Source organism: Notechis scutatus, chromosome Z (assembly GCF_049901735.1).
Source record: "Notechis scutatus isolate UNSWTSFEM ecotype Mainland chromosome Z, rNotScu1.2, whole genome shotgun sequence".
NCBI lineage: Eukaryota > Metazoa > Chordata > Lepidosauria > Squamata > Elapidae > Notechis > Notechis scutatus.
Window position 1 is genome coordinate 112,474,381 of NC_142025.1, and position 72,089 is coordinate 112,546,469.

Below are 72,089 nucleotides of genomic sequence, written 5' to 3' on the forward strand. Positions count from 1 at the left end.
GTGACAAGGAAGTGGGCCCGCCTACCCACCCCTGCTCTTTCCTATGCTTTATGCCTTTGTTTAGAGCACGGCTGATTCATGTGGCAGAGCGGTTTTCCACCCCTCAGCTGTTTTCTTCACAGAGGCTGCAATTGAAGGTAAAGTTGGGGCTTGCCTTTTTAAATGTGGAGAGCATGCACAAAGCACGCAATCATCGAACTGATTTTTTTAATTAAAATGTTTGGTTTTTTTTATTTTAAAAAGAAATCCATCTTTCACTTATACAGTATGTCAATTGGGTTCCTATATCTTGTGCAAATATTTATATTTTGTATACATTTCTTACTAAGATTATATTCATATTACAACCTATTCAACATGATATATCTTATCACTATAACCATATCATTTAACATCTTACTTTATTTTCCAACCATTTATAAAATAAGTCCCATATCCTATAATATTCAATTTCTTCTTGTTCTCTAATTGCCAATGTTAATCTACTCATTTCTGCACATTCCAATATTTTCTTAATCACCTCCTTCTCTATTGGAACCTTTTTATTTTTCCAATTTTGAGCAAATACAACTCTAGCTGCAGTTAATATATGTATAATTAAATATGTTTTTTCTTTATTATAATTTTCCATAGTAGGATTTAGCAAAACAATGCAATGTCCCCTTTAAAAAATCTCTCTCAGTTCTACACCTGAAATCCCAAGCGATTTCAATGTTGCATCTACTAAATAGATTCTCCTTCATCTAGAAGATCTCTAAAGCCCCTTCCAGCTCTATTCTGACCTGTCTTGAACCTGGGATTTTAAATTTGGTACAGCCTTGCCAATTTCCATACAGCAAAGTTGTATGTGTTCAGGTGATATACTTAATCTCAGTAAAAAGAACCTGCACTCATGACGCATAAACTTGCTTAGATTGACATTTCAAAAGAGTGCATACAAAATTGTCAACAACAACATATAAGAAAAAATATAGAATCTCTTTTCTTACCTTTCTGGCCATCATCAAACATGTTGTGAAGATAATTTTAACACAGGAACATACTACATATAACTCTCTTCCCTAAGAAAAGAATAGTCAGAAAATTTGTATTTTCTTAATAGCTCCTCAGGGATATTGTAACTGATGTAATAGTTTCCCTTAGGCCAATTAGTAGTTTATGTATGGATGTCTTCGAAGAACAACTTTGAAATAATGAAAATGGATCATGTGAAATTATCCAGGTCAAGCTGAGAAAAAAATAATTGATCATTAGGAGGGCAGATTAATTTGGTGAAACTGTTCCTATATGCAGCAGTGGGATTCAAAAATCCCGGTTCTCTGCCTGTTTGCTGGGTAGGCGTGACCATGGTGGGCATGGTTTACCGAAACTTCTGGGAGGGCCGTTTTTCATCTTCCCCAGAGTACCGAGGCTTCCCATGAGCTCTGGAAGCCAGAAACAGGACCATTTCTGGACTTCTGGAATTTCCAGGAGGGCTGTTGTTCGCCCTCCCACAGCCTCCACACAGAACCTGCAGTTACCTGTACCCAAAGCAGGCTGCATGGAGACTCTTTGGAGGGCTGGGGCAGGGTGAGAGGGGCCAGCCAGTCAGTTCAACTATCAGTTTGGCAAACCAGATGTAATTTTAACATCCGGTTTGCTCAAATCATCCTGAACCAGCTGAATCCCACCCCTCCTATATAGTTTTTTTTTCTTTTTTTTTCTTTTAAATCCTTACAGGTAGCTCTCAACTTACAATATTACATCTAGTGATGTTCATTCTGGATTTTTAAAATTATTACTTAAAAAACTAAGAAAATAATCAATTAAGTCCAAAATTACATGTCAGTTACAACTGACATGGGAACTTTGGTTATAGTGTAACCCTTTTATTCTTCAAAGTAGTGCATGGAAAGAACTGTTCATTGTTTCCATTTTTCACTTTGAGATCTCTTCCCTTTATATTTTTTTTAGTACTCAGTATTTATTTGATTTGTCAATCGCTTACAAGATACAGGTATAAGAATAAATATAGTTTTGAATACATGAGATAGATACTTATAAGAAAAATAAAAAACAATAGGACAGGGATGGTAGGCACAATTGGTGCGCTTATGCACACTCCCTACAGGCCTCTTAGGAAGGGGCTGAGGTCAATAGTAGACAGTCTAAGGTTAAAGTTTTTGGGGTTTGGGGAAGAAACCACAGAGTCAGGTGGAGTATTCCAGACATTGGAATACTCTGTTGCTGAAGTCATATTTCCTGCAATCAAGTTTGGTGCGATTAACCTTAAGTTTGTATCTATTGTTTGCTGAAGTATTCATTGACAGGTAGGGCATTGCAATGTATGATTTTATATACTATACTTAGATCGAACTGAAGGCAGCATAGTTCTAGGTTGTCTAGGTCTAAAATTTCAAGTCTGGTGGCATAAGGTATTTTACAATGAGTAGAATAGCGGAGAACTCTTCTTGTGAAATATTTCTGGACTTTTTCAATTGTGTTAATATCAGATACATGATATGGGTTTCAGACTGATAAGCTGTATTCAAGTATAGGTCTAGCAAATGTTTTGTATGTTCTAGTTAGTAGTGTGATATTACCAGAGAAGAAGCTATGCAGGATTAGATTAACAACTCTTAATGCCTTTTTGGCTATGTAGTTACAGTGGACTCTTGCACTTAGATCATTTGAGAGGAGTACTCCAAGGTCCTTGACAAAGTTTGGATCCTCAACAAGGTCTTGACTATTTAGCTTGTATTTTATTTTCTGATTTTTTCAGCCAATATGTAAGACAGAGCATTTATTTGTTGAGATTTGAAGTTGCCATATGATTGACCGTTCTGATACATAGTCCAGGTCTTTTTGGAGGGTAGTAGTATTGTCTGTGGTGTTTAATAACTTTACATCATCAGTGAAGAGAACACAGTTGCTCTTGATATGATCACAGAGATCATTTATGTAGAGTATGAAGAGAGTTGGTCCTAGAACACTGCCTTGGGGGACACCTTTGTTGACAGGTACAGAATTTGATAGGACGCTCCCGATTTTGACCATTTGTTGTCTGATTGACAGGAATGCTTCTATCCAGTTATGTAGGTGTCCAGAGATACCATAAGATTTTAGTTTTAGTAGCAGTTTGTCGTGTACCACTGAATCAAAAGCTTTACAGAGGTCTATGTAGATGGCATCCATTGTTTTGCCCTGATCGAGTTGTGTAGTCCATATGTTTTTGCAGTTTATGTAAATGTAGGTTTATGTAGGGCATAATTATGTAGTATATGTTTACATAGGGCAGGACAGTTGTTCCATAGGTCTGTTCATCCTCTAGGTCTCCATTATGTCTCAGTGTGTTTTTGTGGATCAGGCCTGTGATTTTGCTTTTGTGGAAGCAGTTGTCTGTCAGTACTTTAGTCAGGGTACATAGTTCAGTCTTTATGTGTGTCTTGTCTGCCAGGTGTTTGGTTCTGGCAAATAGTGTTTTGGCCACAGAGTTTATCTGTGCTGGGTGGTGATGGGTTTGGGCGTTGAGGTAGTGGTTGGTGTGTGTTTTCTTCTGGTATATGGTGTGTCCTAGTGTGCCATCTGTTTTTATGTAGATTAGTACATCTAGGAATGGTAGTTGTTTATTTGTTTCTGTTGCCATAGTGAATTTGATTTTGGAGTGTGTGCTGTTTAGGTGTGTTAGGAAATTGTTTAGGTTTTCTTTTCCATGGGGCCAAATCACAAATGTATCATCGATGTATCTTAACCATAGTTTGGGTTTGTGGGTGGCATTGGCTAGGGCTCTGGATTCGAATTCTTCCATGAACAGGTTTGCAATAATGGGTAACAGTGGTGATCCCATAGGGGCTCCTTCAATTTGTTTGTATCTTTGTCCTTTGTACATGAAATATGTGTTGGTTAAGCAGTGTTCTGCTAGTTCCACAAAGTGTTTGGGTGGTTGGTATTTATTTTTGATGATTTCTAGGGTTTCTTTTATCAGGACTTGAGTGAATAGTGAAACCACGTTGAAACTTACAAGCAGATCTTTTTGTTCCACATGTAGATCTTTGATCATTTCCAAGAGGTGGTATGAGTTATGACATCTGTTTCTGTTTTGGTGAGTTCTCTATTGGAATATTATGCTATTGGAGAGCTGAAACTGAAATCACTTACAAAAGTGACAAACTCCTGAAGAAACTAAAGAAATTAGAACATGACAAGAAAGCCCCCAACAACTCACAAAAACACATGAAACAATTAGTATACAATGTTTCCAATAGTGAACTCACCAAAACAGAAACAGACGCTGAAAGCACCAGCCTGAAGATAGTGAGTGGGACCTCATTGAAACGTTGCCAAGATACTCTCAATCTTACACGGGAAAAGACCCGAACATGCCAAGACCTGCATACCTGTACCTGTGAAAATTTACAAAAACAAATATCGTACCTCTATGGGGAGGAAACCTTCCAGCTGACCAGGACCTACGATAAACTCGAAGTCCGAAAAGCCACCATCTTATATGACATCACATTCTTATGCAATTGCCAAGACAAAAAAGTGATCCCCACATGCTTCCAACTCAAATTCCATTCCAAAACCTCAGGCACTGAAAGGATCCTGAAAAGAATGGAATTAGCCCTAATCAGAAATGAACTCCACAGGAAAATATTCCTACTAGACCAAACCAACAGGGACCTACTTACTCTCCACCTCAAATTCAGCAACAAAATGCACCCAGCACTCTGGGACAAATCCAAACAACTAGCACTACAGACAAAATCAGCAAGATCCTCCAAAAACACAACATTAAAACAGCATTTTGCACAAACAGAAAAATATCCACCATCCTAAGAAACCCTAAAGACAAAATCGAGTTAGAAAACCAAGGAGTATACAAAATCCCTTGCACCGCCTGCCCCACCACATACATTGGACAAACTAACAGAAGAATAAGTGCACGTGTTGAAGAACATAAGAACTCAATCAAAAAAGAAGAACCGACCTCTTCCCTGGTCCAACACCTCAAAGCCACAGGACATGAGATTGACTTTAAAAATACTAGAACTATCGCCAAAACCGAACACTTCAACAACAGAATAATCAGAGAAGCCATAGAGATAGAAAAACGCCCACACAGCATGAATAAAAGAGATGACACCTCCTGCTTACCAGCCATTTGGAAACCCACCCTCATGAACAGACGAGTACCTAACATAATTATTTTTCCAATTTTGAGCAAATACAATTCTAGCTGCTGTTAATATATGTATGATTAAATACATTTTTTCTTTACTATAATTTTCCATAGTAGGATTTAGCAAAACAATGCAATGTCCCTTTTAAAAAATCTCTCTCAGTTCTACATCTGAAATCCCAAGCAATTTCAACATTGCATCTACTAAGTAGATTCTCCTTCATCTAGAAGACCTCTAAAGCCTCTTCCAGCTCTATTCTGATTATGATCCACCTGTCTTGAACCTGGGATTTTAAATTTGGTACAGCCTTGCCAATTTCCATACAGCAATGTGGTATGTGTTCGGCTGATATACTTAATCTCAGTAAGAAGAACCTGCACCCGTGATGCATAAACTTGCTTAGATTGACATTTCAACAGGATATATACAAAATTGTCAACAACAACATGTTCAATAAGAAAAATACAGAATCTCATTTCTGACCTTTCTGGCCATCATCAAACATGTGAAGACAATTTTAACACAGGAAGATTCTACATATAACTCTCTTCCCTAAGAAAAGAATAGTCAGAAAATTTGTATTTCCTTAATAGCTCCTCAGGAATATTGTAACTGAAGTAATCCCTTAGGCCAATTAGTAGTTTATGTATGGATGTCTTCAAAGAAAAACTTTGAAATTATGGAAATTGATCATTTGAAATTATCTAGGTCAAGCTGAGAAAAAAAGAATTGTTCATTAGTATTGTGTCCTAACAGACTGATCTGAAGTTCTCATTCCGGTCCGCACATCCAGTGGGAACGCGTACCATTACTATTGGCTGACACTGTTTGACAGCTGACTATAAAAGGGAGCTGTCAAAGGGCATCAGCTGTTGCCCATCAGCTGGCTGCCCTGTTACCTTGTAGTAGCCGTGGCAACCCTTTATTGTTAAATAAAGTTACAGCTTAATGTTGCTCCGTGTTGCCTCCATTATTCCGCCTGCCTTTATTACACTGGTGACGAGGGTGGGATTTGCTAAAGAGGCAACCGAGCACGATTACTGAGCTGAAAGTCACTATAAGAGCTGAAGCCACTACCTGAGCTGAAAGTCACTATAAGAGCTGATTCTCGCTATTCGCAAGTGCAAATTTTAATTCCTCTCAAGAGAACTCAGCGCTGAGATGACTTCCCCCAGCATTCCCACCCTTCAGACTGACAGCAGAGACATGGGAGTCTTACATAAATCACTTTGATTGTTTTCTAGACACCAACAACCTTGCTGAAATTTCCACCCACAGGAAAAAATATACTTTTTAAGTTTTTTACAGAGCCACACTGCTACTGCATTGCTGGCACTGTGATCAGTAAAAACTGAACCCTGGGAGGAATTGATGGAAATCCTATGTAACCATTATTCCCCTAAACCCTCTCGCATTGCCAGGTATCACACTTTTAGAAGATGAACCCTGGCTGAAGGAGAGACTATTAGTGGGTATATGGCAGCCTTATGGACAGCTGCCTTACACTGCGGGTTTAGGGACTACCTTGAGGGCATGCTATTGGACCAATTAGTCTGTGGGGTTAGGGACCTAAGGTTACAGAGATGCCTTCTTGCTAAAGGTGACTTGACCCTTAAGATAGCTATAGAGGAATCTCAAGCTGCTGAACTGTCAGCGCTCTCAGCAGCAAAGATACAAGGAAACACTGTCAGCCAGAATAGCTCAGCCGTTCATTACGATGAAGCTTCTCTGGAGGAAAGCTCTTTTTTTTTTTAAAGCAAATTTTATTAATTTTAAAGACAAACAAACCATCATTAACCATTAAATACATAAACCTCTTTCCATTATAAATTTTACAAGTCAAATAAAACATTATTTTATACAACATAATTCTATTTTAGACCATTTCCATATGAACATACAAATATCTCTTATCAAATTTCTCCTTATTTCTCTTTACTCTTATTCAATTTCATTATTATTATTATTTTTCTCTATATTTATCCAATTTATAATTATCATCTATTTCTCTCTGACTTGATTACCATTATTCTCATTATTCCTGCAAGGTTTTATTAATTCTCCAACATACATAAACACACAAAACACAAAAATATAAGACATCTTTTAGGAAAGTAACTTGGCCCCAGATACCTCTCTCTATATGGACTTCAATTAAGTTCATGCTCATCTTACATGCCATTACCTATTTTATTTACCATTCTATATCTTCTATATTAGCTTCTCCACACATTTCACTCTTCTTAATTCTATCTTATTTAATTCATTTTAATTTAAGTCATTATATTTGTATCTTTTGTCCATTCTTTATTATCCATTTGTCTCATTCCCTATAGTAAAAAAAAAAAAGAATTTCTCCTGAAATCACTAATCAGAGTATGATGCCTTTCTATCATCCCCCTAAATTAACATTTAAAATAACACCTAATACCCAATCTGATTCTGCTTGGTACATTCTATCTACTAACTTTTAAAAAGAAAATAATAAATCCAAAATGATTAAATACATAGTTAAATAATAAATCTAAATATTGAATCTTATAATATTCCAATTATCTTTTCCAAAAACAAATGCTACAATAATAAGTTTATAATAGCATCAACACCATAGTCAATTAGACTCTTTAATTAAACTCAATATTCTAAACATTCCCTTTAATATTTTATTAGGTTTTAAAATCAATCATTACTAAACATTTCAATATTTTAATCTCTTATTAATTCTTATAACATTCTAATTTTCTATTTCTAATACAAATGCTACAGTGCCATCTTATGTACCTTGCAGAATCTTTTAAAGAAATTATACATTACCCTTTGTCCCTAAAAAAAATTCCTCTTTTCCCATCTTGCTTCAAAGCTTTGTGGCTTTTTTCCGCCTTTTCCCTTCCTTTCTTCTCCCACCAGGCCATCTTACCCCCCCCTCTCCTAGCCTCTGCCTTCTTAGCTTCCCTTCTCTGTTGTATTCCTTTTTCTTTTGTTTTCTAATATTATATTGATTTTGCATCTTATTTTCTCTTTCTTGGGTGTTTTTTTAAGTCTTAAGTCCTTCATTTTCCTTCCTCTCTTTCTCCTTTCTTTCTTAATTAAATTTTGAGATTCATTAAAGATGGTATCTTCTTCTTCTTCTTCTTCTTCTTCTTCTTCTTCTTCTTCTTCTTCTTCTTCTTCTTCTTCTTCTTCTTCTTCTTCTTCTTCTTCTTCTTCTTCTTCTTCTTCTTCTTCTTCTTCTTCTTCCTCCATCTGTTGTTGTGTTTGTTGATAGATAGCAAGCGCCATTTCTAAAAAGAGAAAAGCTTCTTTCACAGCGTCCTTGCCTTCTTTTTTATTTTTCCATATTCTTTTCTCAGTTCATCAACAGATAAAGCCATTATAAATCTTTTCTTTTCTTTTTTTCCTCTTTCTTCTTAAAACAACCAAGACGTTTCAAGAGTTAGAACAGTCCCAAAGTCCCAAAGTCATCAATCAGTCCAAGCCAAAACAAAGTTCTCACTTTCTCTTCCTGGGGTAATATCAATTAAAAAAAAAGAAAAACCCAATCTGTATTTTAAAGCCTTATTGCAATAAATTTCAGTCTTCAAATCCTTAAGGCATCTTGGAGGAAAGCTCTGATGAAACCAGTGATGTAAATTGCCTCAGACAGCCCAAAGCCACTCAGAGGGGAAACAGGTCTGCTCCCAATTAGGCCCCACAGTCTCAGCCCATCTGCTTGAGCTGTGGGGGGAATCACCTCGGGGCATTCTGCAAGTTCAGGAATGCCATTTGTCTACAATGCCAAAGGAAAGGTCATTTAGCCAGGATCTGTCAGGCAGGAAAGACTTTTACCCAGCCACAGCAACCAATTCCTCAGACAACACAGCATTTTCAGAAACAAGTTGAAGATTGCTTCACCTGCTACCAAGTTAAATCACTAAACAATGGTTCTAACAAAATAAGTGTCATTTTTTCTTTAGAAGGAAAACCTTGTAAGATGGAGGTAGATACTGGCTCAGAGCTCTCCATCATCTCATGGAGCCCCTTGAAGCGAATCCTCCCTTGTATGGCAAAGAAGAGGCTTCAAGACTGCAATCTAACTCTACGTGATTACCAGGGCAGAACCATTCCAGTCATTGGGAAAGGCAAGTTTTTCATTCATTTTCAAAATTTTAAGGGTCACTTGCCTTTAGTTGTGGATGGTGCCTTCCCAAGTTTGCTAGGGTTAGACTGGTTCCCTGCCCTTAGCCTTCATATAGGAGGGATTCACTCTATTGCCAATCTGGAGGTGGATGCCTTATTTAATGACTATGCTGATGTATTCAACGAGGGCCTTGCGTGTTATGTGGGAACCCCAATATCATTCAATTTGGACCCCCTAGCAGTTCCAATCCATCTGAAGCCTCACAGAGTGCCCTTTGCAATGTGCCCTAAGCTGGACAGGGAACTGGATAAGCTAATTAACTAGGGAATCTTAGAACCTGTGGACTTTGCAAAATGGGAAACACCTATAGTCACGTCCCTCAAGAAAGATGACAGCTTAAGGATTTGTGCAGACTATAAATGTTTGATAAACAAATATTTGCATATCAGCGCATATCCAGTCCCAGACATCCAGCACCTTCTGCATTCTTTCGAACCAGGGACCGTTTTTGCAAAATTAGATATGTCTCAACCATATCAACAGCTCCCTGTTGACAACACATCTGCTGAACTACAGATTATTGTAACTCACAGAAGCACTTTCAGATGCAAGCGCATCCAGTTTGGGGTCAGTGTGGCCCCAGGAATTTTTCAGTCATTAATGGAGAGGTTACTACAAGGGTTACCTGGTGTAATACCTTATTTTGATAACATATTAATTTCTGCCTCTGACAAATCTCAACTAATACAAAGATTTTGAGGGGTTCTCGATTGTTTCAGAAAAGCAGGCCTCAAATTGAAGAAGGAAAAGTGCACTATTGCCACACCACAAGTAGAATTTCTGGGCTACAAAGTTGATACCTCTGGCATTCACCCAATATAATCCAAGGTACACCCAATCCACGATGCACCCACACCATTAAACAAGACTGAACTTTAGTCTTTCCTGGGACTACTTAATTTTTACGCCTCCTTTTTGCCCCATAAGGCTTCCATAGCAGAGCCACTTCATAGACTCTTAGACAAATACACCTCTTGGCACTGGGGCCCTAAGGAAGCCTACGCTTTCAAGGCAGTCAAATCATTGCTTACATCTGATGCTGTTCTAATTCAGTTCAACAAAAATTTGCCTTTAATCTTGGTTTCACATGCTTCACCTTTTGGCATAGGAGCCGTATTAAGTCACAGACTGCCCAGTGGGTCTGAGGCACCAATTGCCTTTTTCTCCAGAACGCAACAATAGTCAAATTGACAAGGAGGCTTTAGCTGCAGTAACATCAGTAAAAAAAGTTTCTTGAGTTTCTCTATGGTCACCATTTCAAACTAATCACAGACCATAAGCCCCTCTTGGGACTTTTATCTGGCAACAGACAAACACCTCAGATTTTGTCTCCAAGAATGATCAGGTGGACATTATTTCTGGCTGCATATTCTTATATGCTGACACATCAAGTAGGCAAACACCTCAGCCATGCAGATGCACTCAGTCATTGCCCCCTGCCTACTCTGGTGGAGGATCCTGCACCAACCAATGCTGTGGTTTCTGATCGAAGACCTCAAACTATCCATCACTACTTCTGACATCGCTGCCCACTTTGCCAAGGGCAAGATAATATTCCAAGTCCTTGATTGGGTGGGAAGGGGGTGATCTAAAGGCCCCTTTTCACCTGAATTCTTGCCTTTTAAAATCTGTCAGCAAGAATTGTCTTCCTTACAAGGCTGCCTGCTGTGGGGAATCAGGGTGGTTATTCCTTCCCAGTTACAGATCCCAGTCCTAAAGGACTACACATGCTCTGTTTGGGAAAGAAGGAGTATTGCGTCCTAACAGACTGAGCTGGAGTTCTCACTCCGGTCTGTGCATCCAGCGAGAATGTGGGCCGCTCCTATTGGCTGAGGCCATTTGACAACTGACTATAAAAGGGCATCAGCTGTTGCCCGTCAGCTGGCTGCCCCATTAGCTTGCGGCAGCTGCGGCAACCCTTTATTGTTAAATAAAGTTACAGCTGAATGTTGCTCCAAGTTGCCTGCATTATTCTGCCCACCTATATTACAATTAGGAGGCCAGATTAATTTGGTGAAACTGTTCCTATACACAGGGGTGGGATTCAAAAATCCCAGCAACCAGTTCTCTGCCTGGTTGCTGGGTAGGCATGGCCATGGTGGGCATGGCCTACTGGAATTTCTGGGAGGGCTGTCTTTCACCTTCCCCAGAGTCCAGCAGTCCTCTGGGAGAGCAAAAATGGCCTCCCATGGACTCCAGAAGCTCTCCGAAAGCCAGAAACAGGCCCGTTTCTGGACTTCTGGAATTTTCAGGAGGTTCATTTTTCACCCTCCAACAGCCTCCTCATAGACCGTGCAGTTACCTGCATCCAAAGTGGGCTGCATGGAGACTCTTTGGAGGGGTGGGGCAGGATGGGAGGGGCCAGCTATTCAGTTCAACTATTGGTTCGGCAAACCAGATGTAATTTTAACATCTGGTTTGCTTGAACTGTCCTGAACCAGCTGAATCCCACCCCTCCTATATAGATTTTTTCTTTTTTCTTTTTAAAAAAAATCCTTACAGGTAGCTCTCAACTTATAATCATTCATCTAGTGATGTTCATTCTGGGTTTTTTAAATTATTATTTAAAAAACTAAGAAAAGAATCAATTAAATCCAAAATTACATGTCAGTTACAACTTTTGGGAACTTTGGTTATAGTGTAACCCCTTTATTCTTCAAAGCAGTGCATGGAAAGAACTGTTCATTGTTTCCATTTTTCACTTTGAGATCTCTTCCCTTTATAAACTACTGGGTTGTTTTTTTTGGCACCAGCCAATAAAACCAACACAATCCTAAATTGTATTAAAAGAGAGATATAATCAAGGTCAAATGATGTACCAATACCACTCTATAAAGACTTAGTAAGACTAAACCTAGAATACTGAATCCAGTTTTGGTCACGACACTATAAAAAATGTTGAGACTCTAGAAAAAGTGCAAAGAAGAGAAACCAGGATGATGAGGGACTTGAGACTAAAACTTATGAAGAACGGTTACAAGAACTGGGCATGTTTAGTCTAGTGAAGAAAGAAAGGACCAAGGGAGACATGATAGCAGTGTTCCAATATTTGAGGGGCTGCCCCAGAGAGGAGGGGATCAAGCTATTTTCCAAAGTACCTGAAGGCCAGATAAGGAATAATGGAGGGAAACTGATCAAGGAGAGCTTCAACCTAGAACTAAAGATATATTTTTTTTGACGGTGAGAACAATCAATCAATGGAACTGTAGTTGCCTTTGGATGTTGTGGGAGCTTCATCACTGGAGGCTTTTAAGAAGAGACTGATCTGCCATTTGTCAGAAATGATGTAGGGTCTCCTGGTTGAGTGGAGGGGTTGGACTAGCTGACTTTTACAAGGTCCCTTACAACTCTGTCAATCTAATCTAATCAACAGATAAAAGACAAGCATGTCAAAATCATAATACAGTTTGATTTGAGTTTTGCTAATTCTCTGGATATTTTTGTTGTCATATATATGTATATGTGTATGTGTGTGTGTGTGTGTGTGTGTGTGTGTGTGTGTGTATTGTGTGTGTGTGCATGTTTGGAATAAACAATTCCCCTTCCCCTATAATTTATTTAGTTTTTGAGTGCCACTAAGGAAGACATAAATTCTAATGAATGCACAACAAAATCCATTTTCCTTCACATTGAAAAGTTTATTTCTTATGAAGGATTATGATTGTACACAACAGAATAATAACCAATCCTGTTGACATGTTCAGGATTTAAAAACCTTGAGCATCTATACAGGTAATCCTCAAATTACAACCAACTGTTTAGTGACCATTTGAAGTGATAATGGCACTGAAACAGAGACTTATGATCCTTTTTCAGACTTAGGACCATTGCAGCATCCCTATGGTCATGTGCTCAAAATCCAGATGCTTAACAACTGACTCATATTTATGACGGTTGCTGTCAGATGGTGCTCCATTCAAAATCCAAGAAAGACAGTCTTAGACTCCATTGTTATGGAGAAAAGAAACATTTACTGGAAATCAAGTGGTAGCATCAAAGGGATTCTAGATCTGAGGATTTACATGGAAAAAACACATATACAAAGTTATGGCAATGTTCCCACCAACAACGCTTCAGGTGGTCCATTTAATCGAAGATGTGTATAATGTCATGAGGGGCATCTTCAGGTGGTGATGCAGACATCTGACCCTTGACCTTGGCCTAGTTGGATAAAGAGCTGCAGTTGCACAGTAAGCAAGTGAATAAGCATAAACAACAAAGTTTTCCGCAAGTTATACAGTTCATTCTCTAAAACCTCCAGCACATTTCCCACCCCTCAAAGCCCAATTGATTCACCCTCCCCACATTACTATGGCAGCCATAAAGATAGTGAGAAAAAGGAAAGGAGTCTTGAAGGCTGACAGCTGTGGTGTCCCAGGGTCACTTGATCCCCCTTGGTGACCTTCTCATAAGCAAAGTCAATGGGAAAGCCAGATTCAAAAACAAAGATATTTATTTAATATATGTCTTTATTTCTTTATTGAATTTATATTGAGGCTTATTTGCCCATATTGACTCAAGGTGGCTTACAGAAAATAAAACCTCATTTAAAATAATAAAACTAATAAAAAGAATCAAATAAATTAATATAGCATAATATAATGAAATCACCCCCTACCTCTTGCCCCGGTGACAGAAGATCACACAAGTCATTTAATGTTCTGGTTTCCCCAGGAGCACTGGCAGAACCAGGTCTTCAGCACCTTTAAGAAGACTGTTAAAATGGGGGCCATTCTAATCTCTGGGGGGATGATGTTCCAGAGAGAGGGATCCACCACAGAGAAGGCCCTTCTTCTTGGTCCCACCAGGTGTACTTCCCTGGTGGATGGGACCTGCAACCTTTCTCCCCCCCCCCGGTGGGTTGGATAGATGTGACCAGCAGGAGACCGTCCCTCAGATAACCCGGTCATGAAGGATTTTAAAGGTAACAACAAGCACCTTGAATTGAACCCAGAAGCAAATCGGCGATCAATGCAGCTCCTGAAGCAGAGGTAATATATACACACACTGAGGTCTGCACAAAGTCAGGCGGGCTGCTGCATTACTAGCTTAACTCCAGTGATTCATTTAACAACCATGGCAAGAAAGATAGTAAAGTGGGGTAAAACTCACTTAACAATTGTCTCAACAACCAAATTGTTGGACTCACATTGTAGTCATAAGTCAAGGACTACCTGTATTGTAAACTATAAAGTCAAATGGTGTTTTTAAGTCTGAAATTATTGCCAGTTGAATTCTGGTTGCATTGCTCAAAATGTCACCAGTGCCACAATCCTCTAAATTTCATCTCATTTCTAGTACATATGAGAGTTCTGGAACTATTCTGCTCATTGTCTCAATTTAAGGTGCCTTTCCTTTTATGGATTGCATTCTGGATGGCTTTTTTGACTTCGGCATTCCGAATTGTGTATATGAAAGGATTCAGCATTGGGGTAAGCATGGTGTTAAAGACTGCCACAGTCTTTGACAAGCGAAATGAGAACTGGATGTTGGGTCTCACGTACATAAAGACAAGAGCTCCATACAATATGGACACCACCAAAAGGTGTGATGTGCAGGTGGAGAAGGCCTTCTTCTGCCCCACCGTGGAGGGGATGCATAGGATGGTGGCAATAATGAAAATGTAGGACAGAATCATGAGAAGCAAGGTCATAATCACGCTTACAAAGGCGGCTAACAGTCTGAGAAACTCAATGAGATGCGTATCCGCACAGACAAGCCTCAACACAGGACCAAAATCACAGTAGAAATGTTCAATGACATTGGACCTGCAGAACGGCAATCTCCAAACCATAAAAGAATTAGGAAAGATAACTATAAGGGCAGCATACCAGGTGGCCAAAGACATTTGAAGGCACACGTGCTTGGACATCATGATGGGATACTGAAGGGGCTTGCAGATGGCCAGATAGCGGTCAAAGGCCATAGCTGTCAGGATGAAAAGCTCTGTACTACCGAAAAAGAAGTGAAAAAATCCTCGAATAAGACAGCAGTGGAAGCAGATGGTGGTTTTGCTTTGTATAAATGTCTGTAGTAATTTGGGCACTACAGTGGAGGTATAGCAAATCTCCAGGAAAGCAAGGTTGCTCAGGAAGATGTACATCGGTGTCTGAAGTCTTGGCTCAATTGTGACGATGATGAGGATGAAGCCATTCCCAAGGATGGTTACAATGTACATGAACAGACCCAGCACAAAGAAGACTCGGTGAAAGTCATACAGAAAAGGAATTCCTAATAGGATAAATTCAGTTACTCGGGATGTATTCCTGGGTTCCATCATTTCAAAATGGTTAATGATTTCTCAGCAATAGCTCAGAAGACATCTAACATTTCAAAAAATTATTGCTAACATGTACATTATATTTACAAATAAAGTTAAGAAACAGAAACAAATGAAGAAAAAAAAAATCCGAAAACAGGAAGGAAGGATGTACAGTGCTTTTAAAACTTGTGAAATGTTCTATTTATCTAAATTTGTTTCTCCAGAAAACTGACTTATTGTTATAACACCTACACATTTAATGAAAACATGAAATGCATTTTATCATTTCCAATATATTATGCCAAGAAGTGTATGAAAAGTCACTATAGTAATGTCAGGTGTACCACATTATATTTCAATATTTGGACTGATATTGCAGAAGTTACACTTCTTTTTTTTTCTGTAATAAAAGAAGAACACATTTAAGGAAAAAAATCTTACTAAATAAAAGAGAATTCAAAGGTGCTTTTTCAAAAGGCAACTGGACTTCCTTTTCCCCCCCTTGAAGACGCTTTGCTTCTCACCCAAGAAGCTGCATCAGTTCTTAATAGATGGCTGGGGGGATGGTACTATTAGTTATTCCTGTCAGAATTGATCCTTCCACCACTACCCCATCTTATCAGAACTGATGAAGCTCGTTGGATGAGGAAAAATTAAGGAAGTCCAGTTGCCTTTTGAAAAAGCAATTATGAGACAATCATGACCTGGATATCTGAGGATTTTCATCGATAAATAAAGGAACATAGTTCATTTAGGAAACATTGCATAACATTTTAATATATAGGATTGATTTCTGAAATCTCACATGAGAATAGTCTTTACATGATCAGATTATGATTGGTAAAAAAGAAAAATAAAGTCTAAAACATTGTATAGTCATGGAAATAGAAATATATTAATTTTGTCTGAACAATCAGACAAACGTTTACCAACACCTGTCTTATTCTTTGAACCTGGAAAGTGCTACTATAAACTTTTGCAACTGTCTCAGTCCCCTGTGAGTGTCAATTAGGTCAAATATTTACAAATAAAATTGTCCATCTCATTTCTAGTACATATGAGAGTTCTGGAACTATTGTTTCACTCATTGTCTTAATTTCAGGTCCCTTTCATTTTATGGATTGCATTATGGACAGCTTTTTTGACTTCAGCATTTCGAATTGTGTATATGAAAGGATTCATCATTGGGGTAAGAGTGGTGTTCAAGATTGCCACAGTCCTTGACAAGCGGAATGAGGACTGGACGTTGGGCCTCACATACATGTACATAAGAGCTCCGTACAATATGGACACCACCACCAGGTGACATGTGCAGGTAGAGAAGGCCTTCTTCCTCCCCATGGCAGAGGGGAGTTTCTGCATAACAGAATAGCCAGCTCTGAATCCAAGCAGATTCTTTGTTGATGCAACCCTTTTTCTTAGTGGTTTTAGTTCTTATTGTTATAATTTGACTGGCAGGAGGATGATTGGAATTACCTGGAAACAGGATTTGGGAATTTTGAACTTGGCTTAACTTGGGGACAATTAATTTTAACTCCAAGCAAGCTTTGTTTTTAAACTTAGCCCCTACACTCCCATATCTCAATCTCATGTTACTTTTTTGGATGGGAGGGGAGGAGAAGGGAGGGAGGAAAGGAGAAAGTGATTTGAGCATTAAAGAAGAAGAATTGATAAGACTGTGCAGTGCTAAGATTAAAAAGAAAATCAAACTGTGATTCATTGCATATTTGAGACTCTGAATATTGGGCTTCCTTCCTTTGACACAAAGCAGTTGTTTCCTTCTCTGGGATTTGTATGTCACACCCACACCCACACCCATACCCACACCCACAATGAGATTCCTGGTAAGTTCCTATTGACTGAAAAAGCTCCAGAACATTCCTAAAATATAACCTGCTCGAATCTTTATCAGGTTGCAAATAGTAACCTACTTTTAAGCTTCCAAAGAGGAACTATTTTCTCTCACTTCTTTATTTCTGGAGGGGCTTCTTGAATGAGAAGCGAAACATTTTCAAGCAATATAGGAAAGTCCAGTTGCCTTTAGAAAGAAAGCACCTTTGGGGCAACCATGACTGGATGACTGAGAATCTTCATACAGGGAATTCTTTAAAAAGAACAGTTTTTGATTTCTTTATCTATAATTCTGCATCTTTAAAATAAACCAGCCAATTCCAAATCGCAGAATCCTAAAATGAACGAGCATGTGGGATTTTTCTCTCTATATGTCTCTCTATCTTTTTGACCATCATACCAACAATTTGGAAAAAAAAATGGAGAGAAAGTGATACGGATGCAAATTTCAAGGCTGCTGAATGATCAATGATCCAGACTAAATCTTGAAACCTAGAAACCTCCCCACCTCCCCAATTCAAACAGATTAATACAATAGGGGGAAAAAACCCTTATCACTGCATTCACAAGAATTTTATTTCATGGTGCTTAATTAGATTGAAATAAACCAGAGTCAGTTTTTGCTAAGGTCCAGAAATGACTTTGTATCAACACCTCCCTGACAAGAGTTTGAATCCTGGCATGATTTTCAAGGCCATATGAAACTTGGGGTCCCAAAACTTGGCATGATTTACAGCTATTATTCCAATAGCATCACTTACATTCAAGAATATCTATATATCATGGCTTAGTCTACATCTGTTTGCCTGTCTGTCTGTCTGTCTGTCTGTCTGTCTGTCTGTTTATCTATATCTTTCTTTCTCTTTGTCTTTTTATCTATCTATTCATCTATCCATCTGTCTGTCTAGTTATCTTTCTGTCTCTCCATCTTTCTGCCCAACCATCCATCTATCCAATCTGTCCATCCGTCAGTCCATCCGTCTGTCTGTCTGTCTGTCTGTCTGTCTGTCTGTCTGTCTGTCATCTCTGTCTGTCTCACACTCTCTCTCTTGCTGGCTAGCTATTTAGCTATCTATCATCACAGCTTCCACATGTAAAAGATTTTCTCCTTTGAGTGCAGTTTTTTCTCTCTCAAAAACACCAGTTTTACAGATGTTGATAAGGGCACAGTCTTTAAACAGGATTACAGTCCAGATCAAATAAATAATCTCTGTTCTTACCTTTTAATCACTATTGTATGTATTCTGGAGACCATATTAACAAAGAAAAGCCTTACATATAAGTAGCAAGTGTGAATAACCGGAGGTTTTTTTTTTCCTTATGTGATTTCTTAACAGGTCCTCAGGGATATTGCAAAAGTTTCCACACTGGTGTGTAGTGAAAGAGTGTGATTAATTCATTTTGTTAAGAGTCAAGAATGAATGGAAAATTAAGCCAGGATGACTAACAACGATAGTATATAGGATGTGATTTATATATTTTCCATATTTTTTAACATTTTTTTCTCTCTATTTCACCCTTTGAATGATGTTTATCCAACATCCCCTTTGAGGGAGTCACTCTCATCTCTCAAGAGCCCAGCCGAAGTTTCCTCTGCTGCATCTGAGAACACGTGCCACCCTATGATGGAGATTTCCAACCCCACCATGGTTCAAGATCAAGTGAGGTACTAATACCACTCTATAAAGACTTATTAAGATCACACCTAGAATACTGCATCCAGTTTTGGTCACCACACTATTAAAAAGATGTTGAGACTTTAGAAGAAGTACAGAGAAGAGCAACCAGGATGATTAGGGGAGAATAAAACATATGAAGAACAGTTACAGGAATTGGGCATGGCTAGTCTAGTGAAGAGAAGGACCAAAGGAGACATGATAGCAGTCTTGCAATATTTGAGGGGCTGCCACAGAGAGGAAGGGGTCAAACTATTTTCCAAAGCACCTGAAGGCCTGACAAGGAATAATGGATGGAAACTTATCAAGGAGAGATTCAATCTAGGAATGAGAAATTTCCTGACAATGAGAACAATCAACCAATGGAACAGAAGTCACCTTCAGAAGTTGTAGGAGCTTCATCACTGGAAGCTTTCAAGAAGAGACTAAACTGCCATTTGTCAGGATTGGCATAGGGTCTCCTGCTTGGGTGGAGGGGCAGTTGGACTAGTTGGAGGGCAGAGCTGACGTCATAGTATCACATTGAGCTTTCTGGGAGTTCCTGGGGACAGCCTCAATATCCTGGCTGTCGGGTGGTCCAGATGGACCTAAATCATTTCAGAGGGCCAATAACTTAAGAAAGCACACTTTGTTGATCCCAGGGAGACTGAAAACTCCCTGGTTGATCCAAAGGAAGCCTTCAAAACCAATGGCAGAGGAAAGCGGCCAAATGCTATGAAGCTGGGACAGCTGCCAAAAGAAAGAGAAGTTTGAAAGAAGGTATAATCGCTCTGGGTGAGGAATTGAACTGAACTTTAATTTCAAATCTATTGGGAGAAAGAGCCCCCTGGGGAACAGTGGGGTGAAAATGAGACTCAAGAAGAGAGGCAGAAGTGGGTTTTTTTCCACTCCACCACTAAAAGCGGTGAGGAAAGTTTTTAAAGAGCCAATTGAAAAAGGAAGCAATCAATTGTGGACTTCCTGAAAGAATATCACCATTGCAGCATCTCAATCATGTACTCAAAATTCAGATACTTGACAACTGACTCATATTTATGACACTTGTGATGTCCCAGGGTCACGTGATCCCCTTTGGTGACTGTCTGACAAACAGAATCAATGAGAAAGCCAGATTCTCTTAACAACCATATTTATTTATCTGTTTATTTAGTTTTAATTAATTAATTAATGTAATTTATATTGCCACCTATTTGCCCATGGTGACTCAAGGTGGCTTACAGAATATAAAACCTCATTTAGAACAATAAAAATAATAGAAAGAATCAAATAAATTAATATCGCATAATAAAATAAAATCACCTCCTACCCCCGCCCCAGTGACAGCAGATCACCCAAGCCATTTAATGGGCTACATGGTTTCTGAGTTCTCCAAGCCCACTGGCAGAACCAGGTCTTCAGTTTCTTCTGGAAGAGTATTAGAGTGGGGGCCATTCTAATCTCTGGGGGAATGACGTTCCAGAGAGAAGGATCCATCACAGAGAAGGCCATTCTTCTAGGTCCCACCAGGTGTATTAACCTGGGGGTTGGACCTGCAAAATTCCTGCTCTCCCACTCTGGTGGATTGGGTAGATATGACCAGCAAGAGATGGTCAGTTAGATAACCTGATCCCAAGTCATGAAGGGCTTTAAAGGTAACAACAAGCACCTTGAATTGAACCTGGAAGAAAATCTGCAATCAATGCAGCTCCCGCAGCAGAGGTAATACATACACACACCAGGGTCTGCACAAACCCAGGTGGGCTGCTGCATTACTAGCTTAACTCCAGTGATTCATTTAACAACCATGTCAAGAAAGATAGTAAAGTGGGGCAAAACTCACTTAACAATTGTCTCAACAACCAAATTGTTGGACTCACATTGAAGTCATAAGTCAAAGACTACCTGTATTGTAAACTATAAAGTCAAATGGTGTTTTTAAGTCTGAAATTATTGCCAGTTGAATTCTGGTTGCATCACTCAAAATGTCACCAGTGCCACAATCCTCTAAATTTCATCTCATTCCTACTAGCTATGAGAGTCCTGGAACTGTAATTAATTGATTAGGCTGATTGTTGCTTGGGAAAATTATCTGACTAGAGAGATTACTGCAATTGATTGATTGGTGTGATATTGGCTATATTGATAACCCAAAATTGTTCCATTAATTAATTCAATCAATGTACTATCTTAACAAACCTACCATACCAAGAAAAAAATCCAATGCCAAACCACAACCTAAAGAGAAATTAATCCCCACCAATGAAGCACAAGACTCCTGCACATGCCTTAAATGCTACAAAACTCTAAAGGATAATGAAAACTCCATCAAATGTTCTCTGTGTAACAAATACGCTCATCATGACTGCTTGGGATTACCCGAGCAAATGATTCAATACCTAGAATCATGCAATGAGTTTCCATATCTCTGCAAATCATGCAGACCCAAACTGGATCTGTTGGAAAGAGTTGATACCATTGAAACACGATTAACATCCCTTGACACCATAGTAGCATCCCTGGATGCCTTAAAAGAAAGATTATCCAACCTCGGAAAAAAAGACACAACGCAAAAATCTGAACAGCCAATAGCTACAAACCACATCTCTACCCAACAACCACAACCCAATCCACAACCCAATCCACAAAAAAAAAAAAAAATAACCCAGACAAATATTGATATCCCAATCCTCATCAGAGAAGCTGTTGAGCGTGAACGGAAACGTCCAAACGCCATCTTATTTGGTCTAGAGGACATCAATGATAATGATGACATCACAACTGTCCGAAACATCATCAGTGATTATCAAGCATCAAACATCTCCCCTGATGAAATACTTGACATTTCCTGCATTGGCCGAGAGCTCAAAAACAGAGACGGCTCTGTGGCCCCACGCTTCTGCAGGGTCATTTGCAAAAATGAATCAAGCAAACGTAAATTCATTTACACTATAAATTCACTCGCCAAAACCAACACCAACCATAAGAACCTCCATTGCCGCCCTGACCTAACCATACAGCAATGTGCCCGCTCCCGTGTACTCCGCACAGAACTCAAAAAACGTCTAGACAATGGAGAGAAGGACCTGTACATTGACTACCATGCTGACTGTATCAAAAGTAAATCACACAACCCGCAACTCAGCTTTAACCTTCAATCACAACTCTACCTCAACCAATCCACCATCACCCAAGACTAGGCACGCAGCCCGCTAACTACCTCAATTCCAACTACTGCTGGCCTTAAATGCAAGCTACTCAATGCAAGAAGCCTCATGAATAAAATACCTGAATTTTTCCTCCTACTAAATATGGCTAAATTCGACATTATATTTCTCTGTGAAACATGGCTCAACGCATCTCTCCCTGACTCCATTACCACAGTAAGAGACTATCATGTTTACCGATCAGATCGTGAAATTCGTAGAGGAGGTGGTGTTGCTATCTTCTATAAAAGTCCTTACATCTAAAAAATATCCAAGTTACCCAGGATCTTGCTCTTCCTGAGACCATCATCTGTGAACTATCCTTAAATATCACAATTCGATTCTTACTATGTTACAGAGCACCTGATTATGACATCGAACATGTAAACAAGCTAAATACACTACTAACATGGGCAGCATCCTGCCCATAACCTTTTCTCTTTCTTGGTGATTTCAGTCTACCTCATATTGACTGGACCCTAAATGAACTGAAACCATACACGCAACCTTCTACAATGCTGTTACAAATCTGGGACTGGAACAACTAGTAACCAACACTAGACTAAACAACTGCCTCGATCTCATCTTCTGCAGTAGTTTGAATTTAATTTACGGAATACAAACTAAAGAACCCTTTTCCAGCAGTGACCACAATATGATTGACTTTTGTCTCAACATACGCCCACACAAAAACCACCACAATGACGTAATCCCCAATTATAACTTCAAAAAAGGCAACTATGATCTTATAGACAACGATCTCTCATCCCTTGATTGGCAATCTCTATTCACTTGAAGACCATTACAACATATTTTTACTGGAAGTCAAAAGAGTCATCAAACTATATGTACCAACAACAACTCCCAAAACAAACAAACAAAACAAAAAAGCAGATTACCCATATCAATAAGGAAACTTCAATCCAAAAAGAGATCACTCTGGCGGAAAAACAAATCTGGTCACGTTGCCAATTTCAAAAGCCGATACAAAAATTTATGCCACCAGATAAAGACCGAATGCACCAATTATCACATTAAACAAGAGGAAAACCTTCTAAGCACCAATTCCACCCATGCTTTCTACAATTTTGTAAACAACAAACTAAAAGAGTCAAGGTCCATCCCACCCCTGATAGGACATAATGGTAAAGACTGCAACGACAACACCATTAAAGCCAACATCTTTAACACATTTTTCGGCTCAGTATTTGTAAACAGCAATGGATCATGCCCAGTATTTCCTAGCCGAACCACAGATAACTACAATGATCTAATACATATCGATTTTACAGAAGACAATGTTGAAAAAGCACTTCGCAATCTAAAACCATCTCTATCTATTGGACCGGATGGAATGTGTGCCTACTTCTTAAAAAAGCTACCCACTGCCATAGCCAAACCTCTAAGCATAATCTTTGAAAAATATTTCAGGACCAGCTCCTTGCCTAACCTATGGTCACAAGCCACGGTCATCCCCATCTTCAAAAAGGGAGACCCCAGCCTAGTTGAAAATTACAGACCAATCTCCTTATGCTGCGTCACCTGTAAAGTCATGGAATCAATTATTAACCAATCCATCATCCTCCCACTTAGAGACAAACAACCTACTCTCCAATAAACAATTTGGTTTCAGAAAAAAACTATCCTGTAATCTGCAACTCTTACACTGCAAAAACATATGGACGACACAACTCAATCAGGGCAAAGCAATAGACGCAATCTACATAGACTTCTGTAAAGCTTTTGATTCAGTGGTACACGACAAACTACTCCTAAAAATAAAATCCTATGGTATCTCTGGACAACTGCATAACTGGATAGAAGCATTCCTGTCAAACAGACAACAAATGGTCAAAATTGGGAGCGTCCTATCAAATTCTGTACCTGTCAATAGTGGTGTCCCCCCAAGGCAGTGTTCTAGGACCAACTCTCTTCATACTCTACATAAATGACTTTGTGATCATATTAAGAGCAACTGCATTCTTTTCGCTGATGATGTAAAGCTGTTCAATACCACAGACAATACTGCTACCCTTCAAAAAGATCTTGACTATGTATCAGAATGGTCAAACAAATGGCAACTTCAAATCTCAACAAATAAATGCTCTGTCTTACATATTGGCAAAAAAAATCAGAAAATAAAATACAAGCTGAATAGTCAAGATCTTGTTGATGATCCAAGCTCTGTAAAGGACCTTGGAATACTCACCTCTAATGATCTAAGTCCTAGAGCCCACTGCAACTACATAGCCAAAAAGGCATTAAGAGTTGTTAACCTAATCCTACGTAGCTTTTTCTCTGGTAATATCACACTACTAACTAGAGTATACAAAACATTTGCTAGACCAATACTTGGATACAGCTCATCAGTCTGGAACCCACATTACGTATCTGGTATTAGCACAATTGAGAAAGTCCAGAAATATTTCACAAGAAGAGTTCTCCACTCCTCTACTTGTTGCAGAATACCTTATGCCACCAGACTCGAAATTCTAGAACTAGAACACCTTGAATTACGCCGTCTTTGGTCTGATTTAAGCATGGTATATAAAATCATACATACCTGTCAATGAATACTTCAGCTTCAACCATAACAATACAAGAGCACACAATAGATACAAACTCAAGGTTAACCGCACCAAACTTGATTGCAGGAAATACGACTTCAGCAACAAAGTGGTCAATGTCTGGAATACTCTACCTGACTCTGTAGTTTCTTCCCCAAGCCCCAAAAACTTTAACCTTAGACTGTCTACTATTGACCTCACTCCTTTCCTAAGAAATCTCTAGGGGGCGTGCATAAGCGCACCAATGTGTCTACCGTCCCTGTCCTATTGTTTCTTTTATTTTTCTTTTATTTTTCTTATATGTACCCATTTCATGTATTCATATCTATGTATACACTTATACTTATTATCTTGTAAACAATTGACAAATCAAATAAATAAACTATTGTTTCACTCATTGTCCTAATTTCAGGTCCCTTTCATTTTATGGATTGCATTCTGGACAGCTTTTTTGACTTCAGCATTTCGAATTGTGTATATGAAAGGATTCATCATTGGGGTAAGAGTGGTGTTCAAGATTGCCACAGTCCTTGACAAGCAGAATGAGGACTGGACGTTGGGCCTCACATACATGTACATAAGAGCTCCGTACAATATGGACACCACCACCAGGTGAGATGTGCAGGTGGAGAAGGCCTTTTTCCGCCCCACGGCAGAGGGGATGCGTAGGATGGTGGCAATGATGAAAATATAGGACACAATCATGAGAAACAAGGTCATAATCACGATTACAAAAGCGTACAACAGAAAGAGAGACAAAATGAAATGGATATCTGCACAGACTAGGTTCAACAGAGGACCAATATCGCAGAAGAAACTGTCCACAATATTGGGCCCACAGAATGGCAGTCTCCAAATAGTGAAAAAAAATAAAATAAAAATCACAAGGGAAGCATACCAGGTGGCCAAAGACATATGAAGGCACACGTGCTTGGACATCATGATGGGATACTGAAGGGGCTTGCAGATGGCCAGATAGCGGTCAAAGGCCATTGCTGTCAGGATGAAAAGCTCTGTACTACCGAAAAAGAAGTGAAAAAATCCTTGAATAAGACAGCAGTGGAAGCAGATGGTGGTTTTGCTTTGTATAAATGTCTGTAGTAATTTGGGCACCACAGTGGAGGTATAGCAAATCTCCAGGAAAGCAAGGTTGCTCAGGAAGATGTACATCGGTGTCTGAAGTCTTGGCTCAATTGTGACAATGATGAGGATGAAGCCATTCCCAAGGATGGTTACAATGTACATGAACAGACCCAGCACAAAGAAGACTCGGTGAAAGTCATACAGAAAAGGAATTCCTAATAGGATAAATTCAGTTACTCGGGACAGATTCCTTGGTTCCATCATGGTCAGGTTCCAATGGTCAGTGATTTTTCAGCAGTAGCTCAGAAGACATCTAGCATTTCAAAAAATTATTGCTAATGTGTGCATTACATTTACAAATAAAGTTAAGAATCAGAAACAAATGAAGAAAAAAAATCCCAAAACAGGAAGGAAGGGTGGAGGAAGGAAGCACAGTGCATTTAAAACTTCGCAATCATTCTATTTAGCTAAATTTGTCTGTCTGGAAAACTGATTATTCTTTTCATAACACATAATGAAACATAATGAAAAAAGATAATGCATTTTATCATTTGCAGCATTATGCCAAGAAATATATGAAAAGTCAGAATGCTGATGTCAAAATTCTGGTGCACCACATTATATTTCAGTGTTTGGACTGATATTTCAGAAGTTACACTGGCCATCTTCTTTTTCCTGAAATAAAAAAAAGAACACATTTAAGCAGAAAAAAAACATCTTACTAAATAATGAAGAGCTCAATTGTGGTTGAATTTTTAATCAGTATTATGGTATCTGAAAATCTTGAGCTATCTAATAGGTTGTATAGATCAGTGAACTACTTGCTTATAATTCAAAGAGATATTTAATGTGTCAAGGTTCTAAGTAATATGCCCCATTCAATAAGAAGGTCTGGACATAATGTGTATTGAGATTCTCAGTCATCCAAAGTGCTTCTTATCCAAGGTTGATTTTTCAAAAAACAACTGAACTTTCTTTCTTTTTTCCTTGAAGTCATATGAAATAGAAATAAATAAATAAATGTTGGTCTTGCTCTACATGAAGATTCCCCATGAAAGGGAGAGGATGAAAAAAGTTAGAGAGTACCAGGAACATGAACATACAGATAATTCATATGACTGCAATCTCTCATTCAATGCACCAAATGTGCTAGTGTAAAGAAACACTCTTCTTTATTATCAGACGATATATACAGGTAGAGACTTTGAAAGCCACACATGAAGGTAACATAAAAAACAGTTGTTGTGACAATTTCTTCAAAATTTCAGAATATAGTTTTTCTTTGAAAAATTAGATTACTATTTGAGCCCTATACTGATTTGAAAATCAAGCTTTTTAAGATGAGGAAAAATATTCATTTCAGTATTAATAATGGTTTCTGAAAATTTAATGTCCAAAGGATTGTTTAATTTGTATTTTTAAAATCCTTAATCAACAACTGCAAAATGGATGAAATTGTTCTATGGTGTAATAAATATTTCTTTCTTAGCTTAATATTTAATATTGAAATCTCTATTAGATTGTTATTTATTGTTGTTTATAAATGGCAGAAGAAAAATAAAGAAAAAATAAAAAATAAAAATAAAAAATAAAATAGCAGTTTCTTGTAAAATAGATTTGCATTTGATGTTAACTTCCATTTGTTGATTTATTTGTTACTTTTTTATAACCTCATATAGCACCCTTGGCAATGTACATAATAAAACAGCCCAAATACATAAAAACACATTAAAATAAAACCAAAGAGGCCAGCCACACCTTGAGAGCAAGAATGATTCCCAAGATATGGCCAGAGCAGAAAGTGCTTTGATGTTAGATCCCACCTAACATAATGCCTAGGCTTATGGGATATGAGATCAGTAACATACCTCTTCTGCCTGACCTCTCTCTCTCTAATACAGGGGTGCCAAACTGAAGGCCCAGGGACTGAATCAAGCAAAGGACTGGCTCGCAAGTGCTTCTGCCCATGAAAATGGACTCTCCAGCTCTGTTTTCACTGTCAGAGGGTTGCAGGAGGCCATGGCAGCCAAAAATTCTGAAAATGGAATTCAACAGCCCATTTTCACTAGCAGAGCACTCGGGCCACCACAGGCGCCCCCAACAGGTGTGATGTTGAGCTTCCCATTCCCACCTTGGCCATGCCCCCACCCCCAAGATCAAACACAACCCTGATGTAGCCCTCAATGAAATTGAGTTTGACATCCTTGCTTTAATACATTATAGAAGCAACAGTAAGTAGACAGGTAGGAAAAAACAAGAGATAACCCTTGTTTTTATTTCAACCATGAAGCACACTAAGAAATCATCCTGTCTTGAATTTGGTAAAAATTCTGTGGTTAAGACATGGAACTCTTCCTTCCTTCCTTCCTTCCTTCCTTCCTTCCTTCCTTCCTTCCTTCCTTCCTTCCTTCCTTCCTTCCTTCCTTCCTTCCTTCCCTTCCTTCCTTCCTTCCTTCCTTCCTCACTCCCTCCCTCCCTCCCTCCCACCCTTCATTTATCTTTTAGCTTCCAATGTAATATGATTACATTATTGCTGATTGCAGTGGACCTTAGCGATGCCTAAATTCTAGGTTCACAAACAATTAAGCAGCACTGTGTTTTCAGAGTATCAAGAACTAAACTAATGAATGAGAGAAAGCTACACAATTTATAAGCATGGCCTCATCAGTCTACCACAGGAATTGTCACAGTTGGTATATTTGGTATATAATTGTCACAGGTGGAGTACCACAAATGTACTGTAGTTGCTGCAGTGCCCAGAGGACAAAAGATATCAGAAGGATTATTTTTTCTACTGACTCTTTGGAAGAGAAATAAATCCACAATAACAGGCTCAATCCCAATTTCTGAGCTCCACTTCCTATTAAATCTATCCTGCTTTCAGGACGATGTCCTTCTAGAATTTAGATAATTGTTGCAGTACCACTTTACAAGGTAGATCTTGTATTTAGCAAAGGAGAGAATACTATAACCTAAACAGATGTGTTTCTTTTTTTTTTTTCTAATTGTATTTTGCTTTCTTCTTCTGTGCATATAACCTCCCACTCCACCATTTTCTATGTTGTGCATTAGTTCCAAAGGTTCATAGCAGTGTTCCAGTGAGTACTGAGATATAGTAAACATGTTTCCTTCTAATATTTTTCAGAGACAGTACTATTGGGAAAATAATAGTCCTGATTACTAATTAAGTATAGTCAGCGTTCCTTATACTCCATCTCTCAAGAGAATTTCAGTAGATGCTGGCAAAACTATGACCCTACATTAAGACATTGCACAGCATTAAAATCTGCTCAGAAACACAGAACTGCACCCAGGAAGCAAAAGACGATTTTGCATTTGATCTGTGATACATCCTTGTCTTAATTCCAGATAATGTTCATCGTGGTATCTTGAGATGATGTAAATGAGTGCCCAATCCAGGTCCTTGGTTAAATGGTAACATAGCTGCTTTTTCAAAAGGCAACTAGACTTACTTTGTTTTTCCTTGAAGATATGTTGCTTCTCAACCAAGAAGTTCCATCAGTTCTAACTAGTTGGCATGGGGGGGGGATGATACTATTTGTTCTTCCTGTCAGAATTGATCCTTCCATCCACCCCACCATCCATTCAAACTGATGAGAAACAAAAGGAAACTTAAAAGCACCCTTGAGAATTTCCATAGATAAATAAATAAAGATTGGGGAGGCATCAAATAACAGTTTGACATACAAGATTGATTTCTGAAATCTCACATGGGAATAGTCTTTACTTGCTCAGATTATAATTGCTAAAAAAAAAAGCAAAAGAAGGACTAGAACAAGGTATAGTCATGGAAATAGCGATATATTAATTTTACCTGACAAGCTTTTATTAACATCAACCTTATTCTTCGAACCTGGAAAGTGCTGCTTTAAATCTTCGCAACCATCTTAGTGCTTTGTGAGTGCCAACCAGATACAAGAAATACAAATAAAGTTGTCCAGTCTCCATGTTCACAATGTGTGTGCATAAAAAATGTTAGATATTTTGAGAATGGGAAAAATTCAAAACATCTTAAGCCAGCATTTAAGAAAACAGGGATTCCAAAGACTTGGGAGTTAACAGAATAGCCAGCTCTAAATTCAAGCAGATTCTCGGTTGGGGCAATCCTTTTTTCTTAGTGATTTTAGTTGTTATTGTTATTATTTGACTGGCAGGAGGATGATTGCAATTGCCTGGGAACAGGATTTGAGAATTGTGAACCTTGATTTACCTTGGCTTACCTTGTTACACACACACACAGCCCACCCTGATTTCATGAGATTCCAGTTAAAGACCCCCATTAACTGAAAGAGCCCCAATGCAAAATATTCCTTAAATAAGAGCTGCTCAAATTTTTATCAGATTGCAAATAGTAACCTACTTTTAAGCTTCCAAACTATTTTCTCTCACTTCTTCATTTCTGGAGAGGCTTCTTGAATGAGAAGCGAAACGTTTTCAAGCAATATAGGAAAGTCTAGTTGCCTTTAGAAAGAAAGCACCTTTGGGACAAACATGACCTGGATGATTGAGAATCTCCATACAGGGAATTCTTTAAGAAGGACAGTTATGGATTTCTTTATCTATAATTCTATATCTTTAAAATAAACTGGCCAATTCCAAATCATAGAATCTTAAAATGGCAGAGCAGGTGGGATTCTCCTTCTCTCTGTGTATCTCTCCATCTTTTCGACCATCACACTGACAACTGCAAGAAGCAGGGTGCCTATGAAACTCCTGTTCCACCATGGCTAGATCTTAGTAGAGGGATCTCTATTTAGGATTCAGCAAGACAATGCAATGTCCCTTTTTAAAAATCTCTCAGTTCTACACCTGAAATCCCAAGCAATTTCAATGTTGCATCTACTAAGTAGATTCTCCTTCATCTAAAAAACCTCTAAAGCCCCTTCCAGCTCTATTCTGATCCACCTGTCCTGAACCTGGGATCCACCTGTCTTGAACCTGGGATTTTAAATATGGTACAGCCTTGCCAATTTCCATACAGCGATGTTGCATGCATTTGGCTGATATACTTAATCTCAGTAAGAAGAACCTGCACTCGTGATGCATAAACTTGCTTAGATTGACATTTCAAGAGGATATATACAAAATTGTCAACAACAACATGTTCAACAAGAAAAATACAGAATCCCGTTTCTTACCCTTCTGGCCATCATCAAACATGTGAAGACAATTTTAACGCAGGAAGATTCTACATATATTCTCTTCCCTAAGACAGAATAGTCAGAAAAGTTTATTTCCTTAATAGCTCCTCGGGGATATTGTAACTGGTAATAGTTTCTCTTAGGCCAATTAGTAATTTATGTATGGATGTCTTCAAAGAACAACTTTGAAATAATGGAAAAGGATCATTTGAAATTTTCTAGGTGAAGCTGAGAAAAAAAAGAAATAATCATTGGGAGGGCAGATTAATTAGGTCTTTTGAAGATAAGTCTGTCTAGGCCACCAAACCATTCAAGTAAGACTTGTTAAGATTTTCAGGAAGGCTCAAAAATATTCTTGTATATTGAGATAAAGCTGTTCATTTCTGGGAATTCAGGTGGTCCTTAATGTATAACCAGAATTGAGTCCAAAATTTCAATTGGTAAGTAACAAAGTTGAGTTTTGTCCCATTTTACAACCTTCTTGTCATAATTAAGTGAATCACTTCATATATTAAAATTGACCCATGGACGTTGCTTGTCAGAAGTTCCTAAAAGCCATTCGTATCCCCTTGGGATACCGCAACTTTCTTGCCAGTTGCCAAGCATCTGAATTTTGATCACATATTCAATTCAATCGATTTAATTCAATCATTCAATATGAGTCATGGTGGCGTAGGGTTTAGAATGCAGTATTGCCCACTGCCAGCAGTTCAGTCCTGATTGGCTCAAGGTTGACTCAGCCTTCAATCCTTCCAAGAACAATAAAATGAGGGGCCAGATTATTGGGGACAATATGCTGGCTTTGTAAATCACTTAGATCATGCTGTAAGGCACTATGAAGCAGTATATAAGTCTAAGTGCTATTGCTATTGTAAATTACCATTATCCTAATTTAGAAAAGTTGCTTATGAATTAGAATAGAATACAGAATACAATACTTTAGTGTCATGTTGAATGTACATGAACCGGCATACATTAAAATGATATTACATTGCATACAGCTATCAAAGTATCCCCATCTTTAATATAAACATAAACATGACAAAATGAATAAATGAATAAATAAATGAATAAATAAATGAATAAATAAATGAATAAATAAATAAATAAATAAATAAATAAATAAATTGTGCACATATATTATAGGACATGGAGAGACAACAAAGTCTAGTTTGGATGTATACATGTACATGGCAAGAGAAGCAAATCTTACAGGTTTAGAAGATGGATGGCCTAGGAAAAAAGCTGTTACAGGATCTGGTAGACCTGCTAGAAACACTTTGAAACCTCCTCCCAGAGTGGAGCAACAGAAACAGACCATGAAGTGCATGTAGGGGATCTCTTAACAATGCTTTGAGCTCTAGGCACATAGCACGTATAAGCAGTATACTGAATGACAGGATTCCTATAATCTTCTTGGCTGTCCTTACCACTCTCTGTAGGGACTTTCTATATGAGGCACTGCTGCCACCAAACCAAACAGTGATGAAGTTTGCTAAAATGCTCTCAATCATGCCTCTGTAAAAAGTGGCCAGGGTAGAAGCAGAAAGATGTGCTTTCCTCATCCGATGCATGACATGCAGACAGCCGCATAGACAGTTCAAAGGTAGAAAGAATAGTGAACACCATGAAAAACAGATTTAACACAGCTGATATTGACAATTCTGGAATGAAATGAAGCTGTTTCTTATTATTACCTTTATTGTCAGAGTACAACATGTGTACAGTGAGATTGGCTGACCCTTCCTTTGTGTACCCCCTCAACACAACTCATAGTGAGGACTGAAGTCCCAAACCCAGTCCCAATCTTATTACCCTATGTGATCTTGTTGCACAATGTGCTGGCCCCACAAGACTGTCATACTATGTTGATATGAAGTTATTTTCCATTCAGGAGTCTGACAGCCCACAAGTAGAAACTGTTTTTCAGCCTGTTGGTGTGGCTGGCTATGCTTCTCTACCTCAATGGCAGGAGAGTGAAGAAGTATTGACCAGGGTGTGAGTCATCCCTGAGGATTTTCCTCACTCTTCTAAGGCCTAGCGATGTCATCTAGTAGTATCAGGAGACAGCCCACAATGTTTTGTGCTGTGCTCACTACCCTCTATAATATCTTTCTATCCATAGCTGCCAAGCCAGCATACCACATCATAATGCAATATGTGAGGATGCTTTCTATTGTGGACCGGTAAAAGGAGGTCATCAGTCATTGTTCCACTTTATTCTTTCACAAGACCCTAAGGAAATGGAGTCTCTATTGGGTCTTTCTGGTCACCTAGGTTATGTTGATTTTCCTGGTAAGATCTTCACTGAGGTAGACTCCCAGGATTTAAAGGAGGAAACTTTCTTGCCAAGGTAGGAACTTACCTTGTAAACCCTGTAAGAACTTACAGGTAAAAATTGTGTGCTCATTTCTTACAAAAGTCTGTAAATACACTTCAATAAATAAGAATAAATTCCTGTTTTTGATTTTTCTGATTTGTTCATTGAATTAAATTTTTAAAGAAAGCAAGAGTAAGGGATAACATAACACAATCTGAGTAATTCCTTTTATTATCATCACCATCAATGTCAGCATCACCCAACTGCAAATATTATTCAGGACATGTTCTGATGCTTCCCTTTTTTATTACTTTAAATTAATTATGTCTATGTTTTCAACAGTTGCATCCATAGCTGTTGACCTTTGCTTACAAACAGTACCATATAACATTATGTGTTAATATTATTTGTTATGGAAGGGGTAGAAAGTCTGAAGATTCTCAGTCTTCCAGGTCATGGATGTCCCAACCATGTTGTTGAAACATTTGGAGGTTTATCTGGGTCCTCAGGGTAACTTGAGAAGTGGTCCTGGTTCCTGTAATCTGCAATTTTTCCTCTGGAAATCCATTCCTACTCCCACACCATTCAAAGGGTGTTTATCCCAAATTGTATAGCTAAAAGTCTGTAGAGATTCTTAGTCATCCAGGTCCTGGTTGTCCCAAAGGTGCTTTTTAAGGAGAAACTGGACTTTCTTGTTTTATGTTTTTTTTGAAAATGTTTCATTTCTCATCCAAGATCTGACAGGATAGTGGGGAATGGAAGGATTTATATTCCTTGCAGACAGCTGGTCATTTGCATCCTTTTAGCAGGTCATTGAAGTACTTGGAGGTTTATCTGTGTCCTCATGGTCACCTGAGCAGTGCTCCTGACTCCTATAATCTGCAATTTTTCCTCCATTCCTATTCCCACACCATTCAAAGGATGTTCATCCCAAATTGTATAGCTAAAAGTCTGTAGAGATTCTCAGTCCAAGACCTGGATGACTGGGAATCTCTACAAACTTTTATCTATACAATTTGGGATGAACACCCTTAGAATGGTGTGGGAGCAGGAATGGATTTCCAGAGGAAAATTTGTAAGACTACAGGAACCAGAAGCATTACTCAGGTGACCCTGAGGACACAGATAAACCTCCAAGTGCTCCAGTCAGTGACTCTCTAAAACAGGGGAATTGAACTCATGTCATCATGGTAGTGTCACATGATGTATTGGAATTTTTTTCCCATTCACTAAACCGTGTGTGGATGAGACCAGCATGTGACACATCTGGTCTGTGGGCCAGGAGTTTTACAGCTCTAAAAGGATGCAGATTACCAGCTGTCTGCAAGAAATATAAATCCTTCTATTCTCCATTATCCTGTCATAGCTGAAGAAGTTTCATGGATGAGAAGCAAAACAAGGAAGTACAGTTGCCTCCAGAAAAAGCACCTTTGGGACAAGGGGTAGAAAAATGATGTTCTCAAGGCTAGCTATATTTATGGTAGGAGAACATAAAAAGTTATTTAAAACTGCCTATATCTTACTGAAATTCTTAAGCATACATGCAAAATACCTATCAATTAAAATTTAATTGTTCAGAGATGGAACATTTGGGACAAGGCAAAGCACACAGATTTTGGGTTGATCAAATACTATTTTTAACTTTTACATCTTACCAGTAGACTCTCTCCTAAACCCAACTATTGTCCCATTATTAATATTGCTAGTTCCAGCAACAAAATATGCAAACCAGGATGGAATAAAATGGCATATGTCAATATATATTTCAGATTTTCATTAAACAAAAATTAATTAAGAAATGTATTGAAAAAAGATCATTTCTGAAATCTATCGAAATTCTCAGTCATCCAAGTCATGGTTGTTCCAAAGTTGCTTTTTTCAGAAAGTAACTGGAAATTCTTTGTTTTTCCTTGAATACATTTGCTTCTCATCTGAGCAGCTTCTTCAGTTCTTCAGAAGCAAAACCTCTTCAAGGAAAAGCAAAGAAGTCCAATTGCCTTTTCAGATGATCATATTCTAATGGTTAGAATTAGAGTTATTTGTTTAAGACTTACAGAAAAAAGAACTTGAATTAAATATGAATTAAATATGAATTAAATATGAATTAAAGTTGAATTAGATTTATGGTGCTCCATAGTTATTTAGCCAGTCATTTCTCTATTTTTATAAAAAAAAATTACTTGTAGCTGTTCTCAAATACTTTATTCCAGGTTAACCCCCTTTTCAAAGAATCTTTAATTTAAAGGGTTGAGCAATGGTGTGACCAAAGTATTGAGAAGGGAAACTACCTTGTTCATATTTAGTGATGTATGTCCTGTTGGTCTGACATATATAAAAATAATTGCCCCATACAACAGAATAACAACAATTAAGTAAGAGATACAAGTAGAAAAAACCTTTTGTCTTCCAGAAATGGATGGGATTTTCATTACAGTGGAAATTATGAAGATGTATGAAACCACCATCAACAGGGAATTGCTGAACACCACAATGGTGGCAACAACAAAGATTATCCATTCAATAGGATGAGTGTTAGTATAAGCCAGACTTAGCAATGGTCCAACATCACAATAGAAGTGATTGATAGTATTTGGGCCACAGAATGGAAGTTGGAACACTACAGAATGGTCTGTACCAAGACAGTCATCAGGCCACCAAACCAGGATCCACAAGCCAGTTGAACACAAACTCTGCTACTCATGATTGTGTGATAATGAAGAGGGTGGCAGATGGCCATGTAATGGTCATATGCCATAGCAGTGAGAAGGAAGAATTCTGTGGCCCCTAAGAAAAAGTGGGAAAAAGCTTGAGCCTTGCAACCAGTCAGGCTGATAGATTTCTTGACAGTGAGTAAATTGGCCAAAACTTTAGGGATTTAGCTGTCATGTACATGATTCTTAGGAATGAGAGGTTGCTCAGGAAGAAGTACATTGACTTATGGAGACTAGGGTCATAAGCCACAGTTGCAACAATGACAATATTTCCAGTGACGGTCAAGATATAGATCATCAAGACACCAACAAACACCAGAAATCTTACTTTTAGGATGCTGGGAAATCCCAGTAAAATGAATTCGGCCACAACTGTTTGGTTCTCCATCCCAAACCAATTCCTGCAAGAGCAGAATAATTGTTCAGCAGTATCAGAGGGATGTTTCACTGAGATTATTGATTTACACATTGATGATTTATCAGGCAACCCAAACCTTTGGCCTAGAAGCAAGTCCAATCATCATCATCATTGCAGTTTTCCCAAAGGTGCAGGATCCACTTTTTGGAACCTAGAACCAAGTTCAATAGGAATAAAAAATTGCATTTACATTTTCCAGAGCTTTTAGTGAAATGTGTATGTGAAAGATAATCTTGTTTAAAAATAGTTGATAATTTATATTTTAAAAATCTGCAACATAAAGTTTTTTTGTATAATTTCTATAACATGAATCTATCCATTTCTTCTTGTGTATTTGAAGAAAACAATCAAAGTACATCTTTTGTTTCTTATTACATTGATACTTGTCAGCTTGGCATCCACACATCTCTATGACAGGGGTATTTTAAGTTCTTCTTAAAGGAAGATGAAGAGGAGCCCTCTGTCCCACTGATTTCCGCTGTTAAATTGCTCTTATTTCAGGTGGTTTTTTCCCCCTAGCTTTCAGTTAGAATCTACTTTCCTGTTATCTGAATCCATTAGCCTATCTTGTCAGCTATGGGCTGACAGAGAAAAGAGAAGATTTGACCTTCTTGTATACAACATCTTTCCAGAGATTGGAAGATGCCATATGGACCTTCATGTCTGACTTTCTCCTCAGTGAAAGAATTGAGATCAAAGCATCTCAGACAGATGCTTGTTTAGTCTTCTGTTGGTTTCATCCAATGAAGAGGAGTCCACCACATCTATGAGAGATGAGAAAATCCTCTTTTGCAATATATATACCCGCGAAAACTTAAGAAAACAAATATATATATATATATATATATATATATATATATATATATATGTATGTATGTATGTATGTATGTATGTATGTATGTATGTATGTATGTATGTATGTATGTATACATGTATATATGTATATATGTATATATGTATATGGATCTTTGGTTATTCGGGTTTTCTCCCGCGTAAGATTGGAAGTAACTAGGCAACGTTTCGATGAAGTCTCATTCATCATCTTCAGGCTTCTGTCTTCAACTCTGTGCTTCTCAGAGTGATGTGAGCTTGCAGCTGCTTCTTCCTTTTAACTGCTAGTGGGGGTGTGACTTGATTGGGTGGGGGCTTGGCTGTGTTCTGATTGGGTGGGGTGTGTTCTCATTGGTTGGGGGTTTGGCTGTGTTCTGATTGGCTGGAGGTGTGTTCTGTTCAGGTGGGGGCTTGGTTGTGCTCAGGTTGGTCTTAGTTACTGGGGATTTGAGCTGGTGAGCTGTGATCTTGCTGTTTGGCTCCAAGTTCGTGGTCGTGCTGCATCTTCATGGTGGGGGTCAGTTCGCTTCATGTATGGCTCAGAGGGGTTTGAAGTGGGTAGTAATGCAGCTGCAGTGCGGCTTCTGGTCTGTGGTCATGTCTCATCTTCTGTGTGGGTGTGAGTCTGCTTTTTATGTGGAAGTGTGGTGGTGGCATCTTGTGTGGCCTCGTGGGTGTGGATCTGGTGTCATTCATCATGTTAGGTACTCGTCTGTTCATGAGGGCGGGTTTCCAAATGGCTGGTAAGCGGGAGGTGTCATCTCTTTTATTCATGCTGTGTGGGCGTTTTTCTATCTCTATGGCTTCTCTGATTATTCTGTTGTTGAAGTGTTCGGTTTTGGCGATAGTTCTGGTATTTTTAAAGTCAATCTCATGTCCTGTGGCTTTGAGGTGTTGGACCAGGGAAGAGGTCGGTTCTTCTTTTTGATTGAGTTCTTATGTTCTTCAACGCGTGCACTTATTCTTCTGTTAGTTTGTCCAATGTATGTGGTGGGGCAGGCGGTGCAAGGGATTTCGTATACTCCTTGGTTTTCTAACTCGATTTTGTCTTTAGGGTTTCTTAGGATGGTGGATATTTTTCTGTTTGTGCAGAATGCTGTTTTAATGTTGTGTTTTTGGAGGATCTTGCTGATTTTGTCTGTAGTGCCTTTTATATATGGGAGGAGGGCTTTGCCGTTCTCTTGTTCTCTGTCTTGGATTTTGGTTGGGGTTCTTTTTGGATTAGGTGGGTAATCTTCTTTCTTTGGAATCCATTGGCTGTTAGTACGTTGGTGAGAGTGTTTAGTTCGGTTTTTAGGTGTTGTTCATCAGCTAAGCATTTTGTTCTGGAGATGAGTGTCTCAGCTACGGAATTGATCTGTGCTGGGTGGTGGTGTGAGAGTGCATGTAGATAGCGGTTTGTATGTGTTTTCTTCTGGTAGATGGTGTGTCCTAGGGAGCCATTGGGTTTTTTGTATACCAAGACATCTAGGAAGGGAAGTTGATTGTTAGCTTCTGTTTCCATGGTGAATTGTATTTTGGGGTGTAGGCTGTTGAGGTGTGTGAGGAAGTTGTTCAGTTTTTCTTTCCCATGTGGCCAGATTATGAAGGTGTCATCTACGTATCTGAGCCAGAGTTTGGGTTTGTGATCATATTTTTCTAGAGCTTGTGTTTCAAAGTGTTCCATGTAGAGGTTAGCGATGACAGGTGAGAGGGGTGATCCCATGGGTGCTCCTTCTATTTGTTTGTATTTTTGTCCATTGTAGGTGAAGTATGTATTGGATAGACAGTGTTTGGTCAGATCTAGGATCTGCCTGGGGGGGTTGTATTTGTTTTGGATGGCTGTCAAGGCTTCTTTTATTGGCACTTGGGTGAAGAGGGATATGACATCGAAGCTCACTAGTAGGTCGCTGGGTTGTAAGTTTTGTTTCTTTATGATCTCGATGAACTGGAATGAGTTTCTTACATGTGAGTTGATGGATTCTGCATAGGGCTGTAGTTGTTTGGTGAGAAATTTGGCTAGGTTTTGTAGAGGTGAGCCTATGGAGCTGACTATTGGTCTAAGTGGGGTTCCTTCTTTGTGTATCTTGGGGAGACCATAAAGCTTAGGGCATCTGGATGATTTCTCTCTGGGTATGATTCTTTGCTGGATTTCTTCACTGATGGGGGAGGCTTTTATTTTGGATCTGGTGGTTTTTTCTAGGTAGGTGGTGGGGTCTCTCTTTAGGGGTTTGTATGTGGGGTCTAGGAGTAGGTTGGTTAACTTGGTTTGGTAGTCAGATGCGTTCATAACCACTGTCGCGTTGCCCTTGTCTGCTGGTAGGATTATTATGCTGGTGTCTTCTTTCAGGTTACGTAGTGCAGTTTGTTCTTCTTTGGATAAGTTGCTTTTGGGTGGTTTGCTAGTGCAGAGGATGTTGGTGATTTCGAGTCTGATTCTGTTAGCATCATCAGGGTTGGTTTTGGTCAGGCTGGTTTCAACTCCGCATATGATGGTTTCTGTGGGGATGTGTTTGGGAGCGACAGCAAAGTTGAATCCTTTTGAAAGGACCTTGGTTTCGGCTTCGGTGAGGACCTTGTCTGAGATGTTGTGCACTGTTTGTTTCATGTGTGGCTGTGATTTATCAACAATTACTTCCAATCTTACGTGGGAGAAAACCCGAATAACCAAAGATCCACATACAAATACCCGCAAGAACCTCAGAATATATATATATATATATATATATATATATATATATATATATATATATATATATATATATGTGTGTGTGTGTGTGTGTGTGTGTGTGTGTGTGTGTGTGTGTGTGTGTGTGTATGTGTATATGTATATATATATATATATATATATATATATATATATATATATATAGAGAGAGAGAGAGAGAGAGAGAGAGAGAGAGAGAGAGAGAGAGAGAACAATAGAGAATCACACAGAGAATGTTGATTTATATAATGTATATAAGAGTAGCTAAAGCCCTTCCTTCCATCCTTGATTAGGTAATGTCAACTCAATTGGTAAATCAGACCAAAAAAATCAACCCTGCAGGAAGGTAGAAACTCTTTTTAATTGTATTTGCATATGATAATAGAATCACACAACTCTGATTGTGCTGGATCTCTCTTTATTATATTTTTACTATAGTTTTTTAATTGCCTTCAGAAATTATGGTTGCTTCAACATTGGATGTTTACAAGATTGGAAAATCATTTGTCTAAAGTAGTATAAAGTTTTATTCATGAACAGTAGGTTACACTAGAAGAACTTCAAGATCCCTTCCAAACCTGTTATTCTATTAGCTCAGTGAATTAAGAAGTCATTTGTTTGATATGCTTTTGAATGTTTCCTGTTTGTTGTGGAGTTAAACATTTTAAACTGCCCATTGTCCTAAAAATGGAACTTGTATAGTTTTATCAAGGTCAATTTTATTCTCTATAGATACTGAAGCACAAAGCTTCCCAATAATTTAATAAAATAATTTATCAACAAGGTTAATGTCTTTGATTATCATTTAACCAGCATTCAGTTGCTTACATAGGAATTTATGAAAAACTTGGTAGATTATGTATTTAACTTAGTTATTTAACTTAATTTATTATACATTTATTTTAATTAATTTCCTCCTTTTCTGCAAGAATGTGGTCAGCTATTCATCTGTAAAAAATATTAAAGAAAATCAAATACTCACTTGAGTAGATAGTCAGATTAATTCATGAAGCAAGAAGTTGGATGGTATTTTTCTTTTCCCCAAATTAATTTAGGCAAATAATCTAGTCTTTGTACATCATCCAGTGATTGATAACTCAATGTTGGTAAGCTAACAACCAAGATCAGAGGGCAGTTAGAACTACATAGCTCATCCTGAGTTACAGCTAGTCTCTTCCATTGAAAACTTATACTGAAGGGAAAAAAAAAAACCTTTCTCAGAAACTGTGGTTTTCTTCCTATTGTTGAGGCCTGATTAACTGCAGAATAGATGTTCTTATGCCTCATCTCTAAATTTCTATATTCAGTTTTTACTCAGTAATGGAGATACAGATTCTTCATCAAAGGTTCTGAAGACCATTTTTTCTGCATAGGAATTTTTTTTGGTGTTTTCTAATTATTCCACCAAGGAGAACAAATCATCAGAGAGATACCAATAAAACCTTTGGGGACTTAGTTACTAAAACAAGGCAAAACAGAATCTAAATTATTTCAAATTGTGTTTCAAGGTTTAATTCATCATCATCATTATCTAGAATGCAGGCTGGGTTGCTTAGTTTTTAGAGGTGAAAACAAATGAGAGAGAAAATGTGTTACATTTTTCTACAGGATGAAGTTGTGGATGCTCCTATACTCCTACAAGTTTTTAAGAAAACATTGGACAACCTTTTGTCCGAAATGGAATAGAGTTTCCTCCCTGGTGAGGAGGTTGAACTAGGGTCCCTTCCAATTCTGTTATTGTGTTATTTCTGTTAAATTCAGGTTGTCATAGAAGAAATCAAGCCCATATTTTAGAAAATTAGAATCACTGCATTAGCACTTCCTGGAATGACTGTGTAATATATGAAAACTTCCATAGTGATCTGTACAGATTCCACCTTCATCAATTATATCTTAGACAACAATGTATCTGTTGCTAAAATTTATCTGATTTTTATGTCATTTATTTTCAGCAGATGCAAAACAAGGTTCTGTCTTAGGCCCAGTACTCTTCAATATCTTCATAAATGACTTACATGAGGGAATAGAAGGGGAACTCATCAAATTTGCAGAGGAAACTAAGTTGGCAGGAATAGTCAATACCCCAGAAAACAAGCTCAGGATCCAAAAAGGTTGTGATAGATTTGAACAATGGGCCCTATCTCAAAACATGAAATTTAATGTGGAAAAAAATTAAGGTTTTATACCTAGGCAGGAAAATCAAAGTTATATGTACAGATTAGGCAAAACCTGTCTCAAAAACAGTAAGTGTGAGAGGGACTTTGGAGTCCTAGTAGACAATCACTTAAACAGTAGGTGGCAGCAGTCAAAACAATTAATACTACCCTTGGTTTACAAACAGAGGCATTGAATCAAAATCACATGAAGTTTACAAATCCTTAATAAGACTACAGTTGCTGGGATAACTAGTGTCTATGCAAAACCACCCTTAGCTGAATGGTCTGTCTGTTTTTGTTCTGTCTGTCTGTCTAATCTATCTATCTAACTATCTATCTATCTATCTATCTATCTATCTATCTATCTATCTATCTATCTATCTATCTATCTATCTATCTATCTATCTATCTATTTTGTATTATCTATAATTTAACTATCAACCTACCTATGTATCATCTATTTTTCTATTAAATGTATTAACTTCCCATCTTGCTGTCACAAAACTTTGGATGGCTTTCAATCAAGACAATCTTCAATATTTATCTATTGATTTTCTCTCTAACAGAAATCTCAACTGGATCAGGACAGGAGGACTGTAGCCAAAATAGAACTACTGAAAATACATCTGATGAATATCAGCATCTTGGGGCAAAAATAACCCTCCTTCATCCTATCTGGAAATCAAATCAATTCACTCTAAATAAATGTTAACTTTATAGTATATTTTATTACACTCAATGAAACATTTTTCCTTTAGTACATGCCATTTTCTGAAGAGCTTCTTTGACATCCTTGTTCCTCAGGGTGTAGATGAAAGGGTTGAGTAGAGGGGTTACAATGGTATTAAGTACAGAAACCACCTTGTTTATTTCCAAAGAAGAATTGGAGTTGGGCTTAACATACATGAACATTACAGTTCCATACTGGATGGATACAACTGTAAGGTGGGCAGCACAAGTAGAGAAAGCCTTCTGTCTCCCTGAAGATGAAGAGATGTGTGTTATGGTGAAGATGATGAAGCTATATGAGATTGCAGTCAATAGGAAGGTACTGAACAGAAGAAGGACTGATCCCACTAACACCATCTGTTCAAGCAGATATGTATTAGCACAAACTAAACCCAGTAAGGGAGTCACATCACAATAGAAATGGTTGATCATATTGGGACCACAAAATGGGAGCTGGCATAGTAAAACCATCTGGACAATAACAGTTAATAGCCCTCCCAACCATGAACCCAAGGCTAGCTGGAGACAAAATCTGTAATTCATGATGACGCTGTAATGCAAAGGTTTGCAGATGGCGATGTAGCGATCAAAGGACATTGAAGCAAGCAGGCAGAATTCTGTGGCTCCGAGGAAGAAATGGAAAAAGGCTTGAGAGATGCAACAGTAGAAACAGATGGACTTTTTCTCTGTTAGAAAGTGAGCCAACATCTTGGGTGACAGGGTGGTGATGTAGAAAATCTCCAAGGAGGAAAAATTCCCCAAAAAGAAGTACATGGGATTATGAAGGTGAGAATCATGGACAACAATGACAATGATCAGGATGTTTCCAAGGATTGTGAGGAGGTAGATAAAAAGAATTGGGACAAACAGATACTTCTGCAACTCAGCGGATCCTGGAAACCCTTGCAGAATAAACTCAGTAACCACAGTTTGATTTATCTGATGCATTTGCAATGATATTGTTTGCCTAGAACTGTCAAGGACAAACAAGAGGAAAAAGATTACAGGCTGGTTATTTTATTATACTATTTAAATTGGTCGTCCCTTTTTTAAATGAAGAAAATGTTGGATAGTAGATTTGGCCCATATTTCAAAAACACAATTTATAACATAAAATACAAAATCACAGATTAAACGATTGGATTAGAAAATTATTTTGGGGCATTCGTTTGTGTGATGTAGAACAGTACTTTTTATACAATATTCATTTCTGTCACTTCCATGAGCCAACTCTAACTGGATTGTTACAAAACTTTGGTTGACTTACAATCTTTCAATCAAGATAATCTTCAGCATTTGTCTATTGAACTAGAGCAGACAATGATTTGCTCTGTAACAGAAATCCCAGTTTCTATTGGTGTGATGGTTAGAATGCCGTATTGCAGGTTAACTCTGTCCACAACCAGGAGTTCAGTTCTAACTGGCTTAAGGTTGATTCAGCCTTCCATCCTTCCAAGATCAGTAAAATGAGGCAATATGCTGACTCTGTAAAACTACATAGAGAAGACTGTCAAGCACTATGAAGTGGTATCTAAGTCAAAGTGCTATGCTCTATTGCAAAATATTAATAGTAATCTAAAAATATAGAAATGCTGAAAAACAATAAAGAAGAATAGGAGCCCAGGGATCACTAACACGGGAGAAAAATATTTAAGGAAAATTAACTAAGAAAGCAAAAAAAAAAAAAAAAAAAAAAGAACTTCATCCAAAATCCACATGCATTTCAAAAATTAAAAAAGATACATAGAATCAGAGAGTTCAAAGAGATCTGCAATGGATAATAATAATAATAATAATAATAATAATAATAATAATAATAATAATAATAATAATAATAATGATAATAACAATAACAATAATAACAACAACAAAAACTGTAATAAGAGATTGTCCATCCATCATTGGTATCAGATTCACATAATCATGTTACAGACTTATTTCTGTGTCAAGGATTAGAATAAACAGTTTACAGACAAAGATATACAAGATATAAATATGGGGAAAACTTTCCTTCTAGGAGAGCCAATATTATAATCTCTTGCCTTTGGCTTTTATATTTCTCATGTCCATCTTGATGGATATTGAAAGATGTTTTGACAGAGGCAGAGAAGATGGCATTAAAAAGTGTTATGGCTTTTTTTGCTGCCTTCATTGTACTACCAAAATCAAATTTAAAATTAAAAGCTTTTGGAAGGGGTCAGAGTCTGGAAGAGGTCTCCTCTGGAAAAGACGGGTCATTGGCATTAATATTACAAAAATGTTCAGATCCTTATCAAACCGTCATAGGTTTATAGATGACTGTGTTAAAGACATAAATTAAGTCAGGTTAGGAAAAGAAGAGTAGATGCATTTGCAAAACATATAAATTTGAGGTGCTTTTCTGTTGGGGATTATACCTGAAATATATAGTAAAGTAAAGCTATATTTAATCATTTATGTATTGACTGCAGCTAGAATTACATCTGCACAAAATTGGAAAAGTGAAAAGATTCCAACAGATAATAATGTGATCAGGAAAATATTAAAAAGTGCAGAAATGAACAGGTTAACCTTTGCAATTAAAGAAAAGGAACAAACTGAATATTATATGGTATGGGAATTATTTTATCAATAGCTGGAGAATAAAAATGGAAATTAGAAAATCAAGAAAATCAGTAAAAGATAATAAACATTTAAATAAAAATTAAATATGCTATGAATTATTATTGTAATTAGGTACATTATGTGTAGTAGTATGAAGTAAGAATAGAGTAATGATATAATAGTAATGAAAGTGTACTAGTTGTAATGGTTATTGCACAAAATATTTGTACCCAGACAACAAACTATTTAAAGAAAAGATGGAATTTTGTATAAAATAAATAAATAATAATAATGTGCTTTAACATCCAGGAGGAATTTTTTTGGTGAGGTGCTATGTTAACATATTGTGTGAACTTAGTCTGTTTGTATATTCAATTTTGGGTCTCCCCATCCTTCACAGTTTTGAGACTTGTAGCAGTTTAGAATGACTAAAAAAAAATATGTAGTAGAAAATAAATTACAATGCTGTACATGTTACACGGTTCATTCCCAAACTCAGCCCCAGATACAATCATAACACAATCAAAAAGGTTGACAAGATTAACCAATCAATGATTTTTCTTGAATTGTTCTGCTTTTGTTATTTCCTGTCACTTAAACAAAATAGATGTGTTAAGATATTGAGAACTAAAAAAATGTATGATACAATGTCTCGTATAAACTCCCTGGATAGACAAATATAACAGTCAACTTAAATATGCAATAGAAATCTGGACAGTCCTTGATCTTAATAAGGCTTTCGATGAAATACTGTTCAGGCATTGAAGATGAAGTGTACTCACCGAATGAAAGGCAAATTTTCCAAGCTGTATCACACAGAATTCCACCTTTCCATCAGCAACAAGCTTTTCTGAGATCTAAAATGAAATAAAACACACTCACATAAAAAGGAGTTCAAAATTCAAGACACTCTGCAAGGTGGAGTTAAATAGAGAGTTATCGCCAACGGTGCCTGCAAAAAAATGTAGAGTTTAGTTAAATAGAGAGTTATCGCCAACGGTGCCTGCAAAAAAATGTATAGAGTTTACTTAAATCTATGTGTTGCTTACATTCCTAGTGCTACATAGCAATGAGTTTTTTATAGGTCTGCTATGGTTTTAGTCATATTTCCTTATGCCGCAAGTGCATTTCAAAGCAAATCTTAATATCCCGGAGAGACTTAATTAGAATTGTGTAAATATGCATGTCCTTCCTTCCTTCCTTCCTTCCTTCCTTCCTTCCTTCCTTCCTTCCTTCCTTCCTTCCTTCCTTCCTTCCTTCCTTCCTTTTGTAAAATTATGCTGCATAGCCATACAATACAAGTTATACAGGAAAGAAGTCATGTTTATTTTTACATACAGTAGTGGACAAATATAGTGACTAAAATAATGTTATGCAGTTATGCACTTTGGGGAGTACAAATTCATATGAGAGGGTGGAAATCTCATGGGAGGATCTATACCATAGGCCTTGCAGGGGTGGGGAGGTTAGCACATTATCTAATTTTATACTTCTGGGATAAATGTGCTGTCACTTGGGTCAGAGTGGATGAGCTCTGGTGTTAGTAGCGAGTGGGGACAATATATTATCCATCCATACATCATACATACATACATACACATACTTGTGTGTGTTTGTGTGTGTGTGCGCGAGTGCATTTGAGTAAGGTATGGATATACAGGTAAGTTATATAAACATCTCTATCTATCTATCTATCTATCTATCTATCTATCTATCTATCTATCTATCTATCTTTCTATCTATTTATTTATCATCATCATCATCTATATGTTTGAGTAAATTATAAATATATAGATAGTCCTTGACTTAAACCATTTGTTTCATGACCATTCGAAGTTACAATGACCCTGTAAAAAGTGACTTATGACCAGTTTTCAGACTTACAATCCTTGCAGCAATCCCGCAGTCACCTGATCAAAATTGGACACATGGCAACTGGCATATATTTATGACCATTGAACTATGTCACATGATCATCATTTGTAACCTTCCTAGCTGGCTTTGACCAGCAAAATCAATGAGGGAAGCCAGATTTGCTAAATGACTGCATGATTCACTAAATATTTGCAGTGATTTGCTTAAGAATCATAGCAAAAAAATGTCATAAAATGACATTTAATAGCTGCCTCACTGAGCAATGAACATTTTGGGCTCAGTTGCAGATGTAGTTTGAGGACTACTGTATGTAGATATAGATGATATACAGCAGGGGTCGCCAACCTTTTGGACCTCAGGGACCACCAAACTCATAATTTAAAATCCCGTGAACCACTAATATGAATTTTGACTGACGGTGGCTTGCTGATGTTGGTGGGAAAGTCGGTCCCATATTTCAGAGCTGCAGTAGTCACAGGACTGGCCCTTTGGTCATCCTGGAGCAGCTGCACCTCCACCCGGGTACACCTGCCTGCCATGGACTGAAAGAGCAGTTGCTCTGAGATGACCAAAGGTCCAGTCTTGTGGAATATGGGACTAACTTTCCCAGCATCAGCAAGCCACCCTGGGGCAGATTTCCCTCCCCTGTCATTGGTCTTACCTTCCAATGGCTCTACTCAAGGTAAGGTTTGCACTTGGCTGAAGGGTGGGGACGGGCCATGTAGGTTATGCAGCCTTGTGTTCCCACGCAGCCTGGGTTAATTGCTTTGGGGGATGACAGTTCTCTGTGGACCACCAAAATTTTCTTGCAGACCACCAGTGGTCCCCGGCCCACTGGTTGGCGACCACTGATATACAGAATATAGATTATATTGTTATAGACAAGATATAGATGACATAAAGAGATATGATTACAGATATAGATGGATATGGATATAAGAAATAGATGATATAGATAGATATAGGTATATAGACACATAGATGTAGATTTGGAGGTGATAAAGACAGACACAGAGAGAGATAATTATAGCTATATAGCTATAGTTATAGATATATAGATATTTCTTCCTCTAAAGTACAAGTCAGGCATTCCATGTTAATCTGATGCCTTCAAGGCCATGTTGGAATTATAGTATTCAAAATTCTGATTCAAAGCATCAATCAAACAACTCTTGGTTTAAGTGCTCTTCAGGTAAAATAAACCCAGTGAGAAAAAAAATACATATGATTCCACAAATGGCAATACTGCCCAATAAATCATTGTATAAGATTAATTGCTTGTAAAAAAATTGCATTCATTTGGAAAACATAGATCATCTCTCTCTCTCCCACACACTCTCCCCCCACCCCATTTGCAAAAAGAGCTCTTTTTCACAAAAAAATAAAATCAAACTCCTGTGGGAATGGGGTAAGCAGAATTGGAGACCAAAAAGATAATTAAAATGGAAATAAATCAGCATTGACATATTTGTCACTCCACACATTTAAGCAATGACTATTTTCTAATGCTTAGTGGAATTTGAGGTTTAAGCAGCTGAGCATGAATCAGATAAACTGTACCCTATTATAGGCAATCCTATGCAAATCTTTCTTCCTTTCATCAATCTTATATGGGACTTATGTAACTTTTCTTGAGCACTTTTTGGAATATTCTCTGTTCCAACTTTTACTTTATTTTATTTTGGCTAATAGGTACAGTATCATGAAGATTTTAATAACAGTTTTTATACTGATGAATAGCTGCTTTGGTAAGTGAAATATACTTTCCAGAAACTGAGTAAATTATTGTTTTTCCATATGGCAAGGTGTCCCTATTAGACCGAGGAAAATCTTATATTTCTTCAATAAACTAATAGTGCTTTCTACAGTCCATCACTTCTAACAAAGAGGATGTGATTGGCTATTTTTAACAGAATAACAGAGTTGGAAGATACCTTGGAGGTCTTCTAGTCCAGCCCCCTGCTCAAGCCAGACAAGTGACTATCCAGTCTCTTCTTAAAAGCCTCCAGGGATGGAGCACCCGTAACTTCTGAAGGAAGCCGTGCCACTTATTAATTGCCATCACGGTTAAGAAATTTCTCTTAATTCTAGGTTGCTCCTCTCCTTGATTAGTTTTTATCGACTGCTTCTTATCTTGCCTTCTAGAGCTTTTGAAAATAGGTTGACCCAGTCATCTTTGTGATAGCCCCTCAAATATCGGAACACTGCTATCAGTTCCTACAACTGTTTTTATTAAGTTTTAAGCTCCTGCCTCCTAATCATATTTGGTGCACTTTTCTGCACTCTTTCCAGGGTCTTTTGAATGAGTCTACCATGATTAATAATTTATTAATAAATTATTTTACATTATTTGTATTTATTAATGCGTTGTGGATGTATTGCATCATGTTGAGATGTCAATTTATTTTATTTTCTTACTCTTTCCATTTCATAGTATTGATCCATAACTAGTAGTTTCTCTTCTTTGGTCACTCATACCAGCAATCCAATAAATGCCAATGTACCATCCCATTATTTGGTAGTCCTAACGTTACAAATAGTTAATACATTAGGATGCTGAACATCATTTTTGAAGCTTTAATGTCATATTGGGCAAGCTGTGGTTTCTGAAATTTGGAACATCTTGATTCAGATGTGGACAAAATGCTCTCTGATCTCTTCATTTTCTATAGTTTTCCAATCATTCTGCTCTACATAGCATGAGAGCAACTACGTACAATCGAATAAAATGGCCATAAAAATTGATTTTATTACAGGACTTTGGTTGATGCTAATCCGATGCTGTAATTTTGTTCCCCTTTTTGATTTGCAGCTGAGGAGCTCCAGAACATTCTGACCCAGCCCACTTCAGAAATTAAACTCCCGGGAGAGACTTTAACCTTAACCTGCAGAGGTATCTCCTCTTTTCTTGGGTACTGGATCCAGTGGACATACAAGATAAGTGATGAAGGAATTAAATGGATAGGAGAAAGCAACCAGGATGGCAGTAGATCAAGCGTCCGTCCGTCTCTGAGAGACCGATTTGCTATTTCTAGAAATAATTCCCGGGATATCACTTCCTTGGAGATAAGGCAGCTGAAAGTTGAAGACAGTGGTCTCTATTATTGTAGCACCCACATTGAAATTGAACAGCACACAAACTGTTGTGCTCCCAAATGGCTGCTAATCTGTCGCTTTGATCTACTGTATCTTGCCTAGCATAGATTGTTCTAAGAAACAATGAGTATAAACACCCTTCACAGGAAACTTAAATACTCAATATTGCTGGATGTTAGCTAGATGCCACCAGAACCAGAGAGATCTCAAAGTGCTCTGCACATATTAGACTGGCGGGAATCCTCTGTTGTCACAATATGATCCCCGAGGTCAATTATTTTCTTCACCAGTTCAGCTATATAATATTTTTTAAACTTGTTATTTAAAGTGAAGGGGACTTGTTTTATATTTCATGCAACCTACCATTCCTTGCACTCAGAATGTTCATGATAGTGTTGGAAATGGACATAATACTCTTTCCCACTCCTAAGCTATTTTATAAGTCTATTGATCCAAAGACAAACAGCTGCTCAGGTGTAATCTCCAAAAAGCGACTGAGAAGTGGAAGCTAAATTTAGTAAAACCTATGTTAAGATTAAGCTAGCAGTGAAAAAGTGTCTTTTAGTCTTCTTCTTCTTCTTCTTCTTCTTCTTCTTCTTCTTCTTCTTCTTCTTCTTCTTCTTCTTCTTCTTCTTCTTCTTCTTCTTCTTCTTCTTCTTCTTCTTCTTCTTCTTCTTCTTCTTCTTCTATAGATCATCATCGCATATCATTCTGTATTTTTTATTTATTTATTTATTTTTGTCAATTGCTTACAAGATAATAGGTATAAGTAAAAACATAGTTATGAATACATGGATACATATAAGAGAAAAAAAAGAAACAATAGGACAGGGATGATAGGCATGTTGGTGCACTTATGCATGCCCTCTACAGACCTCTTAGGAAAGGGGTGAGGTCAATAGTAGACAGTCTAAGGTTAAAGTTTTTGGGGTTCGGGGAAGAAACCACAGAGTCAGGTAGATTATTCCAGACATTGACCACTCTGTTGCTGAAGTAGTATTTCCTTCAATCAAGTTTGGTGCGGTTAACCTTGAGTTTGTATCTATTATGTACTCTTGTATTGTTATGGCTGAAGCTGAAGTATTCATTGACAGGTAGGACATTGCAATGTATGATTTTATATACTATACTTAGATCGGACCGAAGGTGGCGTAATTCTACGTTTTCTAGGTCTAGAATTTCGAGTCTGGTGGCATAAGGTATTCTGCAACAAGTAGAGGAGTGGAGAACTCTTCTTGTGAAATATTTCTGGACTTTCTCAACTGTGTTAATATCGGATATGTAATGTGGGTTCCAGACTGATGAGCTGTATTCGAATATTGGTCTAGCAAATGTTTTGTATGCTCTAGTTATTAGTGTAATATTATGAGAGAAAAAGCTATGTAAGATTAGGTTAACAACTCTTAACACCTTTTTGGCTATGTAGTTTCAGCTGATTACCAATCACTGAACTTCATCTTTGTAATTTTATCCAATAATGCTTTTCAAAATGAAGCTTCATCATGCCCTAAGTTTATTCTGGTGCATTTAAGCATGAAAAAAAGGGGGGGGATCTGATAATTTCCAACTGTTTAATCTAAAAAATATTCTTCTTTTCCATTTCCTTAATAAGAAAAAGTAAAAAAGGAGAACAAGAGTCAAGACTACTAGGAAAAATATGCACAGAAACTCCATAGAGGATGCAGATTAGTCTTTTCACAAAATCTGTTTTTCCAACACACTTTCTGTATGAAATTTTACTGCATAAATGCATTTGCCCAGTTTAGGGAAATTATTAACAAAGGGTTCACAAGCCTAGTATCAAAATACTATATTAATTCTAAAAGGGCTTAGAATTTTAAGCAAATAGTGGTTCTAGTCTTTTATCAAACGGGCTGCATATATTGTGTAGATATAGCTTTCCTGCTTTGCTTTGAAGTTCCAATTGCAATTCATTGACATGTTATCTTTGAATTACAGAAACATTAATCTCAGATAGATAAGTTCTTCGCTTTCCACAATGAAGTACAATATTGTACTCGTATCATAGGGTCTGCAGTATTGTTCTAAGTTTAGGTTTGTTTCAACTTCAAACCCCACACAACCAAGTATTACTGTACAACCACCACAGTGGAGAAAAATGAATCTGAGGTTATTCTAAAATCTACAGTTTATATCAGCAGTGGGATCCTACCTGTTCCACTATCGATTTGATGATCATGTGCGCAGCTTTCCACACACCAGCTGAGGCCTGAAGTGCCAATCACTTGAGAGAATAAAGAAAAGTGCAGGTGCAGGTGGGAGGGCCTCTCCTGCACTTTTCTCTTCTTTCTTCTCTCAGCTGATCCCTCAGCTGATCGTTGGAGGCTTTTTTTTTACTACCAGTTTGGTAGAACTGGTAGGAATTTTTGCTACTGGTTTGGCTGAACCAGGCCAAACCAGTAGCATATCACCACTGGTTTATATGGTAAAAGGAAAGTTTCATTCGGATTCTCTGCAATGAAAAAAACACAACAGGACAGCTTTAAATACAACTTAAGCAATTTATTTATGATACATAGTGGCTGTTTGTTATTGTTTTAGTGAAGAGACGATTTTGGTGAGAAGGCATTGGTTTGCACATGGACAGACTCAGGAAGACTTATTTTCTTTCTAAGCCCAAGCCATCTTATTTATTTAGCATCCTACAACTGTCGCTAAGTGTTGTATTTTATTATTTACAATGAATGTATTTTTATGATGACTACGATCATGATTTTTCACTTATAGCTTTTATATACACTGAGAGCTTATGCACTGAAGATGAATTCCTTGTGTTTCCATCACACTTGGCCAATAAATAATTCTATTCTATCTCACAGGTTTTTGGGAAAAAAAAACCTGGAGTATTATGTAAGTTTGCCCTCTTGTGTTATCATCTTTTGTTTGTCTGCTGTTTGAGCTGTTTCTGTCAGGCTCAGGTGAAAATAAGAGCTTCTTTTCAACTTGATGCTGTTGGACTGCTTCACTTATTACACCACTTAGCAAGTTGAACATTATTCATCAACAGGTTATCCACCTGCAGTTGCCTGCTGCTACATATTTTGTTGAACCTTTCATTGCCACGTTGGTGTTGCCAGACATTAATTTCACTTCCTTGCAGTATGTTGTGTCAGAGCCACTTACTCTGGTGCAAGCTCCCACTGGGTTTCTCTTCTCTCTAGGCTTTCCAGTCACTCTGACCTTCTCTTTGTTCCAGGCCCATAACCTGTCAGCATTTGCAGCATGACTATTATTGTGATGGAACCCAGGAGCAAAACACAACACACAGAGATCTAGACATTTAACAGTGGTTTACATACAACAGTTATATAGAAACATATACATGGTAGGCAAAATACCTTACAAGCAACTTTTCTTCTTAACCCTACATGGAGAACTCTGCAATGAATACCGGACATAAGAAGAGAGACCATGCCGTCAAATGGATGCCTTCATATTAACACCACTTAAAGAGGTAGAACCCACCCCCAGTCTTAAAGGGAAATACCCGTGCTATGCTGATTCATTCTTATTGTATCAGCTTCACTGCTGGTTTGCTCTTAAACCCCAAGACCTTAACATGTTGTTAAACTACTTGGCAATGGAGTGGATGTAGACCAGTCAGCTGGTTCAACCCAAAATTAAGGAATTCATCCACCACTTGGTGCTGACCACTACTTGAACTTCCATGTTAATTTCTCCACCATTTCTGCTCTTACAGATAGTCCTCAACATATGACCACAACTGAACCAGAAAATTTCTGTTGCTAAGCAAAATATTTGTTAAGTGAATTTTGCCATATTTTACAACTTTTCTTGCCACAATTGTTAATCACTGCAGTTGTTAAGTTAGTCACATGGTTGTAACGGTAATCTGGTTTCCCCATTGGCCTTGCTTGTAAGGGAGTTGAAAAGGTGATCACAATGCCCTTGAACACTGCAAACATCATAAATATGAGTCATTTACCAAGCATTCAAATGTTGATGACCTGATCTTGGGGAAGCTGCAAAAGGTCATAAGTGTGAAAAATAGCCATAAGTCCCTTTTTCAGTCACATGGTAACTTTGAACAGTCACTAAATGAACTGTTGTAAGCTGAGAACTACCTGTATTACAAGTTCTGGATAGCCCTGAATGCAGCAGAATAAAAGAGTAAGAACTGGAGAAAATCACAACATCAACAAATAGAAGTCGAATGACTGTGGAAAAGGAAAGCAAAGATGGTATCAATAGTGATAGGCCCACCTTGGGTACAATTCTGAAACATCTGAACCACCACTTAAGCACCATCATCATCTTCTTTTAATTACCTCGTAATCCCTTACAGGATGGAGTCTGGGCAACTGAATGGAGCTGAGTGTTTATTGGTCAGTTGCCCTTCCTGTCACCAATGCAGAGTTTTTTCAGCAGATATATTTTCATTGTGCCCGGAGACAGAAATATCTCCCTCTACCTAGGATCGAACTCACAGCCTCCTGATTGTGAGATGAGGGCTCCACCTCTAGGCCACCACACCACTCACCACTTAAGCACTATCAGCATTGACAAAATCTTCATCAGTCAATTGCAAAAGGCAGCTTAATTTGGAACAGCTTACATCCTGCAACAATACCTTGAACACAATGAAACACAAAAATGTGCATTTTCTCAGTTTTTGGGGAAGGACTTGATAGCTGGATAAACATGCCAAGTCAAGTCTAAAGATAGTGGAGAGGCAGGAAAAAACTTTCTTGCAGTACATGATTGCAGTTGGATCAATGCCCCACATTTTGATCAACTGGACTTCAAATCTCATTTATATTCAGTTCCCCAAATTGTGGAAAAAAAGATAGTGGCTTTTGTGACCTTATTGCTTCTGTCCTTGCCCTGCTGTCTTCCATCTGTTCCTTTTTGTTGTACAGTGAAACACTGTGTGGGCTGGGTCACAGTGATTTCCTCCAGCACAAATACTCCCCAGATTATTATATAAACATAGAGAGCATGAAGTAATGGGCTTTTAACCTTCCAAACAGAATGGAATTATATTTCCTTTGCTGCTGTCAAAATTTTATGTGCTGTACCAAGCAAAGTTGTGAAGACAACTGGTCTCTGTACAATGCTTATATTTACAAAAAACCAAGTGTTAGATCGGGGTGGATCGGTTCCCATTTAGTAATGTTCAGCTCTTTATTTAGATATGTTTCAGTCCAAAGAATAGGAGACGCGGCAATCCTTTTTAAAGGTTTTGCCTGTGGCTCGGTGGCCAATGAAAGCACTTTGAATCTCCCGCGATTGGCTCAGCCAATCGCGGTAGATTCTTAGTGCGCCAATCATGGCCGCTCAGTTAGCCAATCCGGTCGCGGTCCGTGTGGACCAATCAGGTGTCAGGGTTTGTAGTATGCTAATATAGCACACCCCTCCCCTCTTGGTTTCGTCTGATGGAGCGTGATCACGTAGTCGCGCAGGTAGGTGGGGCTTCGTACCTGCCTAGTTGACCTGCGCAGTTCAGTTTCAGCGTGGTCCTCGACTGGTTCAGATGAACTCCTTGTCGCTCGGGTTCCTTGGGGTGGAACCGCCTGGAAGGGTGAGCCGGGCCTTCTTTGGTAGCGCCCTCCCGGTCTACTCGGGCTGGTCGAGCTGCCGCTTCTGTCGTTCCCGCCTGGTTTTTCCGGGCTGGTTGAACTGGCTTGGCTGCTCCTTCCAGGTGAAGCTTCCCGGGATTCATGGTCAGTTGGTTCGACGCTCACCGGTGAGTAAGGCTGGTTTATTTGGGGTTGGTTTATTCTGGGTGGGGGTGTTCTGCTTGCGTTTTAAAATTTCCCTCTCCTCTTTGCTCATGGTCTGTGGTTTCCCCCCCTTCTGATTTCTTGGTCGGGTGTTTGTGTGCTGTCAGCGGCTAGTCTTGACCTTAGCTGGTCGATGTGCCACTTCCAGCTTCGTCCGTCGGTGGTCTGCAGTCGGTAGGACCGGGCCCCATTATCTGGGTGATCTTTGCTGGTACCCAGAGTGGGTCCCCTGTAAAATTTTTAGCATAGACGGTGTCTCCAATGTTGAATGTTCTGTATTTGCTGGATGAATCCGGGGGTTTCTCAGGGTTATATGTGGGGTGCATTCTTCTCTAATGGGGATCTTAGTTTTCTGCCCATTAGTAATTCTGCTGGGCTTTTGTTTGTGGTTGAGCTGGGTGTGATGTGCTGGATAAACAGCATTTTATTTATTTTTTCTTGTATGTTGCCGGTTTCAATTTTTGGATGGTATTTTTGTGTATTGAACCATGCGCCCGCCCTCCCGTTCGCCGCCGGATGCACGGGCGCAGTTAATGCGTGGCGTATCCCCTGCTCTGCCAGGAACTTTTTGAATGCTAGTGCGGTAAACTGTGGCCTGTTATCCGACACTAGCACATCTGGCAGGCCGTCTGTGGCAAAGAGTTTGCTCAGTTTCTTAATGACGGGTTCTGTGGTTCTTGATTCCATGGTGCTTACCTCCAACCAGTTGGAGTAAACATCGACAGTGATCAGGAACATGTGCCCCTTGGTTGGCCCCGTGAAGTCTATGTGGATTCTAGACCAGGGGCCCCTTGGAGTCTCCCATTCTTGGATCGGGGCGGAGGGGGGGGTTTGGTCTAGTCTCCTGGCACCTTTTGCATGTGGCTACCCAGTTTTCTATTTGTTTGTCCATTCCTGGCCACCAGGCGTAGCTCCTGGCCAGGCTTTTCATTTTAACCATGCCTGGGTGCCCTTCATGCAACATTGATAAAAACCTTTTTTGCAAAGTCTCTGGTATTACAACTCTGTCCCCCCAAAGTATGCAGTCCTTCTGGGTAAAGAGTTCAGTTTGTCGGTTCTGGAAGGGTTTGAATTGCTCGTCTCTGTCACCTTCCGGCCACCCTTTTCCCACCCAGCTCAAGACCTGCGCCAGCCGCTTGTCTTTATTGGTTTCTCTGGCAATGTCTGGCATGGTCAGGAGTGGGTTGGGCAATGTCTCTATTTTCAGGGTTGTTGTTGTGGGTGCTGGGTCGTCCTCTAGGTCTGGAAGGGGGGAACGGCTCAATGCGTCTGCGTGGGAGATGTCCTTGACGGGTCGATGTGTCAGCTGGTAACTGTAGGCGGCAAGGAACTTGGACCACCTTGTCATCCTTGGTGATAGGATGTTCGGGGTGGCCTTGTTCCCTGCCAGGATCCCTAGCAGTGGCTTGTGGTCAGTGACGATGGAAAAGTTCCTACCATAAAGGTACTCATGGAATCTTTTGACACCGGCAATGACTGCTAGGGCTTCCTTGTCCAGCTGACTGTAGTTTCTTTCCAGCTTGGAGAGTGTCCTCGAGAAGAAGGCGATGGGTGCTTCCTTCCCATCTGGTAGTTTGTGGCTGAGGATGGCTCCGACGCCGAAGGGTGACGCGTCGCATGTCACAGTCAATGGCAGGGTCTCGCTATACTGGATGAGAACTGCATCGGATGTTAGTAGGGTTTTTGTGTGTGTGAAAGCATTTTCTTCCTGCTTCCCCCAAGTCCAGGTGGCTGTTTTGTCCAGTAGCCTATGCAACGGTTCCGCCACGGTCGCCTTTTGGCACAGGAAAACATTGTAAAAATTAATGAGTCCCAGAAAAGCCTGCAGTTCAGTTTTGTTTCTTGGTCTGGGGGTTTCCTTGATGGCTCTGAGTTTTCTTTCTGTGGGGTGGATCGCGTGTCTGTCTAGGAGGTACCCCAGGAATTCGACCCTGTCCGCCCACAACTGGCATTTCTCTTTCTTAACCTTGAGTCCCAAGTCTTTGAGTCTTTTTAGTACCTCCCTTAGCCAGGCTTCCAGTTGTTTTTCGTTTGTAGCGGCCACTAGCACATCATCAAAATAGGGCACCACCCCTTTTATGCCTTGCAGTAGCCTCTCCATCAGGCTCTGAAAAACCCCTGGTGCCACACTGACCCCGAATTGGAGTCGGTTACACCAGAAAGCCCCTCGGTGGGTCACAATAGTCTGAGCTTCTGCAGTTGCGGCATCGACTGGCAGTTGCTGGTAGGCTTGTGCCAGGTCAAGTTTGAGAAGACCCCCCCCAGTGAGTGCAGAAGGTGCTGTACTACTGGGATGGGGTAGGCACTCTGTTGGAGCGCGTGGTTGAGGGTGGCCTTGTAGTCACCGCAGATTCTCACGGACCCATCTGGCTTGATGGGGGTGACTATTGGGGTCTCCCACCGGGCGTGATCAATTGGTTCCAACACCCCTGGCCATCCCGGCTCCAGCGGCTCTCTGTGTGGCAGTCTCTGGCCTTGGGGGGGGGGTACCATCTCGCCATCTGGGGCTGTCCTCTCGTCATCGTGGGCTGTAGTTCCATTTGTTCTGGCATACCTTGGCGATGTGCCCCTGCTTTTCGCAATGCCGGCAGATGGCACCGAGAAATCGTTATTCCGAATGGGGGTGATCGCCTCCGCAGCCGTCACACTGGAACCTCGACTTACATCCCCTCAGTTCTCGCCGATCTCGCGCTGTCTGGAGCCGGTGGATCTCCTCTTCTTCGTCCTCGGTATCCGAGAAGGAGTCAATGTCGCCATGGTGGGTGGTGATGGTCTCTCGATGGCCGGTTTCTGTGCGCCTCTCTGGTGCCGGGGTCATCTCATTGGCCGCCGGTCGGTCAGCTGTATTCACCTGCCGCATTCGGGCTGCTGACTTTCAGGTCGCTTCGGTGGCAGCTGCCTTGGCGAGGGCATCGGCGAGGGAAATGTCACCCTTTGCCATGAGTCGGCTTTGTAGGACGGGGTCTCGGAGTCCTAGGACGACGCGGTCTCGCAGGGCCTCGTCGAGGTCAGTGAAGTTGCATAGGCCCCCAAGGTCCCTCAGCACCACCACAAAATCGCTGAGCCCCTCGCTCTCGTGCTGGTCCCGCCAGTAGAAGTCATGTCTTCAGATGAGGATGGGCACGGCAGGGGCATAATGGTTCCGTAGTATGGGCTCGAGATCGTCCCAATCCATCTCCTTGACATCCGCTAGTTTGGCCAGGTCTTTGGCCATCTTGAACACTGCGGGCCCGCAGTGTATTAGGAACACAGCCCTTTTTTTCTGGCCATTGGCATCCTTGAGGTTGCTGCATTCTAGGAACATTTGGAATCTATCAGTGTAAGATTCCCAATCCTCAGCAGCAGGGTTTAATGGTGCGGGTGGCGAGGTACTGCTGGCCATGCTGTCGGTTGTGCTGTGCCGCTTCGCCACGTGCTTGGTCGGTCTCTTGTCTCACGATCCCACCTTCGTCGCCAGTGTTAGATCAGGGTGGATCGGTTCCCAAAGAGACGTGAGACCATTTGGTAACCTTCAGCTCTTTATTTAGATATGTTTCAGTCCAAAGAATAGGAGCCGCGGCAATCCTTTTTAAAGGGTTTGCCTGCGGCTCGGCGGCCAATGACAGTGCTTTGAATCTCCCGCGATCAGCTCAGCCAATCACAGTAGATTCTTAGCACGCCAATCATGGCCGCTCAGTTAGCCAATCCGGTCGCGGTCCGTGTGGACCAATCAGGTGTCAGGGTTTGGAGTATGCTAATATAGCACACCAAGTTTGTTTTATTCTACTAAATTGTAAGTGACTCATCTTTGCTTTTGTTCTAGGTCCCAGAGGTTAAGCCCCATAATATATCTATCTATCTATCTATCTATCTATCTATCTATCTATCTATCTATCTATCTATCTATCTATCTATCTATCTATCTATCTAATCTATCTATCATTTATATCAATGTAGTCATCAGAAGCTGAAGTTAACTCAAGTAAATGCTTTATCTTTCAATCTTGAACTTAAACTAGAAGGGCTTCATCAAATATTCCTCTGTGGAGATACACACAGCTCCAAAGACAGACTAAAACATGTTAGACCTCAAAAGCTAGACTTTTTCAATGAAACCAACCAAGCAAGCCACACTTCTTCCAAAATGAGGAGGAGGAGGAGGAGGAGGAGGAGGAGGAGGAGGAGGAGGAGGAGGAGGAGGAGGAGGAGGAAGAAGAAGAAGAAGAAGAAGAAGAAGAAGAAGAAGAAGAAGAAGAAGAAGAAGAAGAAGAAGAAGAAGAAGAAGAAGAAGAAGAAGAAGAAGAAGAAGAAGAAGAAGAAGAAGAAGAAGAAGTAGTTGCTGTTCCACATTGTTACTACAGATGATGTATCAAGAAGAAGAAATAATAGAAGCTGTTAAGAAGAAGAGGAAGGGGCAATTTGCATCATGTTGATAGAATTCCCATCTTTTAAAACTAAAATTAATAATTTATGAGTTGAAGCTAAAATTAATAATAATTTATGAGGTGGACTAAGGTCATAGTAAGAAGGAAAAAAATGATGAATCATTGCTGTAGTTGCATCTGAAATCAGGCAGAACTATGAGAGGAAATTGTTGTTTTCTTTCCTTCCTTCGTTCCTTCCTCCATTCCTTCCTCCCTCCCTCCCTCCCTCCCTTCCTTCCATGGGAAACAAATATGAGTACAGAAAAGAAACACTCCATTGCATTATCTGAATTTGGTTAGCTTTCATCAGCCTTTATTCAAGACACAGCCTAAATATTTGCTTGAGAATGTTTAAGGAATCTTGATTTGAAGTTGCTTGTGGACAGTGCTCTCTTTTTATATAGATTAGGATATGCAAATTGAAAGGCAGCCCAACCTTTAAATGTCTCCCTCCTTCTTACTCAAAGACCCAGAGATTACCAGAACTTTTGAGTTCACCTAACCTATATTTCTCCTACAAACCATTCAATAAAAATGAGTATATGGATGAATGTCATCTTGACACTCTTCATTTTAAAAGGTATTTTTCTTTGGATTCCATAATACTGTGAGTTGGACTTAGATTTCTCCACAAGCTCTTCAGAAAACTACTTGTGTCTTTCTTTCCAGATGTTCTGGCTAATGTTTCAATAACTGAATCAGGAGGAGGAGTGAAAAGACCTGGAGATTCTCTTCGACTTACTTGCACATCCTCTGGGTTCAGTATTGATAGCTACTGGATGCACTGGATCCGTCAAGCAGATGGAAAAGGGTTGGAGTGGATCGCAGAAATAAATAAAGGCACCACATATTATGACAGCTCTTTTAAAGGTCGATTCACAATCTCAAAAGATAGTTCCAGGAACCTAGTTTATCTAGACATGAATGGACTGAAAAGTGAAGACACAGCCAAGTATTACTGTACAAGGGAACACACAGTGGAGAAAAATAAATCTGAGCTTATTCTAAAACCTAGAGTTTATGTGGCAAAAGGAAAGTTTCATTTGGATTCACTCCAATGAAAATAGAACCACAACAAGACAGCATTAAATATATCATGACCAATTCATTTGGTATCTCTCACAGCTGTTTATTTATTTACATTTTTTCAGATTAACAAGGTTGGAAGGTACCTTGTAGGTCATCTAGTTCAACCCCCAAAACAGGAGACCCTACACAATTTTTGATAGATGACAATCCAATCTTTTCTTGAAAGCTTCCAGTTGTAAAGCTCCCACAATTTTTGAAGGCAAGCTGTTCCATTGGTTGATTGCTCTCACTGTTTGAAAATTTCTCCTTATTTCTAGATTGAATCTCTCTTTCTTCAGTTTCCATTCATTTATTCCTTGTCTGGCCTTCAGGTGCTTTGGAGAATAGTTTGACCCCTTAAAATACAGGCTGAATAGTCAAGATCTTGTTGATGATCCAAACTCTGTCAAGGATCTTGGAGTAGTCATCTCTAATGATCTAAGTGCTAGAGCCCACTACAACTACAAAGCCAAAAAGGTGTTAAGAGTTGTTAACCTAATCTTACGTAGCTTTTTCTTTGATAATATTACACTAATAACTAGAGCATACAAAACATTTGCTAGACCAATACTCGAATACAGCTCATCAGTCTGGAACCCACATTACATATCTGATATTAACACAGTTGAGAAAGTCCAGAAATATTTCACAAGAAGAGTTCTCCACTCTTCTACTCGTTGCAGAATACCTTATGCCACCAGACTCAAAACTCTAGATCTAGAAAAACTAGAAGTACGCCGCCTTCGGTCTGATCTAAGTATGGTATATAAAATCATACATTGCAATGTCCTACCTGTCAATGAGTACTTCAGTTTCAACCATAACAACACAAGAGCAAACAATAGATACAAACTCAAGGTTAATTGCACCAAACTTGATTGCAGGAAATACGACTTCAGCAACAGAGTGGTCAATGTCTGGAATACTCTACCTGACTCTGTGGTTTCTTCCCCAAACCCCCAAAACTTTAACATTAGACTGTCTACTATTGACCTCACCCTTTCCTAAGAGGTCTGTAGGGGGCGTGCATAAGTGCACCAATGTGTCTACCATTCCTGTCCTATTGTTTCTTTCCTTTCCTTTTTTTATTTTTCTTATATGTATCCATGTATTCATAACTATGTTTTTACTTATACCTATTATCTTGTAAGCAATTGACAAAAATAAATAAAATAAAAATGTCTTCCCTGGTCCTTCTCTTTACTAGACTAGCCATGCCCATGCAACTCTTCTTCGTATCTTTTAGTTTTCAGTCCCCCAATGGTTGCTCTTCTCTGCATTCTTTCCAGAATGTCAACATCTTTTTTATAGTGTGGTGTCCAAAACTAGATGCAGTACTCTAGATGTGGCTTTACAGAGTGGTATTAGTACCTCACTTGATCTTGATTGTATCCCTCTGTTATTGCAATTTAGGATTGCATTGGGTTTATCTTTTTGTTTTTTGTTTGGCTGTCACTGCACACTGCTGGCACATATTTAGCTGGTTGTCCACTAAGACTCCAAGATCCTTCTCACAGTTTTTATTTATTTGTTTATTTTATATTTTTTGACAAGCATGTATTAGGTAACAAATATAATTAGAACATGATTATGATTACATGAAATGGATACAAACAAAAGGGAGACATTAGGACAGGGACGGTAGGTAGATTGATGCGCTTATGCATACCCCTTACAGGCCTCTTAGCAATGGGGTGAGGGCAACAGTAGACAATCTAAGGTTAAATTTTGGTGGGTTTGGGAAAGAAACCACAGAGTCAGGTAGTGTATTCCAGGCATTGACAACTCTATTGCTGAAGTCATACTTAACAGTTACTGCTGTTAAGCCAGGTTTCTCTCAGTGTGTATACTTTTGGTTTTTCTTGCCTAAGTGTTAGACTTCACTTTTATCTACATTTAATTTCATTTTGTTAGATAGTGCCCAGTGTTCAAGTCTGTCAATATCCATCTGGATCTTGAGCCTATCATCTAGGGCAGGGGTGTCAAACTCAAGGCCCAGGGGGCAGATCCAGCCCACAGGGTGCTTAGATCTGGCCCATTGAGTTGCCCTGGAAACAGTGAAGTGCCAGCCTGTGGCACTTCTGCCAATGAAAATGGTGCTTGTGAGAGCCATGCACAGCTCTCCTGAGCTCCGTTTTTGATGGCAGAGGGTTGCAGGAGACAGAGGAGGCAGAGCTCAGGAGCCCATCACAGGCACCTCCAACATGAGTGATGTCAAGTTCACCATGCCCACCTGAACTATGCCCCCCCTGAGATAAAGCACAACCATGATGCAGCCCTCAATTAAATCTAGATTGACACCCCTGTTCTAGGGTGTTAGCTATTCTTGCCAGTTTATTTGGTATGTTCTGCAAATTTGGTATGTTCCTCTTCTATTCCCTCATCTGAGTCATTTATGAAGATATTGAAGAGTACTGGTCCTAATACGGAAGCTTATAGTACCCCACTGCTTCAGGGGTGGGATGCTACTGATTCAGCCTGGTTCTATAGAACCGGTAGCTCTGAAGAGCAGCAAATACCGAACCGTTTTGGTACTGTTGTATTCACTGAACTGACGACAGTTCCCAATCTGGTCCGCGTTTCTGGCGGGAGCGCCGATCACTCCCATTGGTTGATGCCATTTGACAGCCGGCTATAAAAGGAGCTGTCAAACGGCATCAGCTGTTGCCGCCAGCTGACTGCCTGTTAGCCCCGGCAGCCATGGCAACCCTTTATTCACTGAATAAAGCCTTTTCGCTGTTAGCTCTGTGTCTGCCTCGTATCTACCGTCGCTCCACAACACTGGCGACGAGGGCGGGATACAAATAAGAGGCGACTGGACATAAAACAGCTGAGCTCAGTCACTACAAAAAGAGCTGAAGCCACCGAGAGCTGATTGTCACAGCCGCAGACGCTCTCTGCGAGCGCAAAGTTCAAACCTCCCCAGCTGAGGAGACAGATGCCGCCTGACAGGCGCAGCCGCTGACACTTCCGAGAGCGCAAAGTTTAAACCTCCCAGCTGAGGAGATAGAAGCTGCAACCACATGAGGTCTTCGAATCCTGTGTTCCCACCCTTCAAGCCGACAGCCGAGATATGGGAATTGTATAGAAATTGCTTCATCTGCTTCCTGGATGCGATAGAACTCACGGATGCCATAGATCATAGGAAAAAATCCTATTTCCTAAGCTTCTGCGGAGCTGCGGTTTTTGACACCGCCACAGCACTGGTCGCTCCGCGTTCTGTTAGGGCTGTCCCCTGGGAGGAGTTACAGGAGATCCTCTCCAGTCACTACTCCCCTAAGCCATCCCAAATTGCTAGGAGACACGCTTTCAGGAGCAGAATGCAGTCTGAAGGGGAGTCAGTTAGTGAGTATGTAGCAGCCTTACGGTCAGCTGCCCTACAATGTGGCTTCAGGGATTACCTAGAGGATATGCTCCTAGATCAAATTGTCTGTGGGGTAAAGGACCTGAGACTTCAAAAACTATTGCTAGCCAAAAAAAGACTTAACCCTAGCTGTAGCCATCAAGGAATCACAAGCTGCTGAGCTATCTGCTCTGTCAGCAGCAGAAATACAGGGGAACCCCATTAGATAAGGCAGCTCAACTATTCATTTTGATGAAGTCTCCCTAGATGAGAATTCTGAAGACCCAATCAAGGTAAACCGCCTCAGACAACAGAAGCCCCCTCTAGAAGGACCTAGACAAAAAACCAACTTTACCCCCAGACAACAACCCATTTGCCTAAGCTGTGGGGGAACCCATCTCAGGGCATCCTGCAGATTCAGGAATGCCATTTGCCTGAACTGTCAGAAAAAGGGCCACCTAGTTAGGGTCTGCCAAGCTGGGAAAACTTTTCCACAAAGACCTCAGCCTACTCCTATTTTCCAAAGGCAAGTTGAGGACTGCTATACCTGCTACCACTCAGATCATACTACCACAGGCTCTAGCAAAATAAGTTTTTTTGTCTTTTTAGAAGGTAAGCCCTGCAAGATGGAAGTTGACACGGGCTCTGCACTTTCCATCATCTCCTGGGAAACTCTAAAGAAGATGCTTCCAATGATGTCTAAGAAGAAGCTCCTGAACTGCCACCTGACTCTGCGTGATTACCAAGGCAGGACCATCCCAGTCCTCGGGAAAGGCAAGTTTTTAATCCAATTCAACAACTTCAAAGGCCACTTGCCTTTAGTAGTGGTAGATGGTGCCCTCCCTAGTTTGCTAGGATTAGACTGGTTCCCTGCTCTTAGTCTCAGCATAACCGGTATTCACACTGTTTCAACCTCTGAAGTAGATACCCTATTCAGAGACTATTCTGATGTATTCAGAAAAGATTTAGGGTGTTACTCTGGTACCCCTATTTCATTCAATGTAGACCCACAGGCAACTCCCATCCGTCTCAAACCTCGTAGGGTACCCTTTGCTATCCACCCCAAATTAGATATAGAGCTAGATAAATTACTAAAGCAAGGGGTATTAGAACCAGTAGATTTTGTGAAATGGGAGACCCCCATAGTCACCCCGCTTAAGAAAGATAGCAGCGTGAGAATCTGCACTGATTACAAGACGTCCCTGAATAGCTTCCTGCAAATCAGTGCCTACCCTGTCCCTGTCATCCAACATCTTTTACATTCCTTTGAGCCTGAGACTATTTTCGCAAAATTGGATATGTCACAGGCCTACCAACAGTTCCCTGTAGATGACCAAACTGCAGAATTACAAACCATAGTCACCCATAGGGGTGCATTTAAGTGCAAGCACCTCCAGTTTGGAGTAAGTGTAGCCCCTGGGATTTTTCAGTCTGTAATGGAGAGGCTTCTCCAAGGACTCCCAGGCGTAGTCTCCTATTTTGACGACATTTTGGTTTCAGCCATGGACAAGCCACAACTAATACATAGAGTCAGAGCAGTCCTTGAGCATTTCAGACAGCATGGCCTTAAACTTAAAAGGGACAAGTGCACCATTGCCACTAAGCAAGTGGACTTTTTAGGTTATAGAATTGACGCCTCTGATATACACCCAATTGAGTCCAAAGTCAGGGCTATCCACAAGGCACCCACACCTCCCAACAAAACTGAGCTTCAAGCCTTCTTAGGGCTTCTAAATTTCTACGCTGCATTCCTTCCACATAAAGCCTCCATAGCAGAACCTCTGCACAGACTTTTGGACAAACAATCCCCCTGGCATTGTGGACCAAGGGAAGCCCATGCCTTCCAATCCGTCAAGTCCTTGCTCGCATCCAATGATTAATTCAATTCAATCAGCAGCTACCTTTAGTCCTGGCTGCAGATGCTTCCCCCTTTGGCGTAGGGGCTGTTCTGAGCCACAGGCTGCCCAATGGCTCCGAGGCACCAACTGCCTTTTTCTCAAGAACCTTCTCTTCAGCAGAACGAAACTACAGCCAAATTGACAAAGAGGCTTTGGCTGCAGTTGCTGCTGTTAAAAAATTTCATGAATTTCTATATGGGCACCATTTCGAACTAATAACAGATCACAAGCCACTGTTAGGCCTTTTGTCTGGGGACAAACAAACCCCTCAGGTTCTATCCCCAAGGATGACCAGATGGACCCTATTCCTGGCTGCTTATTCTTACACGCTGATTCATAACCCGGGGAAGAACCTGTGCCACGCTGATGCCCTCAGTCATTGCCCTCTGCCTGTTCCGGTTGAAGACCCTGCACCCATCCACGCTATCTTCGAGGTCAACGATCTCAACCTGCCCATTACTGCCCTTGACATTGCTGCTCACTCCTCAAGGGACAAGGTAATTGCCCAAGTTCTGGACTGAGTGGGGAGGGGGTGGCCAGCAATTCATTACACTCCTGAATTCCTGCCTTTCAAGACTCGCCAGCAAGAGCTGTCATCCATACAGGGTTGTTTGCTGTGGGGGACAAGGGTGGTCATCCCTGCTAAACTACAAGGGCCAGTCTTAAAGGTCCTGCACGAAGGCCATCCAGGCATTGTCAGGATGAAGGCCCTGGCCCACAGCTATGTATGGTGGCCAGGCATGGATGCCCAGATCTCCAGCTGGGTAAGCACGTGCCAACCATACCAGGCTACCAGGCCAGCTCCACCATCATCTACTCCTGCCAGGTGGGAAGATGCTGGGGCCCCTTGGTCCCGGCTGCACATTGATCTGGCAGGCCCTGTGCATGGGCGAACTTTCCTAGTCATTGTGGATTCATTTTCAAAGTGGATAGACCTGGCCCTGCTGCCCTCCACAACCACTCTTGCTATCACAAAAGCCCTAACCAGAGTATTTGTCACCCATGGCCTCCCAGACACCATTGTATCCGACAATGGTCCCCAGTTCACCTCTTGCGAATTTGAGGTCTTTGCAGCCAACCTGGGCATCAGGCACGCCCTCACAGCCCCTTTTCACCCTGCTAGTAATGGGATGGCTGAAAGGGCAGTCAGGTCAGTAAAGGAGGCCCTGGAGAGGTTTGGCCCAATTGACTGGCACTCCAAACTTTCCAGGTACCTACTGACCCAGCACACAACCCCCTGTACCACCACCAATAAATCCCCTGCAGAGCTCCTAATGGGCAGACGCCTTAGAACCACCCCGGATAGGCTGCACCCCCATTACACCCCAGTTACCCCTTTGGCATCTGACAGCCAGGCCAGGAAGTTTGCCCTGGTCTATGCCAGGAATTACTCTGGCCATCCCTTATGGGTGCCAGGGCAAGTCGTGGCTATAACTGGGCCTAAGTCCTACAGGGTGCTCCTGGACGATGGTCGTACCTGGCGCTGGCACATCAACCAGCCGAGAAGGCATTGGAGACTGGCCACTGATGATCCCCGCTGCCCGCCAAGTGAACCGGTCTACCCACCGAGCACTGAGACTTTCCTGCCAAGCGAACCGGTCTACCCACCACACGTTGAGACTTTCCCGGAGTGAGCCGAGCGAAGGAGCCTACCTGGACTGCCGCCTAGTCCTCTGGCAGAGGCACTTGCCGACGAAACTCCAGCTCCTGCAAGCTCCAGCATGACCCGAAAAGCAAAAGACTCCTACCCGGCTGAAGATCCACCCAGACTAAGGCGACCTATCTAAAGAACTACGCATGCTCCTGGCCGGGGGAAAGGAGTGTTGTATTCACTGAACTGACGACAGTTCCCAATCTGGTCCTCATTTCTGGTGGGAGCGCCGATCGCTCCCATTGGTTGATGCCGTTTGACAGCCGGCTATAAAAGGAGCTGTCAAATGGCATCAGCTGTTGCCGCCAGCTGACTGCCTGTTAGCCCCGGCAGCCGCGGCAACCCTTTATTCACTGAATAAAGCCTTTTTGCTGTTAGCTCTGTGTCTGCCTCGTATCTACCGCCGCTCCACAACAAGTACAATGATCTTTTGATCATTTGTTTGGTCCAACTGCCTACCTGGGATCTTGGCTGTCCTTTATTTCCTGTTTTTTCAACCTCAGCTGCTTTGCGCAGCACAGCTGAGGTTGAAAAAGCAGGAAAGAAGAGGATTTTCCCCTGTGCGCAGTGCTTGTCAGCTGTCTGGGTGGCACAGCTGATGTTTTTTTTTTTAAAGTTATACATGCGTGCATAGCATCTCACCACATTCTTTGCACTCTCACCAAACCGGTAGTAACACCAGTTGAATCCCACCCCTGCACCGCTTACTTCCCTCCATGTAGATGGGATGAACATAGTTAGAAGGAGATGAATATAGTGAGCAAGGAGATGAACATTTTCTCTCTCAGCCCAACTCTCCCAACACATAACACTTACGACAGCTCAGAAATTTAGATTTGCAGACAAATTTTCATAAAGCAACTAACTCTTTGTACAATGCTGATATTAACAAATAGCCAAGGTTATTTTATTCTACTAGATTCTAAATATCTGAACTTTGTTCTTGTTCTAGGTCACTGAGGTGAAGTCACATAATTTATTTTATAAATTCCCTTTACTAAACGATAATTCTCAGGAAAAGAAAAGTTATGTTAATAGATTGTGGAGGACATTACACCTTTATGGACAGAGAAAATGCAATGAACAGGAAGAATTCAAGTTGATAGATGCATTGGTGACCATAACTTCAACTGGTCCAAAGCCACCTAGTTGGTTTTTCATGCCTAAGACTAGAGTAGAATTTACAGGCCACTACATTAATAATTACACCAAACTGGGTCTCTAAGTAATGCTAAGACTGTAGTCCAGTGTGGATGATGATGATGATGATGATAGCAGTTGTGGTGATGGTGATGATGAACAGGCAGACTTCAAGTTAATAGATATGGTGGGCACCATATCTCCAATTGGCCCAAAGTCACCCAACTGGTTTTTCATGTCTAATACTGGAATGGACCTCAAAGTTTCATGTTCACAGTAACTACTGTGTCAAATTGGCTTTCTAAGCAATGCTATGACTATAGTTTAGAGAGGGGGAGGGGGAGGAGGAAGAGGAGGAGGTGAGGGATGAAGAGGAGAATCTATTTCTTCAACATCTTCATTCTCCAACATAGTGACTAAATTAGTAGACCAGCAAAATACTGTGGACATAATATATTTAGATTTCAGCAAGGCATTCGACAAAGTACACCACAATCTACTTCTTAGTAAGCTAGAAAAAAATGGAAAAGATAGCACCACCCCTAGCACCTCAACTGGCTGACAAACCGTACTCAATGAATAGTCCTTAATGGAACTAAAACTACATGGAGGGAAGTAAGCACACAAGGTGTGCCACAAGGTTCTGTTTTAGGCCCAGTACTCTTCAATATCTTCATTAATGACTTAGATGAGGGAATGGAAGGGGAACTTACCAAATTTGCAGATGATATTAAGCTGGCAGGAATAGCTAGCACCCAAGAAGATAGGCTCAAGATTCAGATGGATCTTGACAGACTAGAACACTGGGCCATATCTAACAAAATGAAATTCAATGTAGAAAAAAGTAAAGTCCTAATCTTAGGCAAGAAAAACCAAAAGTACAGGTATAGACTGGGTGAAACCAGGCTCAATAGCAGTAACTATTGAGAGGGATCTTGGAGAGGGATCTTGGAGTCTTAGTGGACAACTAGCTAAATATGAGCCAGCAGTGTACAGCAGCAGCCAAAAAAGCTAATGCAATCCTAAATTGCATTAACAGAGGAATACAATCAAGATCAAGTGAGGAACTAATACCACTCTATAAAGCCTTAGTAAGACCACACTACATCCAGTTTTGGTCGGCATGTTATAAAAAAGATGTTGAGACTTTAGAAAAAGTACAGAGAAGAGCAAGGATGATTAGGGGATTGGAGACTAAAACATATGAAGAACAGTTACAGAAACTGGGCATGGCTGGTCTAGTGAAGAGAAGGACCAAGGGAGACATGGTAGCCATATTACAATATTTGAGGGGCTGCCACAGAGGAGAGGGGGTCAAGTTATTTTCCAAAGCACCTGAAGGCCAGACAAGTAATAATGGATGGAAACTGAACAAGGAGAGATTCAACCTGGAAATAAAGAGAAATTTTCTGACAGTGAGAGTAATCAACCAATGGAACAACTTGCCCTTGCAAGTTGTGGGAGCGCTATCACTTGAGACTTTCAAGACACCCCTGTTCTAGGGTGTTAGCTATCCCTGCTAGCTTAGTGTCATCTGCAAATTTGGTGTGTTCCTCTTCTAATCAACCAATGGAACAGCTTGCCTTCAGACCTTGTGAGTGCTTCATCACTGGTGGCTTTCAAGAAGAGATTAGACTGCCATCTGTCAAAAATTGTGTAGAAGTTAGCTTAATCTTTCTAAGTGCCAATATGATGTACTCAATAAAGTGGTTCTTGAACCTGAACAATTTGTCAGAGTCATGATTTCTCGGAGTTCATTACTCAGAACAATGACAGCAAGCTAGCTTTAACTAGTTCCTGCACTGTGGGATAGTTAAAAGAATAGGATTCCCCCACTCCCCCTGTGTCTTTTAGGTCATATGGGCCAATCAAGTCACCCACAGTTTCCAGCTCAGCTCCAGCAGGTGTCCGTTGACATTGCCTTGGTCCACATGCCAGCTGGTAAATGTTTTAACTCAGCTGAGGCACACAATATTACAGTCAAGAAGAAAAACTAGAACCAATGTCCTCCAGATTATTTCTAATGTATTCACATTCTTGTGACAGTTGAAGATTTCATTCAAAGTTTGAGCTTGATTTTTCAATAGAAGAGATCCATTTGAATTTAGATTGGTTGAGTTTACCAGGCTCAGGACCAATATTTGAATGAAGAACTCTAACATGGAGGGATGGAGGAGCAGGAGAAGGACGAGCAGAAGGAGAAGGAGCAGGGGGAGCAGGAGGCGAACAGGAAGATGAGAAAAGGGGAAGGGGAAGAAGAAGAGAAGAGGAGGAGAGGGGGAGAGGAGGAGGAG

General features: G+C 39.9%; 3 protein-coding genes and 1 pseudogene across 3 annotated transcripts; all 4 read right to left on the bottom strand.

Moving 5' to 3' along the window:
• Nucleotides 1-14,674: 14,674 nt before the first annotated feature.
• On the bottom strand, nt 14,675-15,616 carry LOC113424161 (olfactory receptor 6X1-like). Its single transcript, XM_026685764.1, has one exon. The coding sequence runs from the start codon at nt 15,614-15,616 to the stop codon at nt 14,675-14,677; it is 942 nt and encodes a 313-aa protein (XP_026541549.1).
• A 9,669-nt stretch (nt 15,617-25,285) lies between these two features.
• On the bottom strand, nt 25,286-26,224 carry LOC113424159 (olfactory receptor 6X1-like). Its single transcript, XM_026685763.1, has one exon. It carries the CDS (start codon nt 26,222-26,224, stop codon nt 25,286-25,288), a length of 939 nt encoding a protein of 312 aa, XP_026541548.1.
• Nucleotides 26,225-35,676: 9,452 nt separating this feature from the next.
• LOC113424158 (olfactory receptor 6X1-like) lies at nt 35,677-36,541 on the bottom strand (annotated as a pseudogene).
• A 6,438-nt stretch (nt 36,542-42,979) lies between these two features.
• Nucleotides 42,980-43,921, bottom strand: LOC113424157 (olfactory receptor 6X1-like). The gene has a single exon (XM_026685762.1). The coding sequence runs from the start codon at nt 43,919-43,921 to the stop codon at nt 42,980-42,982; it is 942 nt and encodes a 313-aa protein (XP_026541547.1).
• Nucleotides 43,922-72,089: the final 28,168 nt, after the last annotated feature.

What these genes read in the sequence shown, in the direction of transcription:
- LOC113424161 (XM_026685764.1), bottom strand. Translation starts at nt 15,616, where the DNA reads ATGGAACCCAGGAATACATCCCGAGTAACTGAATTTATCCTATTAGGA.
- LOC113424159 (XM_026685763.1), bottom strand. Translation starts at nt 26,224, where the DNA reads ATGATGGAACCAAGGAATCTGTCCCGAGTAACTGAATTTATCCTATTA.
- LOC113424157 (XM_026685762.1), bottom strand. Translation starts at nt 43,921, where the DNA reads ATGCATCAGATAAATCAAACTGTGGTTACTGAGTTTATTCTGCAAGGG.